General features: G+C 42.1%; 1 protein-coding gene across 1 annotated transcript; it reads right to left on the bottom strand.

Annotated features, from left to right (window-relative positions):
* Nucleotides 1-15,871: 15,871 nt before the first annotated feature.
* On the bottom strand, nt 15,872-68,787 carry MEOX1 (mesenchyme homeobox 1). The gene is made up of 3 exons (XM_078645295.1): nt 68,011-68,787; nt 21,548-21,720; nt 15,872-18,817 (listed from the first exon to the last, which is right to left on the bottom strand). Exons 1-3 carry the CDS (start codon nt 68,462-68,464, stop codon nt 18,695-18,697), a joined length of 750 nt encoding a protein of 249 aa, XP_078501421.1. The 5' UTR covers nt 68,465-68,787; the 3' UTR covers nt 15,872-18,694.
* Nucleotides 68,788-72,089: the final 3,302 nt, after the last annotated feature.

Here is a 72,089-nt window from a genome sequence, read left to right as displayed (position 1 = left end):
AAGGGCAGATTGTCCCAGGTACCAGCTGCATTTGGAAGGGGGTGAGCACAGACCTCAGCCTAGCCTTTGAAGCTGAGTTACAACCCCCCAGGCCATCCTGCTCAGGAGAGGAACACCCTTCCCCACACTCAAGGCCCATTTGTCCTCTGTCTGTAATCAATACATATCACACCACTTGAGTGTGGGGAGAGGAGTTGGCCTAACGGTTAGGGCGGTCGACCTTGAAACTGGGGAACTGGGTTTGAGTCTCTGCAATGATGCTGAACATCCTGTGATTCTGGGCAAATCACTTAATCTCCTGTGCCTAACAAAAATGAATGCATCCTCATGTAATACAACTGGTGCTATGTAAAGCGCTCTGATACCCGATTGGGTCATGTTCGCACTATATAAAAACTCTGTAAAAAAAAAAAAGAGTGACATTACAATCATGTGGCACTGGACATTAGCAAGAAGGCACATTTGGTTTTAGACAGAACAAATGCCAACTTTCTAAAAGTTAGTAATGCAAGGGGTCCTAAACCACACAGCTAGACCGGGCCAGTAAATATTAGAAAAGTCAAAACATCTGGCTCACCATTTGTTGACTGCTAACTTTTAGACAGACTCAGACCAAATTCACAAATCAGTTGGTCTATTACGTTTACTTATTCATTTACAATCATTTCATTTTATAAATCCTTAAGACAGAGGACATAAGGTTCACATTACATCAAACCAAACAATATTGAGACATAGTGACAAATAACAAATACCAAAAACATTTTTGAGATGGTTTCCAAACAGAAAAAACAAGTAACCCATGAATCAGATTTTCAAAATGCACTGGGGTTACCACACAACTGGGGTACACGACATTTCAGGTAACAAAGGGGCACAGTATTCAATACATATATTTCCCTAAGTTGCTACACATTCTGATTTAAATTCTTCCCCTGTTGGTTAGAAGTGCCAACGCGTTTCAAGTCCTACTCTCTTTTTGGTGGCTTTCTTCAGGGCTGGGACAGGATTCTGTAAAACCAATAAACATGTATATTATTTCAGTACACACTCCTCATTCTCTATCACCTCTATAACACTCGTAGATATTTCAAGATTATATCTGCCGCAATTGGTCTTGGGCATCCCTTCAAGGACATGAGAGACTGTTTGTTATCCTAAAAGGACAAGGTCATTTAGTTACTCATTGCCCATATTTACATTCGTTATTAATTAGTTGTTTGTGAATTAATCACAGATTCCACTTACTTGGATGAAATTTTCTTTTGGCTTCAACAGTCACCTATTCTTCAGCTTAGCACTATATTTAACGTGGCTTGTGGTGCCAATTTGATTAAAAGCCTGCAAACACAAAATTGCTATCAGTGGTGGAAGGGAGGCTCAGGGCTTTTGATTGAAAGACTGGTGCATGAGTGTGAAATCATTTGTTCTAACACTTATTTGTTGTTGAAGTTACTACTGGCAGTTAGTGCTCGCCGTGGCAGAAAGACAAGGATGGCTTTGACCTAGAGAGAACACGAGCAAAGTCATTATCTTGTTAAGTGTCTCCTTTTTGCTACTAGAGTCAAATATTTCAAATCAACTTGGTGTCAGCACTCATGTTTTTGCAGTTTTACTGCTCTACCTGAGAGATCGTTTTGTTGAACAACAACTTCCTATTCCAAATCCGTTTGCATTAGAGATGGGTTGTTCAGCATGCTGGTTAATGTAGTTTTTTGTTTACTATGGTTTCTATTTATGAGGACTTCATTCGACTGGTGCAATACCTTGGGGACTACAAGTCAAAAATATTCCAGTCATCTTCACTGCAGACCCGGATTATAAAAAAGGCTTCAGCTTCATCAGCACAAAATGAAGTCATGATTTGATGGTTCACACTATTGATACTGCCCAGAGGATCTGTAAGCAACAAGTTGAAGTGGAAAAAATTGTCCAGGTGATAAAAGACAATCATACAGTTGCGGAGGCAAAGGTCTTGCCAGAAAGGATTGATAAAGAACTGACGACATTCAAAGACAATACCATCAAGATTAGGTCTGATGTCTCCAAGGAAACTGCAGATAGACAGTGGAAATTAGGAAATAGAATGGGAGGTTTGAAATATCTCGTGGCAACAGGCGAACTCAGATTCCCAGCCACTTTAAAAGTGATGTGGCAGAATAAAATGCATAACTTTGAAGACCCGGGGGAAGTGGACAATTTTATGGAGAAATGAACAAAGGGGGGGTTCAGCAACCTGGAAGTAGAGTAAGGAAATATGGTGTTAGTTTCTCCCTCGAGGGGTTAGCTCAAATAGGCTATGGACAGGCCTAGCGAAGGGGGAAGGGTGGGTACCCGGGGGGGGGTTGCACTAAGGGTGGGGAGCAGCGGGAAAATCCCCCAAAAAAGTTAAGTCCTCTAAAGGGTGTAGAAGGAGCACCATTGATGAAATGTTGTGGACAAAAAAAAATTTAAAAGGGGGGAAAGTAGAAAAAATGGAAAAAGTTGAAAAAAAAGGGCATGGGGCTGGCGGGCTATGGCTATTAGAGGTATTATGCTGGAATGTAAATGGGCAGAGGGTCAAAAAGAGAAGGCTATCTATCCTGCAATATTTAAAGCAACAGTGTGCGCAAATATTCATGTTACAGGAAACGCACTTGAGGAGACTGGAATGCAGAGACTTCTTCCTAAATCAAAGAGGGATAGAGGGAGTAGTGGCTACAGACCAATTACACTGCAACAAAGGGGTAGCCATGATGCTTAAAGTAAGGGCCAGGGTTGAATTGGTTCGATATAAGGTTGATGTTGGCGGGCGATGGATTATAGCTGAAGTTAATATTTATCGGAATTTCTAGCCATTGATGAGCTACTACAGCCCAAACATCGATGATGTTTCAGATGTAGGGAATCTGTTCTCTGCTTTAACAGATTTTAAGGCCCCTGTCATCTTAGGAGGAGATTTTAATATTCTTCTCGATAATAATCTAGATAGATCCTCTGTAAAAATACAGATTAATTCTCTAAAAATTAGAACATACCTGGTGGATATGATGGAAAACTCAACGTGTGTGATGTTTTCCATAATTTACACGGAATCAATAGAGACTATACCTTCCATAGTAAAAAGAAGAGCCACTTTTCAAGGTTGAACTATTTTTTTATGGATATAAAAGAGGTGGAGAGAGTGGTGGGTATGGAACATCTCCCTATGCACCTCTCAGATCATGCAGCACTGTCTCTAAAAATTGATCTGAGGATCTCACAGGAGAAGGGTAGATGGACTGTAAATAGAAGGGTTCTATTCTCGGAGGAGATAGTGGCCAAATTAGCAAACGACTCAAAGGATTTCTTTACCTGGAATCTAACATCAACGCCCATACATGTGGTATGGGATGCTTGTAAGGCATGGTTATTGGGGACACTAAAATGTATAACAATTAGTTGGGCAAGGAGAAAGAAATTGGAATTTACCAGGCTAGAGGAAGGGATTGGAAAGGTTGAGATAGAGCTGAAAAGCACGTCCTTGGACACAGAAGAGAGGCAAAGAATATCTGCAACCTTGGAAGATCTACAAATAGAATTTAAAGCTAAAATCGAAAAATAGTACAGCAATCATGAGAAGTCAGTAGAACAAGAGATATAGGGCAGGGCTAATGTTGTGGAAAACTTCTTGCATGGAAAGCAAGGCTGGAAAGGAGTCAGAATTATATAAGGAAGATCGAAGTGGGGAACGCCGGCCAGGTCACAGAAGATTGCTGTAAGATAAGAGAGGCTTTTAAAGATTTTTTTCAAGAACTGTTAATGGAGCAAAGTGTAGTAAATAGAGCTAGTATAGAAGCATGGCTCATCGATAAGCATCTTCCCAAGCTGTCTCAGGCGCAACAGGATTTCCTCGGTGAGGAAATAACGTGGGGAGATATTGACAGCAATAAAGAGAATAAAGAAGGGAAAAGCGGCCGGTCCAGATACCATTCCCAGCAAGCTTTATTACATTATTGCGGAGGAGATAATCCCAGTCTGGGCTAAGCTCTTTAATTCAATCTTGTTGGATGGTAATCCAATTCCAGAATCATGGAAAGAGGCTGTGATACCATTAATTCCAAAGGCCGGTAAAAATCCTTCCCAATGTCAATCTTTCTGTCCCATCTCCCTACTCAACAGTGACTATAAGATCTTTACTGGTATCCTGGTGGCTCGTATTAACAAGGTTGCAGGGAGTTTAATTCATGAAGATCAAAAAGGATTCATTCCGGGTAGGCAGCTAAGAGAGTTAAATCATGCCCTGATTGGTACTATTGATCTAGCTACATCTAATGGGGCCCCCTAGCAATAATTACGGTGGACGCGGTCAAGGCCTTTGACTGGGTAACTGGAGATACCTTATGGCAGTTTTAGATAATTTTGGTATGGGTAGGCCCCTAATCGATATATTGGAGAAGATCTATAGAAAGCCCAGGGCACGTATCCTGGTGAATGAGAGTTTATCAACACCAGTTACGATTATTTTATTTGACCTATATATTGAGCCATTTATCCAAAGTATCAGGTTGCACGAGAGGATAAAAGATTTTAAAGCAGGAACATTCACTAGGAAAGTCACGTTGTATGCAGACGACTTAATGCTTTTTACCTCTGATGTCCATTCCGCTCTTCCTCAGCTTGTAGCAGAGGAGAGAACGTTTGGGCTTTTGTCAGGATACAAGATTAATGAGGAAAACAACGAAATCAGGATGAGGGGGAAATTAAAAGCATAACAGAAATGAAATAACTAGGGATAAAAATAATAAAAGATCTAGGAACAGTAGCTGCCCTGAATCTGGAGAAAATCAGTGGTGAAGTAGGCAAACTGGTGAAGAGTTGGCAGAATCTGCCATTGACTATCTATGGGGGGGTGAATCTGGCGAGAATGTTCATCCTACCAAAAGTTACTTTCTTGTTCGACAACATACCTTTGAGTTTTGATAAAAATGCATTCTAGCGCTGCAAGGAAAAATCACAGCTTTTATTTGGGCTAATAAAGTTGTGCGCCTAACATCGAAGAAACTGAGGAGGAAATTGGGAGAAGGGGGTTTGGGTCTTCCCGACTTGCAGCTGTACTTTTGGGCTTTTCAGCTAAAGAACTGTAGAATGTTAATTTTAAACCCCAATGAGTCCTTAGTGGGAAGTTTGTATAGAGCAATGTTGGTGGGGGTTTCTATTGTATAAATTTGGGGCCCCCAAATATTTTAAGAAGGTCAGGTCAAACTGTTTACAGGCCGTGGCTAGAACGTGGTTTGAGATTAGATCACTCCTGGGGATCAAATATCACAGCTTGCTATCTCCTATATGGGATGTACCTGGTACTCAGAATGTATGCTTGATTCCCTTACCCTCCCACTAAGGCAGATGGGTGTAAATAGATGGGTGCAGTTGCTGGATGGTGGGAGTACTGGAATCAGAGGACTGGAGGGGAAATCTCCAGATTTAAAAAAATCCAAGTAAATTCGTGGTTGAGAACTCAGGCCTGGGTAAAAATCGAAACTACGCAAATGGGGATTGACCTCCAAGATCCACAACCCAGGCAAAAGGAGGTGGTGATATGGTATCAACATCTCCTCACAGCGGCCAATGAGAAGCTAAGAGCACCCTTCACTATATGGGATGGATACTTGCCAGACTACGAAATGGAAGAGCTGTGGCAAGTATCTGTATCTACATTATATTCTGTAGTTAAATCTTCTGCCCTAAAGAAGAACCACTTTTACACACTGTACAGAGTCTACTGGAACCCAAAAAGATTGGCGAAAATAAGGGGAGATGGTAATTCTAAGTGCAAAAGGTGTGGGTGTAACGATGCGGACGACGTGCACATGTTCGCTGCTTGCCCGATGTTGGAAGGCTTCTGGTCAGCTGTGTGTAAGACCATAACAGATGAGCTTGGCATAGAGGTAGAGGTAAGCACTATCCTGATTATGTTTGGGATTAGGCAACAAGACGTGTGGGGTTCAAATCTGAACAATAAACAGAGAAATTTGATGTTTTAGTTTATATTGATTGCTAGAAGGGAGCTATGTAAATTGTGGACTCAAAGGATTCCCCTCCTAAGAACTCAGTGGCTTATTTTGGGAGGATGGACAGGCAGGAGGACAAAATATATGGGGGGATTGAACGATAAGATATATAAGTTTCCTCTCAGAAGGTCAAGCCCTCCTGTCTTTGTTTCTTTTCTGTATCGACTTGTCCAATGATTACATCTTCTTATAGCAGTGGGCATGGGAGGAAAAGGAATACAAAATATCTCAAGAACTTATCTGCTAGAAGAAGAAGGTCCAATTTGATTGATGAGCGGCAGACACAGTACGCTACCTAAGGTGCCGGCTGCTTGTGATTGGCGATAGTATGAGGACTTAAAAAAAAAAAGACAATACCATCAATTACAAAACTTTACAATTTGAAAGAGACAGAAAGTCCTTCAACATTGAAGTGGTATATTCATACCTCAAGGAGGATTTCTACACACAAGCAGAATCTCGAAGAGTCCTATTCGATTATAGAGGCAGATAAAAAAAATGTTCTTTCCTTTTCTGAAACCTCCTCCTACGACTCAACGGGTGACTCAGGCCCTGGTGAGGCTGCTTTCTATTATAAAAATGAGCATCAAGGTAGATTAGCAGAGGAGGGACTCCAACTAACACCAGAGGTCCGTACATGCTGAGAATTCACCACACAGTGGTCTCACCTCTCATGAGTGGTGTTCAGTCCATGACCAAGACGGGATCCTTCATTCTCTTCCACCAGGTATTGGGGTTTGATCGTACCTTGGGGGATTCGTATAGTAGGGGTACGCTCAATTACTGCCTTGTTTTATATGCCTGCATATATGCATTGTTTTAGCACCATGGTGGAACTATATCTACAATTCACACTTATGGTGCTTTTAATCACTGTTATCTGCTTCTGCCTATTAATCATTGCAGCACATGTATTCTATATGAGAATAAAGTTGGTTCAATAAAGATATTGACAACGTCCCACTGTATACCTCTCTGAGAATAAGTGAGTCCAAGTGACTGAACAAAAGGTTCAGTACTGTTTCCACGATCCCTGAGGGGACAGGGTTGTCATGCTGTGCTCGACCATGTTTCTTTAATACTTTCCTTGCCTTGACACCATCTGGACACCTTGACACGTCTTCTATTGCTGCTGCCAATGTGTTCTGTTGGCAATGCATCATTTATGAGGGATCCAATGATAGGCCAACAGCTTCACCCAGAAGAGCTAGAGATCCTGGCTGAATTCCCATACAAGGTAGCCTCAGTTATATGGCCCAGCAGAACAGCAGGTAACTAGACAGCCCAGTGATGTTTGACATTTTGGCCTATGGGGTTGTGGTTCTAGTAATGCAATGTATACTTGTTTAGAAGTTTTCTTTTTTCTCATTGAGATTGTAGCTGATGTAATCATACATGAAAATGTGAGGAAAGGCATATCTGTTAATTAACAAGGGCATTATAGTCTATTAAATTATTAAAGAATCTGAGTTGTTATGTGCATTTTATGATGTATTATTGCACTGGTTAGAAATGGCCAAGTACTTTTTCATTTTTTAGCAAAAATAACTAATCGAGAACAATTTTAATGCAGCCAGCGTAAAATTATGGAGTGGCCACACAGAATTATAAAAAATATTTGTGTAAAACTTTGTGGTCTTCCAAATGTTTATTTTCAACTGGATAATTTATAAAAAGCAGGCTGTGTCCTGAACACAGGATTACAAGTCTGTTAGTATGTTTTAAAAAATGTATGTCTTGGCAGCCTGTAATCTGTGGCACCATAGGCAAGTTCTCCTATAAATAGCGGAATATACTTGGCCCCTTGGCCACATTTATTACTCTTAGCCAGTCGGTTTTCTAGACTTTTGCATGCCTTAAAAGCATTGTACACCATGATGAGTTCTCTTAAGACACGGTAGTATTGCTGCGCAGTTAACAAGTTAAATATGTATGCGCACCCAAAAATGTACTCATTTTAATTGTGCAAATCATAACTGTTTTTAAATAAATGGATAGATAGTTTATTAACATAATTAATTCATATTTACAAAAAATAAGTAAACAATTTCGAGTTCTCCTGTTTGGGAGTACAAGGCTTCCCCAGTTGGTGTGCAAGGCAATTGAAATAATTAAAACTTAAAAAGGGTAAAACATCCGAGTTACTTTCACTGAGGTCCCAATACTTGTCAGGCCTTCAACAAAAAAAGTTTAGGCTGGCAGAGGCAGTAGACGTTACTTGGTTGTAAAAATAGAAAATCAATAAGCTTCCCAAAGAGAGAAGGAAACACAACTTTTTCTAGACATAGTGCTCCATAACGTAGAAGCACATCACCCCATCAGTAATAAACACAATATGGCACCTGTCCAGCAGGCCCTGCATCAAAACCCTTTGGACAGGTTAACCAGTCCATCACAATAAATATAGGGTAAAAAAATGTTTTCTCTTTTTGTAAAATATTTTCACTTATACCTCTGCATAAAAAATACTTTGAAAAAATACGGACAAGTTACTCCTTTGAAAATTATTTTTACCAACCAGGTGTGTTGCTAGAGAATATATGAAAAAGAATTGCTGAAATTTACAAAAAAGTGATGGTTGGAACGCAGGAATTCATCTCAGACACTGGTAATAGCCTGGGGCCTTATCTTAGTCCATTGTTATTTTGCACACCAAGGGGCATATGTATGAAAATCCCTGTTTGCGATTCTCAAATAGCGATTTTTTGAGAATCGCTATTTGAGATTTGCAAAAAGGGATGTATGTAAAAAATCTCTATTTTTTTGCGATTTCTTAGTTTCCCTTAATTGCGATTAGCAAATTGCGAAATCGCAATTAAGGAAAACTTTCCCATTCATTTCTATGGGCCAGGAGGCCCATAGGAATGAATGTGAAGTCATTCTCAATTTGCGATTCGAAATTTGAGAATCGCAAATTGAGAATAATTTCAAAGGTGCAAGGGTGTCATAAGGACACCCTGATGCACCCCTGAAATTAACATGTGTGCGCATATGGCGCACATACATGTCCCCCTAAGGGCATGTATGTGCGCCATATGGCACCTTCACAAATGCCAAAAAGTGAATTTGTGAAAGAAATCGTAAATTACCACCACCTTGAAGTTGGTAGTAATTTCCAATTCCTTAAGGAGAAATCGCAAAAATTGAATGCTTGATGCATAGCATTTAAGGAATCGCAATTTGCGATTCCTTAAATGCTTACGCAAAATTAAGGAATCGCAAATTTTGCGATTCCTTAATTTTGCAATGCGATTTCCCTACTACATACCGTTTTGCGAATTTTTAGTCACAAACACTGCTTTTTTGCAAATCACAGCGTTTGAGAGTACAAATTCCTTTGATATATCTGCCCCCATAGCCTTTAATTTGGGCCCAGCCATATGCAAATCAGTCTTAACCCTGATCCAATAGGAACCGTACAGCTCAAACTGACAGGCCAGGTCCTCCCTGATCCAGAATAGAAGCAGCCCAAGATCAGTTTTGCCCAAATTGGGGCTCTTCAAACAGGTGTATAACCGTTTCAGTAGCACCATGAACACGGGACTCCTTGTGACGCTATATTAAAAAAAGTAATGGGTGGAATGCTTGAATTAATGTCAGCCACGAGTCATAACTCTACTGTATCCCAGCCCATCAGTATTTTGCAAGCCATGCCACCTACGGTTTGACCTAGCCATATGCAAATCAGTCTTGACCCTGCTCCAATAGAAGTAGTCCAGCTTACACTGCCAGGGCAGGTCCTCCATGAACCAGACCATGAGCAACCAAAGACCAGTTTTGCCCTAATTGGGTTCTTCAGTCGGTGTAACTTGGATCCAGTGGAATAGTGAGCATGGGCCCACGTCTGGGCATATCTGTCTCACTAAAGTACACAAACATGCTACAGATGGAAGGCTTGAATTTATCTCAACCACCAGGAATGGCTTCAACCAAGTCTATTGTTATTTTGCACACAATGCCGCATAAGTTTGAACCCTGTCTGTCATATGCAAATCAGATTAGTCCTTTCTTTATGTACTGAGCATCCAATCTGCACAGGTGCAAACTATAAACTTGAATTGAAACCGGATGGCGCCTGAGCCTAATCGCACTATTTACTTTGAAGTGCCCAGACCACAAGGGAGGACATGGGGAAAGTAGCAGGGAGTGGCACCACCCGACCCCATCACCCACGACACTGATTTGCAACTTTTCTATATTTTTGCAACAGATTTAGGTAGTAGTGTTCACAGGGGAAACGTCCGCTCCATTCATTCAGATACAATATAATTGGATGTACAAGTGAAACGCGTAATATATCAACAAAGTGAGGCAATTTTTACAAAAAGAGTGGGTGCTAAAGAAGCTCAATGCACCTACTACCTCCAGGTGCTATAGGCACACACAAAGTATGTAACCACAATAGAATTATTGAAGAATGGGCTTCTAATTACAGCACACCTAACATTCAAGTGTATTTTGGTCTTGGCTTAAATAATACGCCTTACGGAAAGAAAAGCTCTAGCTATCATAGATAACAAAATTAAGGACATGACAGCATGTTGTATCATCAACGGGATCCAAGTGATTCAAGGTGAATTCAAAGAAAGTCCTCTTCAGATTTCATCAATTATTTCCTTTATTGGTTTTCATATTTCATACAAAAAAGATTCTCCCAGCATGTACATCTATGTCTATATTTTACGTTCAGTATTTTATATCAGTGTGCATTAAAGTACTTTTCTTCATGAAAGTAAAGCACTGGGTTAGACAATCAGTTATTGCACTATTGTGTGTTGGTTGGCTCCTGAGCTCAAACACCTCCACTCTACTTCCCTGAGAAGCCTGTAACTGCTCGCCACTACCACCAAGAGGAAAATGCTGAAGGGATTTTACTTAGAATAGTACGCTGAGCAGCAGTAGGCAAATTACTAGGAATGTGTGAAATTCATATAAATGTACTTTTGAGTAATTGTGTAAAATACTCCAAATAGAATGCAAAATGCAGAATCGGCATTTAGTGCTATATTTTAATGTGAAATGCCTCGCATATTTTGGATGCGAGAAAGTATTTTTTGCTAATAAAAAATTAGCACAAAAAGCACAAGTACCACAAACCTCAGCTGATCACGTTTTGGTCTTTTACAATGTTCCGGTGCACCTGTGCAAAATCTGTAATGGCGTAACAAAACATAATGGTGTAATTTCCCAAATTTACCGTAACAGGCTTGATACGAAATTTATAGAATTGTGGGAGAGAAACCCGGCATAAGGGACTAATTGTCGGTGTTACGAAGTTGAGTTATTACATTAATGTTATTAGATTGTTATTTTGTAAGAATATTGTTATATTTGTGGTCTATATGCATTAATAATTTGTTTAACAAGTTAATTGTAGCACGTTATTATTTGTTTTTGTTGCACTTGACTTTAAGTTATAGACAGAATTAATGTGTTATGTTTCATTGTTACAAAGAATTGCGGTTTATTGCGAGTGACTTGGAGGTGGAGGTCATCAATAATGTACATGTGCTGTGTTGGGTTGAGACATACATTGTTGGTAATTGGAGCACCACGGGGCATATTATCAAGGGGGTTTATCTCTGCTTTTTTGGCTTTAAAAGCCAAGAAAGCGGAGATAAAATTATCTCCCTATTACCAAGCTGTCGCTAACACCAGTTAGCGACAGCTAATAGGAGATAGCGACCATCTTGGGCCCCGCTTTGCATGTCAGTGATATTTATCACTAATGACATGCAAAGTGGGCGTGCCAAGATGTTAGCGACTGGAAACAGTCGCTAACATCGCTATCTCCTATTACCAACTTTTGGAGATATTCGCGCTAAGCGCGAATATCTCCAAAAGCTAACACCTGCCCTGAGCAGTTCTTAGCCATGTTATCCAATGGGAGGTGGATAACATGGCTAAGAGCATTTGCTCGATAATGCATGAATATCGCTGACTTTTCAGCGATATTCATGCATTGCGGCCATTTTTTATCGCATTTGCGATAAACCTTGCTAATAGCAAGGTTTATCTGCGATAAAAATCGGCGATTTGCGGCGATAATTTTTGTCTCTAAACAAGTTAGAGACAAAAATTATCTCTATTGGTTGGTAATATGCCCCTAAATTAGTCAACTCAGGGGCATATTATCAATCCTGTGCGATAAAATTATCGCCGCTTTATCGGCCGAAAACGGTTGATAAAGCGGCGATAATGGGCTTGATAATATGCTCTATGGAATTCCAATAGAGCATATTATCATTCCATAGAGCATATTATCAAGCCCATTATCGCCGCTTTATCGGCCGTTTTCGGCCGATAAAGCGGTGATAATTTTATCGCACAGGCTTGATAATATGCCCCTCAATGGCATATATGTGCTGTGTTGAGTATATGTGAGGTGCACTGCTGAATTAGAGCTGGTGGTTTCCAGTGCTCAGCAGCGCCACATATCAACACCAGTGCTTTCCATGAGCACCATTCATTTATGGTAGGCTCGGTGATTTGCCCAGAATCACAGCTGACCCCGAGACTCAAACCTAATTCCCCAGCTCCGAAGTCTGCAGCTCTGACAATTACGCCACACCCTATCCCCCCATTCATGGTTAGTAGTTGGTTCTATTGTAGGCGGCGCTAATGGGAGAAATTGGCTGATGCAAGCCGCCTCCTGACGAGAGCCCGGGCACTTTAAAAAAAACAAATGTAACCCCTGGCCGAGGTGTACTTTTTAATATGTTTGGCAAGCTGTTTAGCTACCTTAACGTCAGGCAAAAGTGTTGGTGTTTCTTCACCTGTGCTCTGCTTTATCACTGTACTCACCTGTTGCGGTTGGATAGTCAGACACAGCAGCGGTCAGTGCAGGTAAGTACGGCGGGGCGAAAGATGACAGAATAGGTTTTAGTTATTTATTCAATTTTTCCTTTTCCGCCACCTGTCAACTCCTGCCCCCGCCCCACCCCACCGCGCTTACCTTCACAGACTGCTGCTGGTCATACATAGTGGTTAATTTGTAAAATATTAAGGGGCAGATTTATGTTGCCTGACGCATCTCTGCAAATCGGCAGAGATGCGCCAGGAAAGATACGGCATGCAAGTTTATCCTTGTGCCACCCATGATGTGCCGCATTTACAATGCGGCGCACCATGGCGCAGGAATAAACAGATGCGTGTCGCATCTAGGGCATGAAGTTAGCGCAGTGCTGAAGTTGTGTTGCGTGCGGCACACAACTCCAGCACTATTCCAACTTGCCCTATCTCTAACGTGGTGCGTCAAGCCTTACGCCTGCTTCAAGCAGGCGCAGGGTTTTGACGCATCACGTTGAGAAAGTGACTCAGTGAAATCTTGTAGATGTCACTGAGTCACTTTTCAGGGGCGTTTCTGCGACGGAACCCCCCCTGCGTGGAAACGCCCACATGAAACCTGATGCAGGTTTCATGTGGCGCAGGGCTTTACACCGTGACGCATCTCCATAGATGCGTCACAATGTAAGTATGTCGCAACGTGGCGCAGGGTTTATGCCGCCGCTGCATCACAGAAGTGACGCAACGGCGGCGCAAAAGTGCCGCAAGCCCGACATAAATCTGCCCCTAAGTGCTGTGGCTGAGAGTTTTGCTCAGAACTCTACACCCAGCAGTATGAATATTAGGGATGCTGAATACGAAGGCTATAGAGTCTTGATCTCACCACACACCTCTTTAATCCAACACCAGACACTCGAAGTCCCTTTTACTTTCTTTTGGATTTCCTTTTTCATTAGTTTTCTCCCTTTCTCACTGTTTTCAGTCTTTCTCTTCCTTTTTGCCCCTTCTGTGTTTTTTTCTATCACTTGATATGGGTGAAAATCTGACTAGAAAAATAAGTGCCGGTCCACAAAAATGAGGCACGGTGAGCCCCACCTGCAACCACTGGCTCATATCAAGCACTGGTCATATTCATTTTCTTTTTGGTGTGCTGAGGGTGCAAAACATATTATTATTAAATTACAGTATCATTTGTTTTATTCAGCTGAAATATACAGTACCATTTGCTTTATTCAGCTGTAATATTTGTCATTGAGCAGAAATGAAGTTGGGCATTACCAGAACAGGATTAATGTCTGCCTGCAGATGTCCTTTGTTCCAGTGACGCATTCCTCTGGCTGTACTGCTTTTTAGGCTGTAACCTATTTCCATCTGCTCTACTTTCAGTTATATACTAATAGAACATGTAATCTAAATGCCTGGATGGCGTGCTAATGCAGGCGAAAAATTCTTTTTTGCAGATTCTTTCTCCACTAATGTTTAAAAAGTACAAAATGATGTGCGTGTTGTATAACAATTAGCGAACAAATTTAATTAAAAATTTCTACCCATACAAGCACAGTGCTAAATACACTCCACAGACACAGTGCACTAGTGGCCCACACCAGCCGCGGCCCGTGGAGGGAGTTCCGTGGGGCAGAAAGGCGGTGCGGGTGAGGGGCAGGGTGGGGGCTGCTAAACACCAGAATATGGATAATGTGAGGTAAGTAAACAATTTAATCATATAAAACGAATTTCGTAACGCGCCCTGCATCGCATTTTGAGATGCAGGGCGCTATGAAATTCGTTTTATTTATTAAATTGTTTACTTACCTCACATTATCCATATTCCGGTGTTTAGTACCCCCCACCCTGCCCCTCCCCCGCCCCGCCTTTCTGCTCCACGGAACTCCCTCCAAGGGCCGCGGCTGGCCCACACACCAATGCACTATGTCATCCCCAACGCTGTATTTAGTGCTACAAATTAATAGGAAACACCTAAAAACTTGACATTGCATCAAATGGGGAGAGGAGTTGGCCTACTGGCTAGGGCTGTTGACCTCGAATCTGGGGAACAGGGTTCGAGTCTCGGCAATGATGCTGAATATCCTGTGATTCTGGCAAATCGCCTTATCTCCCTGTGCCTAACAAAAATTAATGTGTCTTCATGATTGTGTCCTCATGTAACGCAACTGGTGCTATGTAAAGCGCTCTGATACCCGGTACCTTCGGGTCAACTTCGCCCTCGAATCTGGGGAACTGGGTTTGAGTCTCGGCAATGAAGCTGAACATCCTGTGATTCTGAGCAAGTCACCTTATCTCCCCATGCCTAACAAAAATGAATGTGTCCCCATGTAACGCAACTGGTGCTATGTAAAGCGCTCTGATATCCGATACCTTCGGGTCAAGTTTGCGCTATATGAAACTCCGTAAAAAAAAAAAATCCTTTTCAGTCACACAGGATGGAGAACAGCCATTACCCCAGAGAATGTTTGGTGACGATTGGCATCTATTTTGATAGGATGTACCAAGCCTTCAAGCATTATGACAATTGGAGTGCACCAGCATCAGATTAATGTCACTGTAACTGGGAAAAATGTAAAGAGTATTCCTTCAATGTATTTGTATTTTACTGTCGTCCTCCACAGTCTTGTGCACTTCTGTGAATTATCATGTGTGTGACGCGCCAGGACACTTCCGAGTATCCGTGCGCACTATAAATGTTGGGTAACATAACATAGCATGAAACAACTGTAACAATGTCAGAGTGCTTAACCCATTGCCTGCTTATGACAGAGCCGTCATGAGCCACTGGAGGCGTGTGCTCATGACGGCGTGGTTCTGTCATGCGGCTGCCGCTGCTCCCACGCGGCATTAATTCCTCGCCTGTGCGGGCGAATTAATGAGCGGGCGGGGCCGTGACGGAACCACGCCTGCATGAGCACACACCGCCCGTGACTCATGATGGTGTGGTTCCATCACGAGCACAGCAGCGCCGCCCTCACCAGGAAATTTGCGCCCTGAAACCTCTGATGTTTGAATCATCACAATTCACATTCACTATTCTGAAACAAAAGTTGTATTAGCTGTTTTTATTTTTATTTTTAATTCGCTATCTTTACTGTCCCACTGTTGGCAATAATACTGTATTTTGTTTGACTTTCTAGTAATCTTTATCAGCAAAACCACGTGGCAGTCATTACAAAAACATTAACAGAAATATAATTTATTCCACTTGGAATGCATTTGGCAAAACAGATTTTTATACATGTGTTTTTGTGCATTTCTGCATTATAAAATTACAAAACTCTCAGCCTTTATGTTGGTGCTTCGTACGTATGAAGACAAAATGCACTTCAACTGGAACAAAAGACTTGTTACAGTAAATAGGCACACAGCATTAGCTGCCCTTAAAGTTCACACTTAATCATACAGAGGGCATCTGTACACCGAGGAGATCTATATTCTGATAATTCCTTTCCCCCAAAGTTTGGACTTATAAAGGCCTATTTCGTATTGTGTTTCTTTGTTTGGATGCTTATACTTGTCAACTGTATAATTTCACCCTTCAGGTCTGTCACTTTTTCCCTTGTGCTCGATTTGTTCTTTAAAATACACATCTGAACTTCATAAAAGGAAACACAGGGGCATATTAGCAAGGGGAATTATCGCCGCTTTTTCGGCGATTTGTGCCGAGAAAGCGGCGATACTTCTAGAGCCCTATCCACAAGAGCATTTTAACGCCTGGCTCAAGCCCACTTTGCATGTCGGCGACAAACATCGCTAATGACATGCAAAGTGGGCGTTCCCACGTCCAACCACATGTAAAATGTGGTTGGAGGTGGGAACAACCTATTACCAAGGCAGGCGTTGGGAGAGGGAGACCTGCGATAAACTCGTTTATCGCAGGTCTCCCAACGCCTGCTCTGACCAGGTGTTAGGGCATTGATAACATGGGGGTGTGGATCATAACGCTGATTCCACCCCCCCATATTATCAAGGAACACATTAGCGCGTGAAAACAACGTTTGTTTTCATGCACTAATGTGCCTTATCGCCGACTATCGCCGGATTTAATTTCGCCTACGTGATGCGCATAGATAATTGTGCGCTATCACGGCGAAGAAATCCGGCGATAGCCGGCGATATGGGAATATGCGTTGTGCGTTTTCTAACACACTTCTAGGTAATATGCCCCACAGTTTGCAGGATAAGCATTTTCATTGTCTGCAGGTATAAATATAAAGGCCACGCCCACACTCTCACTCCTTATATCACAGGTTATGTGCGGATGTGAACATTTAACAATTAATCAAATCGACGTATGCTCCTTCTATTTACATTTCGGTGCACCCTATAATACATGTTGGCATATAGAGCGAAAATGGCACTCCTATTTCATAATATATTAATTTAATGACTTCTGTAACCATTATTAGGATTTAAGAATAGATTGCAGATTGTGCATGACATTTTTGCAAGATTTAAATGAATTAAAAGGTGCAATAATCACTAATAAACCTGGTCCACTTCTTGTTGACCTCAAATATAGTTGGAAGTCGAAATTGTTTGCACTATTCTGTGACCTGCCATGCATTGATCTGACAAGAAACAAATTGATCAATTGGGGCGTTCTTTCAACTTTAGGATATCTCGGATTTTCTTTTTTGTTAATTGACAATGGTTTACAGACACACCCCAGGGGTACACCATGGGCTGTATGGCTCCCAAATGGTGAGTGCAAACATCTCTCATTTCTTTCTGATTGTTCGATGATCAATGCATGTAGGCGACTTTGTTGCTTATGTCAGTTCGGTCTCATGTGATAGTGTTCTTATCGTTAGAGGGGTGACAAATATAATGCATGAAATATTTTGCATTGAAATAATGGCACAATTTATAGAAAGAAAATCAATAGCAAAGGTTATTGTAAATTGCATCACCACAAAAAACTCAGAATGTTTCTTATCGACAAACACTCTGTTGGGAGTTGGGGCGTTCATGCCTCTCGGATTAAACTGAATTTTGTATCACAAAACAAAATAGTGAGTTCCCTCTTTCAAAATGTCTGAAAAGTGCTCTCATGAATTTATATACGTTTGCAAATGGCTGGTGCAGTACAACTTTTAGATTAGCATAACAATAAAAAAAACAGATTATGCACAATAAAGATTGTGGTGGTCTCATTGACTTGGCACGGTTTTATCAGATTTGGCACTTAGAAAGTAACTAAAACTTTTTTTTTTACACAAAAGGCAGCTAGAACTCAAAGCATAAGTATTACTGGAAAATCCGTTTTAATAATGTATAAAAATAATAACTTAAAAAGGAATGCTTCAACCCTGTCTAGGCAGCAGAACATATTATTGCCCATAAGAGGATTTCATGTACCCAAGGGCACATGGTAGTGTCTTCTTTTCTTTTGTAATTTCTTCTTGAACAAATGGATACACACAAATGTCAACACACTTCAGCGCAAAAACAATGGATAGCATCTTATTTGCTTCTTCGCATCCTTGGATTCAGATTCCAAGAAGTATTGTAGAACGATTGTCTTTCACCAGTACAGAACATCCTTTATGTGTTTTGTATTTTATTTGTGTAGCTGTTCATGAAAGTTATTGGCATTTGGCTTGAAGATGAATATAAATGTCATGATTTATTCTTTGAGCATGTTTTTTGTTCATAGTCCCTATGGCACTTCTATAGAAAATATGAAGTTTTTTCTTCACAAAATAATGATGTTCATGGTTTTCATTTCCACAGTGTTGAAGTATGCGGTTCAATGCAATCAAGGCAATCCTCCCGTGAAACAACCGACAGAAGACTGCCTGGCACCACCGGTCAGAGTCCAGCTGAAAGTACTTTAGGTTTAATCAAATACATGTTTGAAAGGGGTGCTACTCCGAACTTGGGGAGTTTGCAGAGTCAATATCTTCGCCGTCCTGGTCGTTGGGAGATACTGGTTGTCCCCCCTTAACACGTTTCCATTTCATTCTTCTGTTCTGGAACCAGACTTTCACCTGTACGAAGAAGAGAAAACCATAAGTAAACTAGTTTATGTAGTGTATACATGTTGACTCCATACCAGGCAGCCTATGCAATGGACTATTAGTCTGTTCTGTTGCTTTTGGACCATTCACTTTCTATATTCGTTCGTGATGCACCTGCATACATATGTTTTCTCTGTCCTACTAGCTGCTCTCTGTGAGTATGGCTTAGTCCTCTAGCCTGTAGAGGTCTGTTTGTCATTCAGAACCAAGGGTGATGTCGCTAGGAGCAGAGTCCTGGAAACTGACCATGGTAGAATTCCTGATTCTGTGCTCCGGAATCACCCCTTGGCTAGTTAACCTGGCCACATCCAGAAGATGGTGCAGTATATGGATGCTCCAAACACCTTTCTCAAATCACCTTCTCTTGTTTTCTGTCAGCAAACTGTATATCACCTTCTGGGTGGTCAGAATCTAGTCAATGGGAAGTGTTAGGAACCATGAATGTACTTATTTCTCAAGAAGAACACATTTTTGCGAGAGAAGGCTCCCTGTAAGCACTAAGGTTCCAAACTACATACATGGAAGAGAATTACAAGCTGCCACATAAACAGTGTTTCCTAAGCAGGATACAAAAGGGAATGGTTACTTGCCTCCAAATATTCATAAATTGTTTCTGTTTTTTGTGACTTAACATGCTAGTCATGCTTCTGCCATCTCGCTGCTCCGCTCTCAATGTATTTTTGCTAGGAAAATTGTTTCTTGACAAATATTTCTAACATTTATCTCACCTTTGAGCAACACTTTCAGTGCTCTACTTACACAAACACATTGTTTTATTCTGGTTGCATTTATAAAGTATATTTCTACTATGAGTACTGTCTCGAATTGTTTATTGGTACTTTGTAGGAGATGTTAATATTTGGCCTGTCCATCAGGGTGCTTAGAATGCAGGCAAAAACCAGCATTTTAAATTCAAAGAGAGTTAGAAGCATGAATATGATGCAGACAGGGACAGAGGACAAGTGTCTCAGTCTTTGTTGGATGTGATTAGTAGGAACTAGGACTGATCATATTTTTGATCGAGTCATTTTGGATGCTATAAACTGCTACTAGACCTTTTTCCTTGAGTTTGACTTCCATCCAGAAAGCACCACCCCTGCTAGGAAGCTCGTACGAACTCCAGCAGAACATTACACTCACTGCTACGAAACTACATCTAAGGTGGAGCCAGTGTTCTCCTTCATTCTGCATTACAGGTTTCACAGGGGATGATTGTCAATCTTCAGTGCAGGCCCGAGACCGACACAAATACTTCAAAAAAAAAAAAAACAAGTTGTGATACTCTGAACCCAACAGCAGATGGCAGAAAAGTGCAGAGCATGTGATCTACTTCACACATGCTGCAAACGTTTGCCACACACTTAATTTTCTAAGTAGTATTAAGTACCTATATCAACAATTTTGTATCTTAAGAAATAATTGATTTCTATGTTATAGCTTTATAACATATTTTTTTAAGTGTTGAAAGACTACACTTGTGTGATTTTCTTTGTATAAGATTGACATAGTTAAGTGCAAATAAACGTTTAAATCATTGACAGATGATTCGCAACAAAGTTTTGTATTGTCATTTTGCATACACTTTACAAAGGTATGCATATAGATTCTTGCACAAACGTCTGCATGCAATGCAGCGGAAGAGTGACATTTAAAGACCTTTATTTTAAAAGCTAGTGGTTGAGCAGACTGTTGGAACAACCAGGCTCTGTGTAATTACCGAGCCAAGTCTAGTCAGGATTATTCCTTAAACTATTTATCTACTAAAATGTGGAGCTTATTTATGAGCCCAGGCGTCACTTTTGCGCCACAAGTGTGTCACTTTTTGTAACGCACCAGCGGCGTAAAAAAATGTATAATGTTGCCTCATATTTACAAAGTGAAGTGGCTTAGTAGATGCGTCACTTTGTAAACCCCTGCGCCACATTTTACCTGCACCAGTTATAATGTATGCAGGGTGGGCGTTCTGATGAAAGTAAGCCTCGTAGAAGTGATGCAGTGAAATCTATAAGATTTCACTGCGCCACTTCTAGGATGCAAATGCGTCAATATCTTACGTACTGACGTATCTGTGACTCCTTGTGATGTGATGCGTCATACTGTAAATATGACGCATCATTGGTGTCGCAAGGAGGGTGCTATGAAAAGTGACGCATCGCTGTTTTCATGCAGCGATGCGTCACTATTCATAAATGAGGCCCTGTGACTTTAAAGGACAGGCCAGGTAGGACAAGTGCTGAAGAAGTATTTAAAAGTAAGGTAGAAAAACGTATATTCATAAGATTTTGAAGTCTATGCTGGCTTTCACCGAGCAGTCTATGTAGTTCCTGCAGTGCCAGGGTAACTGTTTTTATTTTTTTGTTTACCCGTGGCAGTAAAGAATCGTTAGGTTGCATTATGGAATAGGCTGGAATTTAAAAGCTCTTTTGGATATTGAAAATAAAGATATTTATGTAAAATCACTTTGTGATTCTTTGGACTTCATTACTCCGCGCACGCCCACTCAATTGCATTATGGAATATCTAGAGCTCAGCTGGAATTTTGGAAGGTGGGAGAGCCAATATATTTTACAGGGATATATTTGTTAGGCCCTGGTAGAGACACTGGATTTAGTACTTTAAATTGTTTTTAGAAGCTCACGTTTTGTGGGAAAAGAGCTCAGCCTATGACAATAAAAATGGTTTAATTCAACGGTTCAATACCTGTCGTTCAGTTAAGTCAAGGTTCACAGCTATTTCATATCGCCGCAGCCGGGTCAGGTAGTTATGGTGAGCAAACTCTGCTTCTAGTTCTCGTAACTGCTCCTTGGTGAAGGCGGTCCTCTCCTTCCGCGCCTTGCTGTTCCCCTCCGCCTTGGAAGTGGAATCCTGATTGTCTAGAAGGAGATAGAATGCATCACAATGATGAACTGGTCTGTGTGCGACTTAGGCTGACATGTTGACTTAAAGTTGAAAGCAAGCAAAATCAAAATAAAGGTTTATTTTCTCTGATATTTGAATAGAGTACGAATACATTGGCTAATCTATAATCCTTTTTCAAATGTAAAAGGCAGGGTAAGATCGCAAGAGGAAATTATCAAAATTGCCTGTGAACTGTTAGATTCTGAAAATCATCAGAAGCAAATTATAATTGTAAAAACAATCTGAAAATAAGCATTGCATAAACTGTAGAAACTCTCTTCTACCAGTGTGTATTTTTAAATATATATCGTAGTGTTAGGAATGACCGTTATCTTGCTGCTAGACTGATATAAAGGGAGAGTCTCTGTTGAGCACATTTGGAATACTGGCAGCTGAGAGTGTGCGGTGTTAGCCCCACCAGTCTTTCCTTAACTTACCAATTCATCACTCTCAGTGGCTGAGTGGCTGATTATTACTATACCAAGTCACATGACTCCCTGGAGCTGGGCAAATTGTGTTTTATTCTGGACAAGTTGTTCGGGTTTTAGGTAATTATTTCTCAATTTTGAACTGACACAAGGGTGAAGAAGGGGACCTAAACCAGCACCAACACAAATCACCTGTAGTGACATGGGGTTAAGTGTCAAAACATGGAAAAATAGTGCTAATCCCCACTAATAACAACTACATTAAAACCAAAAAACATAAATTCTGTGAGCACGAATTAAGAAATGCTATAAATTGTGGAAATTATTTTTGATACAGTTAAAAACTATAATTGTTCCAATCGTTACATTTAGAATACCTATTATTTTTTGTGTCAATTTCTCACGTAATATTCCAAGTTGTTTAAAGATCTAGTTTTGGTAGGCACGTATGCGTTTAATATTGAAAAAAAAAGAAATGTACGTATCTGCAAAAAATATGTAGAACAATGAAAGGGAGTGAGCAGCAGGAGAACTGCATATTACAAACCCGGGTCGTTTAACTGTTTCCTGAGCGCCACCGCACGAGACAGTGGCCCAGACGTTACGCCATGATGTCATTACGAAAACTCTATCCTCGGTGCTCGGTGACATTTTGCAGCCAGGTCTGTGGAATGTTTTGTCTCATCTCGAAGGTTCCCAATTTTTTTACTCACGAACATTGTTTTCAGAAGTAACCACTTTCCATTGCGGTTTCAACCTCCGACAAGCGAGAATCCTCGCACATTGGCGGGCTAATGAGGCTGCGTCTGGTTACCTCATTGCGGGCCATTAATATGGCGCTCCTGACAGCTCTAGAGCGCGACACAAAGGGGGGATATCAGTCGCGCGTAAAATGAAAACATGCAGCGGAAGAAAATACGTTTGAGGATTCCAGAATGCAAAGAAACCCGACGAAGGAGGGATTAGCTTGTGTCTTGGAAGTGCTTGGGTGTCCTTCAGGGCAAACTGGTGGCCACCATCCAATCTGCCGGACTTCCAAATATGGCCTCTAAAGCCAGCTGCTCACAGGGGTGGACAAAACTGGAGATTTTTTCCTCATGCAATGTACGAAATGTTTGGGGAAATTGTATATATTACGCTAAATAAAATGTGCTGGTCTGCCTAAAAATGTGTTCACGTGCATACATAAATAATATCAGATACTGCTAGGAGATTGGCTCAAGTAGAACATGTCTTGCAGTTGTGGCACACCTCACTTTCAGATTTCTTGTTAAACATTTTCTGGTCGGAAAAGTCACCTGCTGGTGAAAATTAAGTGAAAACACCTTCAAGGGAGGAAAAGAAAGCATGTGTTAAGTGGGCAAAATGTATTTGACAAAATGGCAATGAGTTGAGTGCTTAGCCTCTGATATCCGTGCTAGCTGCAGATCACACCTTCACGTCCCAATGGGGGAGAATAAGCCCTCCATCTTTCTTATTTTGAGGGATATTAAGTTTAGCTAAAGTAAAAATGGTGGCTTGCATCTATCTCTACACCTTCAAATTATGAAGAAAAAACTGGTGCACAAGTGAAAAAAACACTAACAACTCAATGAAAGGAACTATTATGAGACGAATCACCTAAGGGAATGTTTTGAAGAATTTTTAACTTTGGGTTGTACAGTGGAGAAGCCATCGTCAAGCATAGTCAGGGAAATGGAGTACACTTTGGTGAAAAAGTGAGCATTAATGGGGCACATTACAATGGTGCACCATGTGAAGAGATGCAGCCTAGAAGTGGTTGCTGCCCATATCAAGCCCTGAGTAATTTGAGAGATCGGAGGTTGATCCATAGCACTAGTGGTGACATACACAATCACTCACTGGCTATCTGGATCGTTTTTCCTGTGAAAAAAATATATTTTTCCAATGTCCAGTGGAGGTTTAGACAGCTCAAAAGACACTGAGGTACTACCTAAAATAAATCGACCTTTATGCAATACCCAGCCTTTATGGCCAAGGTCCGACAGCGATATCTTACTTTGGATAATGATCAAAGTTTTACTGTTGAACTAAGTATACTTTTAAAGTCTAGTCTATATGCAGTGAATATTTCAATGGGAGTGGCTCTATCCTTCTTTGAGTTTTTTGGTGAAGCTTGAAGGTTTTTTCTTCTGCATCAAAGCAACCATAAGAACAAAAGAAACAATTAGGCTGCATCCTAGCATATTATCCTTCAACACAAAGCACACATGCATCAGCTGTACCTGCGTTCTGAACTTAGAAAATGTAAAGAGTCCGCCCGAGGTATTATGTCATCCTTGATCTCTAAACCCAAGCTGGCATCACCAAACAAACAAACATTCTATATTGTATGTTAGTGGTGCAGACCTGCTTAAAGAGAACAACTTTTTTCTCTGGATGGCCCCTTGAAGATATGACAGTCTGAGTACAGGGTCAGTTTTATTTTATTGATAAATTGTACCAAGGTGCATGTGATGCAACTCTGCTTTCGAGACTAGATGGATCAAACCACGAGCAAGATGGCCTTTGTCTCAATAATGGTTCCCAGTAAAATCTAAGACACCTCTTTGCCCTGTTGCCAAGCAGGCAACTCTGCTAGTCGTGTGTCCTACAGCGAGCACCATGACATTGGGAGATAGTTCTACGGGTTGGGGACAGTGACAGAGATCTCAGTGTAAAGTTCCATAATACTAATTTACTTGCCTCCTTATGTGCAAACTCATATTTCCAATATCAATAAAACGAGTATTGTTCAGCTGATCGATAGCAGCATCTTTAGTGAATCCCAATGCTTGCCTTTAATGAAATCATGATTTTTTTTCACGCAAGTGAGGAAAATCTCCATTAATTGGAAGTGCTGCACAAATTATCCATACTTCTATTGTTATTGTTTTTTTTACGAGCCTTCTTCGCCACAATTTACATATTCACAACTCATAATATGGGAGTCTGTATTCTATGGAGCTGAACTGCTGCATTTGTCTGATTAATGCGACTTTCTGTTCCTTTACGACCTGGCTCCCCTGCCCTCCCTAAAGTTTAGATTGGCCCGATGCGACTTGGAACCTTGGCGTCGAATTGTGGAAAATCTAGCATTTCAAAAATTAACATAGAAATGATTAGCCTGTCCGCCGTCAGGGTTCCTTCATCAGCGCCATCCATCAACGTGATTTCTTTTTTTTATTTTCAAAAGAACTCTGTTGTCATCAACGCAGTTCCCGTCGTGACATTTCTAATTACACATAGCGCTCCCTGCTTCTCAGTCGCCATTCATCCTCCCTCACGTTTGAAGACAAATAGCCAAGCCCAGTCAAACGGCATATTTCTTTCCTATGCTGCCCTCGCCGCGGGAAAGACATCTGTAGGGGCCAACACAAACTTGTTTCTGTGTGCCCTGACATTTCCAAGATGACAGCGCCCATTAATATTAAACGGGAGCGAAAAGAAACCACTTATTCAAGGGAGGGAGGCTCGAGGGCGAATTCGACGTGACCGCTTCCAGAGTGCGTGGCGTGAGTGACGGCGTGCGTGCTGCTGGCCCGGGACGGGACGTAAGGGGATGAAGGGAAGTGTGCGTGACTGCGGTAGTGTGTCAGAGAACAGGGCAGATTTCCTTTTGCTAGCGCATCCCTGTAAATCAGCAGGGATGCGCCAGGAAAGATGTGTGACGCAAGTGTACCCTTGCGCCACCACCGAAGCGCCGCATTTGGTGATGCAGTGTGTGCAACGAAATTCGTTTTATTTATTTTTATGGTTACTTACCTTTTAAAGTCCGTAATCCATACATTACTACCTCCCACCCTGCACCTCCCCCTCCCCACGTCACCGCCCGTCCGGTACTCCCACTACCGGCCGCGGCTGCTGCAGGCGTGAGGTTGGCGCAGTGCTGGAGTTGTGTCGGCGGCCCGTCGCAACTCCAGCACTGTTCCAACCCTGCCTATGTACAACATGATGTGTTAAGCCTTATACCTTCTTCAAGTAGGCGCATGGTTTTGACGCAGAGGCGTTGGAAAAGTGACTGAGTGAAATGTTGTAGATTTCACTGAGGCACTTTTCCGAGGCTTTCTTGCGAAGGAATGCCCCCTCGTGCGCCAGAACGCCCACATAAAACCGGACGCAGGTTTCATGTGGCGCAAGGCTTTACAAAGTGACGCATCTCCCTAGATGCGTCACGTTGTAAATAGGGCTCAACGTGGTGCATGGTTTCCGCTGCCGCTGCGTCACAGAAGTGACGGAATAGCGGCGCAAATGAGGGGCAAGGGGCTTGTGAATCTTGCCCCAAAGAGAGGGAGCCAGGATATAATACCTGAGGTAGTTAGGAGTAAACTAGGAAGTTGAGCAAGCGAAATGAGTGCATGCATGAGGGAGTGACATTGGAGCTTGGATAGTGGCGGTGTGTTTAGGTAGAGTTTAGGGGTGTGCTGGCCTGCCACAACATTCTTTAACCCCTTCCACGCTGATGACGAGCTGGGCTCGTCATGAGGTAGCCTCCTGGCACGCTGATGACGAGCCCATGCGCTTTAAAAAATCTCAGCGTACGAGCGGAATTCCGCCCGCACGCATGCGGTTAATCGGAAAGTGACTGCAGTCTACTTAGGGGATACATTTCGAAGGCCTCCCCACCCCTCCATCTTAAGTAGGGAATGAGGGGTGTAGAATGGATGGCCGGCTTTGATGGGGTAGGTTCATAGTTGGGGGAGTTGATGTATAGTTTGCGGCTGATGGGCAAGTGCAACTAGCGGTTTGAACAGATGTAGTAGGATTTATGCCACTTGCATTGCCTTTTGGTGTGGCTTCAGCCCCCTCTCTAGAGTTTTAAAGCCCTATATAAGGGCAATTCAATACAAGAGTATGTGAGTGAGTGAATGAGAGGCTTTTCTCAGCACATTTTGAAAATAGACGGAGCCAAAAAGACCACATTTAATAGTGTTTTACTAAAGAAGAATATGTAGACGAGGTGTGAAGCAGGATGTCAGTGTCAAAAACACTTCCAAAGTGCTCTTGGCATGGATATCTGCGACTCGGGAGTGTCTTCATACGCATCTCTTGCCCAACGTTTTCTTCCCTGTTTCAAACATCTATCCACTTTTTGAGGCCTTCTTTGGTTACTATACCAGAGGATTTTTCAAATTTAACTTGCAAAATGACAGTCCTGAGATATTTTATAACACATTGATTCATTGGAAAAAAATGGTTGGATGATGGTGGATGTAGGTTAGGGCAGAGGGGAATATAAGTGAGAGGTCTATAGAAATAGCTGTCGTCTAGATTTCAGATTCCCAATTTCATGGCAGTAGAATCATTACTACATATTGTCTTCCACTCTTTAAGCCTCTCATGTGGTAATGAACCACTATATAAATATACTACACTGCAATGCTAGTGTTTCCCATTTATAGGCAAAGAACCACATAGGGTCCACTTATGGATGCATTATAGATTTTATATTCTAAAATCTGGAAAAAAATGAGCATGAGGTTTTATTCAACTAGCTCCTGAAATTCAGAATGTTAAATCCTTTTCATTAGAGCTTTGGTGATAAAAAAAAGTACCTCATGTCAGAAGGTAGGTGATAGCCTGCTTCGGAGCTAACTTCCACCCTAGACAATTTCAGGCACAGAGAGATTAAGTGATTTGCCTAGAATCGCAGGATGTTAAGCTGATGCTAAGACTCGAACCTGGTTCCATTGTTCCAAAGTCAGCTGCTTTGGCCGTTACCCCACATCCCCTCCCTATTTTGCCTAATTTTAGAAAATTGGCTTCACACAGTAGGATTAGGCAATTCCCCCACTTTGTCTTTCTTTTCTTGAAAAAATAGTTATAGATGGCACATTCTCTCCTTTCTTAAAGCCACACTGTGACAATGTTAACACCAAGCAGTTATGGTGAATAAAGCCCATCAACTCCCTTCACTACAACTACACTTTTACCAAAGGCTCATTCATACATGTATATTTATGCATTTGGTAATGTTGAAATATAGTCAGAAAATAACTTATTTTGAGCATCCACACTCAGCAGCAGGTACAGGATCCAGGGTGTTCCGGTCACATATCAAGCAACTGTGTTTGGGACACACTCATAAGTCTGCCTCAGAGGCCATCTCAAGAAATCTAAAGGCTTCGGCACCCTACATCTCCAGCAAAAATGTGGCTACCGGACACATAAGCAAAGAAAAGCACTCTTTTCTACCACACTAAGGCGCTGATTCCAATGCGGTAGGAAACGGCTCCGACCGTCGGTCAGAGCCATTCCGACCACATCGGAATCGGCTGTTCGGATTCCTTTCCGACCAACCCATTTTGATGGGGTCGTTCGGAAAGGTATCCAAAACGGATTTCCGAATGGCCTCCGATGGGCTCAGAGAGCCCGCCTGCCATTCGGAAATCCTCCATCAATCGTTCGGGCAGCTTTTTCCGGCCGAGGGATTATGATGGAAGATTCCCACAGCCTTTCTGTGCTGACCTTTTCAACACAGAAAGGCTGTGGGAATCCGACTTTGGGGGCCCCCAGCTCAGCCCTTATGGGTGTAAGGCCTCTGGATGGAGGCCTGTTGATCCCTGTGCCCCGGGCAGGCACCTTGAGGTGCCTACCACGGGGTGCAAGGATGAACTGCACCTCTTTGCTTTACACTGAGAGCATACATTCCGGTCGGACTGCATGCTCCCATTGTAAAGATTAGGAATGTGACCGAACAGTGTACGATCGTATCCTAATTCCTGGGCCGGAACCAACGACAGGAGGCCGTTCAGTTCCAGTTCCCAAACGATGTAGGACATAGTCCGGTACATCCGACATCGTAATTGGCCCCTCAGAGTGAAACACACACTGATCAGTGGTACTTTAAAACTGTGTATTCACGTCTACCTGCAAATCAGGCTTCCTTACAAATGGTGTATTAGTCCATCAGAACTTTTCTTCAGCCTCTTTTCCAGTCTTAAGGTGGTCCATCATATATTGGCATCGTTATAGTACATAGTCTATCAATCACTACCAAGCACTTCTTTCACTCATATGGTGGTGCAGTGTAAATAAGTTTCTAGACCCCTTGGTTTTTTTCCCCTAATGTGGTACATAGCCAATTGGCCTTTTCTCTCAATCCTTCTTTCACATTAAGCTGCAGTATGATTGATTACTCGCCTTTTCAGCCCCTTAGGTCTCCACTACAGACAGACTTTAGTTGTCTGTTGCTGAAGACATATTGTGGACAATACTTTACAATGGGATTTGGTTCAGCCCATTGTTTACCATTAGTTGCCTTTCCGTTCATCCATTGGCTTACTTCTTTTTTTGATGACTTGTATGCCTCTTCATATGTTTGTCTCTCCCCGAAGCACACTTTCCTTACCTTCCTTTTGATTGGTGGACTGGTATCCTTCCACTGCTCACATTCAGGGAAAAACGTTTTTCTTTTGGTTTTAGCACTCAATGGGAGTGCATATGTTGCCATACTCCCTCCTTCATGTTCTGGTCCCCCCTTCAAATCCCCACACCAATGTGCTGTCTGTGTTGCCACCCATCTCACAGGCAGCTCGCTGCTTCTTGCCTCATCCCTCCCAGTCTGGATTAAAAAAAATGTATATTCCTGCATTTACTCGCCCCTCCCTAGCTGGTCATTTGTTCCATCAACTCTGCCTGCTCTCTTTTTCTCACCAGCACCTCTCACCTACTAAAGCACACTGACATTTCCGCCCAACATGCTTCTCCATGTTTCACACCCCCTTTTTGCATTTTTTTAAAACTTTTTTTGGGACAGCAGCTGCAGTTTATTGCTGGCCCACTCCTTTTTTTAAAAGTCACTTTCGCTCACATTTTATTATTCTTTTTTTTTATTTACTGCTAGAAGATTGCATCTGTATAGTAAAAGAAAAAGAACAAAATTGGTTGTCGTTTTAACGGGATGTGTTTACATGCTTGCTGAAGAATGCACTCTTATGTGCCATCACAATGGGCCGCTATAGCATCATGGCACAAACACACGCATATGTGCTGACGCATGAACGTGTACAAATCATGCACCTCTTTTTCTAATTTTTTTCTCATTTATATTTCAATGTGGGACAATATGGGGGGAGAACATTGGGAAAGCTCATAGGTCTGAACTGGCAAAACGAAAAGGCAAGTCCTATAGGCTTGCCAAGTTTACTATTGAAGAGGGATCAGAGTCAAGAGGTTTTATCAGTCAGGCAACTTTAATTTATAAGGATTTGCATATTTATTGTGGCCCCTTTGATGGTGGTACCTAGTAAATAGAAACCAGGTTGCCTTTATTTCAGTATTCGGATGATATGCATTGAAATGGCACCACCCTGTAGACTTTCTTCCATTTACATTGTGTCCATTATGAATGACTGCCTGCATTTCCTCACTGCTTCCCTCTGAAGGCAGCGCATGGTCAATCAAACCCTTCACTTAAGCAATTGTTTTACAGTTAGTGGTAGTGTCATTTTCTGAACCCCCCCTTAAGCCTATCTTCCTAATAAATAGTATCAATCCCACAACTCAGCCCATTGTTCTCTCTCTTTTTGGGGGGATTTTTCATAGCGCAAACTAGACCTGAAGGTATCAGAGCGCTTTATACAAGCACGAGTTGTGTTACAGATTGACTCATTCGTTTTTTGGTATTTTTTAGGCATGGGGAGATTAAGGGCCATACGTAGGTAATCTCTATTTACCGATTCTTAAATACCGAATTTTACCGATTCGGTATTTAAGAATCGGTAAATAGTATGTAGGTAAAAATTCGGTAAATTTTACAGAATCGGTAATATTCGGTATTTAAGAATCGGTATTTACCGATTCGGTAATTCCCATTCATTCCTATGGGCCTGGAGGCCCATAGGAATTTCTGTATTAGTAGAGCACGCTTCTTCATCAGGGGTTCCGCTAATTGTAGCACAGAGCCGCGTGGAGTCTTCTCCTCAGACTGGTGCTGACTCTGCCCCCGGATACCAGTATCCGGGGGCAGAGTCAGCACCAGTCCGAGGAGAAGAAATTCAGAAATTCATGAGCGCTGACCTTTTTTACAACGATTGTCAAAGAATGACCATTTGAAAAGTACTGCACAAATCGTGTGAGTATCAATATATGTATGTTAGTCCTGACGAAAGCTTCACAGACGGGCCTAAGGAGCTGAAACATGTCGACACTCTTTTTACAATACCATTAGATCCAGTAACTCTATCTTCTTCAGTATCAATATATTTTATACTAGTGGGAACTCACCCCCCATTAAAATAGATTGGGTGTTTCTTCCCCACTTTTAACAATTTTTTCCTTTTTTCATAAAATTTGATTTGACACCATTTTGTGGGAAAAAATCCTCTATCTCTGACACTGCACTTGAGACCAGAGGTGCCTCTGGCTGAGGCCGGCAACCATCACAAATTGGAACACCCGATGATAACTGCCACGACTTCAATGTGGGGCGGATGAAACATATATACCGCACTCCTAATAACATTGAGTCTTTGAGGATATTCTAATCACTTTTCCTAAACCAATGGTTGAAAAGTGTTACAAGTGTCCTTTTTCACTTTTGATTACTTCTACTTTTATAAAAGCACAAAATTGCTTTTTTAAAGGTTTTCGATAATATTTACCACCAACTTGTAGTTGGTGGTAAATAAGGAATCCTTCAATCAAAAATGCACTCACTTGAGTGCTCCCTACATAGGATTGGGTAATTTACCGATTTGGTATTTTAAGGAATCGGTAATTTACCGGTCCCTTAAATTACCGAATCGGTAAATTACCAAATCCTAAAATCCAACATTGGAAAAAGCAAGCCAAATACCGGTCGGTAACGGCAAATCTACCGATTTTCGCCCGTTCCCGACCGGTATTAAGCTACCTACATATGGCCCTAAGTGATTTGCCCAGAATCACAGAATGTTGTGCGTCCCTGCCAAAACTCAAACCCTTTTCGCCAGCTTTGAGTTCGACCTTTCTAGGCGTTAGGCCACTTACTCTTCCCTCTCAGCGTGGAATATGGTCAGCGAACCGATCCCTTGAGGCAGTTATTCACTCTGAAAGAAATACAGTGCCAGGCAGCGAAAACAAGTGTAAGGTTGACTCTCAGTGATGAATAATGAAGACTTCAGAGCTCAACCCTGCTAATTTGTTGTATACCTGCATTTCCCATACACACCAACCGCAGCTCCAGGGCTCACATTGCACATTGGTGATAAGTGTCTAGCACCAACAATGTCTGCCCGGCAACGTGAAGGCTTTTCTACCAGACTTCAAAACTGCTGTAAAAGCATTCTTCCCATCCCATCTATAGTGCAGGAACCGTGCCTGTTTTATGTCTGTGTTTTTTCCTAACCTTATTTATTGTGTACTGTATTGTAGCGGATTTAATACTCAAGCAATAGAGATTATAAGACTTTGTACTTTGACTGATATACGGTCATGCTACTCTCCATCTCAGAGAGGTAGCTCACCTACCAGACTGTCCCCCACCACTCGAAAAAACAAACTTCTCAGTACAATGAGCCAAGTGGGGTGGCAGAGCTTTTTCGAGCCTTGCTCCGAAGTTGTGGAACACTTTGCCGGCTGAAATTAAGTCCCTACCCTCAATGCAAGCTTTTAGGAGGGCTCTTAAGACCTGGCTATTTGCCAAAGCCTACCCTTAGCTCTGGATTTTGCCTTTTTATGATTCCCTTTTTGGTTAGGCGCCTTGATGCCTTCGGGCTTAGTAGCGCGTTATAAGTTGCATTTTCATTTCATTTTTCATTTCATTTCAATGGTGTTATCCGGATAAAAATCTCTTCTACAGTGAAACAGACTCTACACTCTGTAATGCAGTTGCAACATGTCTGAGACTGGATAAATACACAGTTGAATTTCAGAGGTAACTGAATACCCACTTTTTCCATTGCATGTTCGAGTGGTAGTTGGTCCACCCAGTGGTGACCCATCACCTCATATCACTCAATAGCCACAGTTCCTCCATCACGCCTGCATGCACTGCGACCTCCCTTGAGTCCTGCAGTATAGATGATGCCAACAGCTACCTCTCCGTACTATGGCTCGGGGCCAGCGCTATATTCATTTACTGTAAGAAGCTGCCTTAGGGCACCACAACAAAAGGCTGTGAGAGGCCCCCACCTTACAAGAAATGGCCTAAATACCCATTGTTGCTAGGGGGAAAAGGGTGCTGGATCACAAATTAAAATGTTATCATCATTTCAGCATTTTGATGGAGTTGTGCCAATATGCAATACCTGTTCACCCAGATTCAAATAGTTCCTGTAGTGCAAAACTCTATTAAAAGGCAGATGTGGCTAACCATCTTCACAAAACCCCTATATGGTGTCTGTGGAAGTTTACCAGCAGCATTTTAAATGGATGGACAGCTTGAAAAGAGAGCGGCAGGAAGGAGACAGGAGTGCATTTTGCATTGTACAACTCTAAGAGTGGGCTATTCGATGGGAGGTTTAATGTGATGGAGCAACTCAGCATAGCTGAGTCAACCTCCCAGATGACCTGCTCTGCATCTACGACACTCTGTTCTTCAAGGGCAGGTTGGATCATCCGCTGTAACCAAGAGACCTTGGTTTACTCTCTGCCCAGAATAGAGCTGACTTAGCGCCGACTCATTTTCCTTGTGCTTCCTAAGCTTCTGCTTCTGGATATCAGCAACATGTGCAAAAGCAACTGCAAGTGAGATCTGCTGATGAGTCAGCTGCTACCATTCTGAGGAAGTGCAGCTGAACACATCTTTCTGGGAAAAGCTTCCCTGTGAAAGAAAGAGAGCGGTCACTGTTTTAAAAACTGGAATCTGTATATGTGAGTGTGTGTGTGTGTGTGTGGGGGTGTGTGTGTGTGTGTGTGTGTGCACGTACGTCTGTGTATGCAAGAGCAGGGGAGAGGGAATTGGAGCAAATAAGGAGACAAGATTGAGTCCTGCTTTCCATAAAGGAAACGGTCGGGTTTCTTTTAAACAATCCGCCCTCTGTACTCAATCATAAGATAGCTCACAACCGTTTCCATGTTATAAATAAAATAACTGCTGTCAATCACTTGTCCAGGTTGACGTTTCACAGTTACGAGGTCTCCATGCTGGGATCAATATTGTGAAATCCTGGATTGCTCAGCCTCTATCAGTGTAAGGCCTGCTGAGCCTTAGACGGGTTAAGTGAGAGAGAGATACATATTTTAGGCCCTTCAAAATTACCCCCCCCCCCCATTTTAATCTTTACAGAGTAGTTCAAATGAGTACACATTTCACACAAGGAGTAATGGGACACACTTATTCACGCAATAAAACCCACATATTTCAGATGCAAGAATGGCTTAAAATAAATGGATTGAGATATTGTGACCTCATTAGAAACATATCTATCAAATTCAAGCAGCTGGAATTGGGGTGGAGTGCATGTGTTGAGGCGGAAAAGTTCCTTGCATGGCCCGTGATAGCATGCACCCAAGGTCTGAGGACCCCAGGTAGGGAGAGACATGTTCAGTTTGGACTTTTGTTGTCTCGACACACATGGAAATTATCTGTGTGTGCCTAGGAACTGTTGTGACATGAAATCCGACCCAGAGCTGGACTCTGTAGTCTAGGAGAGTATCCGATGTGCTCCCCTATTTCCTGAGTGTGACTACTGTCACCGCACTGGGCTGTGGACAACTGACAGTAGTGGCAGTGAGAGATTATATCTGCAGGGCATGCCTTGTTACCTAATCCCTGTGAAGGGAGAGGTGCCTATTGGCCTCTCCTGTTTAAATAGTCTGTTAATCTTTTGCAGATGGGTCATTTGCTCCGTGCATGTGGGCTGTAGATGGTGCCTCTGTGTTTACACTATGCATGAACAGAAACCTTGTATGCAATACTCCATTGTCGTAGCCCAGAAATCAATGTTGGATCTACTGTAGGTATGTGTTACATAAGATGGCGGCTGGTAAAAGCCTGCCAGACAGCAACGTGACTTGTAGGACTTCTCCAAAGCATTCCTGAGGTCTTTTGTAGACAGGGCCAGACTGGGAGCCTAAAGCAACAAGCATCTTCAAAACAGCTTAGCTCTCTTCTTCCTCTTTTTTCGGTCTCCCCTCCTTCTCTGCTATCTCTTTCTAGCTATTACTGTCTCTTGAAGCCCACTCTTCAGTAACCCGGGGAGCTAGTGAAAGGGATAGAGGTGCCAGCAATCGCCCCTTGGCCTTCAAAAACTGGTCTCCAATATATTAAGCCCCAGAGGAAATGCCATGTGGAATAAATGATTAGGAGATAGGAGGTAACATTCAAGTATAACTAAAGCATTAGTCCACTTCCTGCTCTGTTCCTCCCCAGAAGTGTTTCCTATAACAGAGTGAGGTCCTCTGGTAAAGATAGTAAGTGGGTGTGGGGCAAGGTTTGGGCCACACAGCACTCAGATACTACTGCATTCACCAAAAGTCATGCTTAGTGGGTTTTTACTTTTTCCATTTGGCAAATACTTCATTAACAAAACCTCAACCATGTATTCAATAAACACTGCTATCTATTTACACAGAAAAGAGCAAATAATGTTGTATCAAAATCATAGAAACGACCCTAGAGACTATAGTTGAAGAGATGCCATGGTTACAACTCAAAACGTAATTTAAACATATCAGTGATATTTGCGAAACATGGTGGGCAAAGCAACCAAAGCAACCACAACTTTCCCAATGCACAGCTCATGTCACTGTACAGTATGTCACGATTCACCTCACTAATAACATCAGAGAGGCTGGTGTACTGAGTGTGGTTTCTGGCCAAAAGCCACAGTCTGTACCTAGAATGTACTGTACATATCCAAAGGACGAGTACAGTGAGCAGTGGGAGCATTGAGACTGAGTGAATGGCTTGCCTCAGAGCTGACTGAGCATAGCTGAGATTGAGTGTATGGCTTGCCCTAGAACTGACTGAGCACAGCTGAGACTGAGTGCACGGCTTGCCCCAGAGCTGACTGAGCACAGCTGAGATTGAGTGTGCGGCTTGCCCCAGAGCTGACTGAGCACAGCTGAGATTGAGTGTACAGCTTGCCCCAGAGCTGACTGAGTACCGCTGAGATTGAGTGTATGGTTTGCCCTAGAATTGACTGCGCTAAATTGAGATTGAGTGCATGGCTTGCCTCAGAGCTTTACTAAGCAGGGCTGATATTGAGTGCATGGCTTTCCCCAGAGCTGACTGAGCACAGCTGAGACTGAGTGTATGGCATCCCCTAGACCTGACTCAGCACAGCTGAGACTGAGTGTATGGCATCCCCTAGACCTGACTGAGCACAGCTGAGACTGAGTGTATGGCATCCCCTAGACCTGACTGAGCACAGCTGAGACTGAGTGTATGGCATCCCCTAGACCTGACTGAGCACAGGTGAGACTGAGTCTATGGCATCCCCAGACCTGACTGAGCACAGCTGAGACTGAGTGTATGGCATCCCCTAGACCTGACTGAGCACAGCTGAGACTGAGTGTATGGCATCCCCTAGACCTGATTGAGCACAGCTGAGACTGAGTGTATGACATCCCCTAGACCTGACTGAGCACAGGTGAGACTGAGTGTATGGCATCCTCTAGACCTGACTGAGCACAGCTGAGACTGAGTGTATGGCATCCCCTAGACCTGACTGAGCACAGCTGAGACCGAGTGTATGGCATCCCCTAGACCTGATTGAGCACAGCTGAGACTGAGTGTATGGCATCCCCTAGACCTGACTGAGCACAGGTGAGACTGAGTCTATGGCATCCCCAGACCTGACTGAGCATAGCTGAGACTGAGTGTATGGCATCCCCTAGACCTGACTGAGCACAGCTGAGACTGAGTCTATGGCATCCCCAGACCTGACTGAGCACAGCTGAGACTGAGTGTATGGCATCCCCTAGACCTGACTGAGCACAGCTGAGACTGAGTGTATGGCATCCCCTAGACCTGACTGAGCACAGCTGAGACTGAGTGTATGGCATCCCCTAGACCTGATTGAGCACAGCTGAGACTGAGTGTATGGCATCCCCTAGACCTGACTGAGCACAGGTGAGACTGAGTGTATGGCATCCATTAGACCTGACTGAGCACAGCTGAGACTGAGTGTATGGCATCCCCTAGACCTGACTGAGCACAGTGGAGATTGTGTGTATGGCATCCCCTAGACCTGATTGAGCACAGCTGAGACTGAGTGTATGGCATCCATTAGACCTGACTGAGCACAGGTGAGACTGAGTGTATGGCATCCATTAGACCTGACTGAGCACAGCTGAGACTGAGTGTATGGCATCCCCTAGACCTGATTGAGCACAGCTGAGACTGAGTGTATGGCATCCCCTAGACCTGACTGAGCACAGCTGAGACTGAGTGTATGGCATCCATTAGACCTGACTGAGCACAGCTGAGACTGAGTGTATGGCATCCTCTAGACCTGACTGAGCACAGCTGAGACTGAGTGCATGGCTTGCCCCAGAGTTTACTGAGAACAGCTGAAGATCGCGTCCAATGGGGAAGAGTTAATTACAGCGCATGGCCATGGCCTTGCACCCAGAGGTCACTGTACATAGTTTAACGCCATGTTTAGTGGCACTGAGAGTTGGGGTAAAGAGTGCAGGACCTAAGAAATGAGTCTTGTAGCTAAGCCAAATGCCAAGCCCTGCCCCCAGTTCCTGATGGAAACAAACGAAGAGTACTCTAGGTTCAGCAACATTTCACCCACTATTATTGACCTGGGTGAGGTCGGTCCCTGCTTCCAGGGCTTACTTGGGGTATCCCAGGGATGAGCCCAGTGGATTTCAGGATGTGGGAGCGGTGGAGCACCTTCAGTGCTGTGATCGATGATGTCAATATTGATGTGATATGCAGTATCATGGGTGATGCAATCTGTGGCATCATGTGTAACATCTTTAGCAGTTTATTGGGGAGGTTTGGTCTGTCACGCTATATAACTAGTAAATATGAATGCTCTTTAGTTTTTGGATTATAACCAGAATGTTATTTCAACTGGTTTTGTTTTTAAGGGAAGATATCTCTCTCTCTTTCTCTTTGTCACTCTCTCCCATCTCCCTTCTCTTTTTCTCTCTCTCTCTCTCTCGCTCTCTCTCGCTCTCTCTCTCTCTCTCTCTCTCTCACTCACTATCTCTCCCCCAGAAAAGACCCCAGTTGAAGATACACTATGACCTGAAACCTCGTAACTGTAGAAACATCCACTGGTGAACTATACAGCATAATTCACCCAATGCATTGTTGATGACCTCACCTATACCATTATCAGTAATAAAAACTGATTCCATCACATATGAATTGAACCATAATTCCTTTACCACTAGAGTTATTACACAGACATCACTCGTGTGCAGTGCCTACAGATAACATAAATGTAAAGTGCTGACATGCTATGTGTCACTGCAGTTGCTCTAGATGGAGAAGTCCATCACTGTACTACTGACTGCTATTAAATGTCCCTGAAGTTGTTAAAGATAAAGAAGCAAATTAGAACTAATGGTTAATGATTATCCTCGCAGATGTTAATCCTTGAGAAAAGCCATTTATATTCTCTAAATACTCTCACTAATACTGCCATATTCTCTAAAAACAGATTCAGGCGTCTAAATGGAACTGGCAAGTGCCAAAAAGGCAATGTCTTCTTCTTTAAAAGTAGCTCCATCGCCTAAAATACTACCTGCATGAATCAAACCGAATCACCTCATGTATTCAGGGCATGCTTTTCTATTTTAAATAAGCGGATTTTGTTCCACAATGAAAATAGCTAGAATAATTATATGAATAGATGTGCAGCCTCGCATCTATATACAATAAATGTGTCAGTATGTATTATATGTCACAGCTTTAGCGTACGAACCTTTATTTTCTTCACACAATTGCAGCAACGCTGTCTAGTACCAATCAGTGGTACTGTATCTATATCAAATTGCACTGAGGATACCTACCAACAATCAATATACAGTAGCATTATATCACCATGTCATGTAGTCATTTGACAAGTGTTTTTTGCATGTAATTATTATCACAGGCGATATTTCCTGTGATATAATTGAGTATTTCATTTGTGATGTCATGTGATGAGTATTGGGAGAGTTAGGCTTGTGTAACCATACTGTCCCTTCAAATGAATTTGTTGTGTTCACTTTTTTAGTTGTTTAAAAATGATGAGAACTAAATATGTGAACCAAAAAAGTTCATTGGAAAGGACAAATTATGGTTATGGTTCAAAGCATAAAACACAATTACAGTTGCCAGTTACAACGTGCTGCACAATCTTGTGCAGAGTGTGTGCTTTGGCAAGGGTATTGCCTTCATGATGTGTAAACACATTCTGGAAAACTATGTTTCCCTTGCTGAATCAGAATAAAAGAGGAAATTTAACACTGTAATTGCTGATTATAATTTGAACCTTGCAGACAACAGCCATAAAACCCCTCTTGGCTCTGGTAAAGAATATGCTTCTTACTATATTGCATTATTAAACGTTTTCTCTCCCAGTATTTATCTAATTATTTATTTACTTACTTATTATCTTATTACTTTCAGTCTACATTTTTCTGTTTTATTTTCCTGCTACTTGCATTAAAATTGATATGTAATGTTAAATATATACATAAATGAGTATCGTGCAATTAGTGTTTGTAGTCCTTAGGCATCAGGTCGCCTTATTTATTATTATATTGCCAGAATTTCCTGCCAGCATTACCAGTGGCTTAGCAAGGTTAATATGGGCCCTAATGCAACGCAAGGGAATGCCCACCCCCCATCCCCAGGTTTGGTAGTAAAGAACAACTACATTTAGGGAGAAGAGAGCTCCTCAGATTCATGTGCCCCAATGCTACTGCACCTGGTGCACTATTGATCGTAGCTATGCCCACACAGCATTACTGAATTATATGACCATAACAGGCAAGATACATGATATATTACCATATCTTTATGTATACATATTTACCTCCTATCTAGGTTTCTATCGTTTCTCTATATATAAGCACACACACATGCACACACACACCCAACCCCCACAAAACATTCCACCCCGTGGTAATGGACACACAAGCTGATATTTTATGTGCCAGAAAAAGAAGTAAAATCTCCCCCCTCTGAGTTTGTTTGATCCCTGTGCTCAAGCTACATTTTACCACACACAGCTCTAACAGTTAAGCACCTGCAACTCATTTGTGAGTTTATAACCACCTTCTTCTCCCCAGGTAAGAAAAAAAAACATATTAGCATTTTTATTAGTGCAAAAAAATGTTCTGGTCAAAGTCAGTTCAAACTATTTAATCTTGGGAGAAGAAAGACTTAACTAATATTGTAACTCTCTAAGTTTATTTGCTTATGTGTGTATTTTCTGTTTTCTAATCCAGTTACAATGCAGTATATCATGAACAATGCACTTTACCTTACACTTTTATTCGGGCATTCTCTCAACCTCCGCTATACAAACCAGATATTTAGGGTAGACGTCTGTTGCTTACACAATGATAGACAACCGTGTTTTGCAACAGGAACCAAACTTTAAACCCTGCGTTTTAATGGTACCAAAATCTAACATTAGTGCTACATATTCAACATCTGTATCTCTTTATTTTGTAATATGTTTCCAGACTTTTCAAACCCTTTGTGTCTTTTGGGGATCATAAAAGGGGATTCAAATGGCAGGTTGCAAATTTTAGGGAGTAACTAACTTTAGGAACAAAATCTATACTTTAATAGTTGGTTACAATTTCCCACCAGGAGCAAAACTAAAATAGTTTAAAGTTAAATTGAGTCCTTCATCTGTTAGTGTTTTCATTATATTTGCTGCTTTCTACTTGTAATGAAAAAGATCTCTAGTTTTTTCTATGTAGCGCACACATCCGTACGCAGCATAAAGCAAGGGATCATATCCTTCACTGTGGAGACAAAGCTGAGGTATGGGTATGGTGGTATTGGCTTGGGAATTCCAGTCCCTTTGCTGCTGAGTAGTCATTTTAAACACAGCCTCTTCTATGATATAGCACTGCCCTAATGGGACTAACAGTAGCAGCTTGACAGCGACCAGCCCAGCCAGAAAAGGTGGCTCATGATACGATGGTTTAGTCTACTTTACAACTTCCCCTACTGCAATCTGGCACCCCTACTGGCAGCCGCGGCCGGCAGTGGGAGTAAATGCAGGGCGGTGACGTGGGGAAGGGGAGGGGCAGGGTGGGGGGTAGTAATGTATGGATTACGGAGTTTTACAGGTAAGTAAACATTTAACCCCTCCCCTGCTGGTGACAGAACCACTCCGTCATCAGCTGCGGTCGCGCTGTGCTGATGACGGAGCGGTTCCGTCACGGCCCGCTCGGCACGCCTGCGTGGTGCGGATTCCGCGACTGCGCAGAGGGTTCCATTGAGCGGGCGGGGCTGTGACGGAACCGCTCCGTCATGAGCACAGCGCAACCGCGGCTGGTGACGGAGCGGTTCCGTCACCAGCATGCGCCTGCCGCGCGGCCGCCCCACCCCCTTCGCACTGCGGCGGAATAGCCGCAGTGAAGGGGTTAAATAAATAAAACGAATTTCGTTGCGCACACTGCATCGCATTTTGGGATGCAGTGTACTCAACGAAATTCATTTTATTTATTTAAATGTTTACTTACTTGTAAAGCTCTGTAATCCATACATTACTACCCCCCACCCTGCCCCTCCCCCTCCCCACGTCACCGCCTTGCATTTACTCCCACTGCCGGACGCGGCTGCCTACTGGTTGTCCATAAGGCTGCCTTGCCTCTTACTTTATGAAGAACTTTTAAAAAATGCAAATATACATTATAATTGCCCCATTTCCTAAGTGAAGCAGCACAGGGGTGCTAGCCCACAAGTGAATAAGCCATAGTAGGTATACTCTAAAGCAGTGCTTTTGGTACGGAGTACCGGCACTTCTTCATTTTGAGAAGGAGAGTACCAGCACTTCTCAAGAGTGACCTAATACTTTTGATTGGAGAGTACCGGCACTTCTCAGAAGCTAGCTAGTACTCTGGGTCAGAGTACCAGCACTTCTATTTTTCCATTTCAAGCACTGCTTTAAAGAAAACATCTAACACAGGGTTTAATGACCTTTTGACTTCTATTGATGTCAAATGAACCACTACTGGAAATCCAGGGACCCTGCCTGAGCAAATTTTGTATGATTTGAACCTCCAACCAATACACAATAATAGAGAATTCTCAAACAAAAAAAGCTGGAATTTTTCTTTTAATGGAAAAGTTGGATCTTTTCAATAATTAGTTATATTTCTAAAATATGAAGTTATAACATTGTTAGACTCTAGCATATTGCTTTGTTGTTTTTTTTCTCTTAATTCATGCTCTCTTTTAGTTGGTGCATATCGGTACTTTATTTGAGGCTACCAATCATTCATACCTTATTCTGTTTGATATCTTCACGCAGATTCGAAAACCAAGCTAAGAATGCCAACTTAATTTTTGTAGCCTCCAATTTGAAATTCCTATACATTTGCAAAGTGTTATGAAATGTTCAATTTTACAATTTGCCTTTTTAAAAATGTTTGTATATTTTCTTAATGCGCTAACAGTATTTCATTTTCTTGAATCCCGGGTTAACATCTGCTGATGTAAAACTAAATAAAAAGTTGGTTCCATCTAAGGTATGGGATCAATTTAAAGGGAAAATACATTGTAGACCACTTTCCTGCTTTGTCCTCTATGGGGCTTATTTACAAGCCCCTTGTGCCACTTTTGCGTAATTTTCAACATGGGAAAAGTGACGTTGGGGTGGTGCAAGGGGCTTGTAAATAAGCCTCTATGTGTTTTAAATGACTGAGAAAATGCCTTCAGTGGTGTGAATGCCAGCTCAACATCACAAAATCATTGGTGCTTCTTGTTTTGCTGAATATATATTATTAAGTCTGTCCCCAATGAAATTGGTCTGTTTGCTCAGAACAGTCAGGGTGAAGGAAAGCCATGTCACTTTGGTTACCGAGACCTGTTAGTGAAAAGTTGCAGACTCTCTCAGCTTCACAATCAATTTTGGAAAAAATCGCTGATGTTCTAAAAGCCAAAATATATGTTCCTGGCTCTACCTAACAGTTTCCTTTTGCAGATGGCTGCAGCCATCCATTTCTAGAGCACCATGAACTCCCATGAGACTTCTGACTATTTTGAAAATAGATTTCTGTGTAACCTCAAAGTATTTGTAATCTATTGGTTTCATGCTTTGATCGGAAAAACGTTTGGTCAAGCTTTACATTGAGTTCTATACACTTTAAGAACGGTTGTCTCGTACTTAAAGAAGTCTGCCACTCTAGAAAGCATGAAGTGATTGGAAAATTTTCTGCAAATGTTCTCATTCTCTCAACACCGTTGTTTGAAATTATTTTGGATTTCTACGAAATAATTCTGGCACTTAAAAACATTTCAGTGAAGCAATGTAATATTTTATTAAATCATTTTGTACTTTGAAAACACCGAAAGCCTATATTTTAACAGTTCAGAACGAATGCTGTATATTTGGGAAATTACTGTATGTTCAATATTAAATATTTCTGTTTGCTTTTTGAAAAATGGATCTGCTCGGCACCATATATAATTTTCATAAGCATCCTATTCTGAAAAACAAACAACGTATGACCTGATGTACAAAGCTCTTTTGTGGTTGCAAACCCTATGATCACACAGTGTACCATTGCAGAAGGACTTTTTACAATGTAAAATAGCCCTTTTATGAGTTGGGAAAGTGTTTCCAAGATATAAAAGGGCTTTTGTGAACCCATCCAAATCGCAAACGGGAGGGAACGTGAAAGGGCATTCTCTGCCAATTTGCGATTCAGAAAGGTATGTATGAGTGGTTTGCACCCGCATTTTCAGTTACACACAATTGCTCAGCTACTGACCCCAGAGTTGTAGCAGTAACTGATTCGTAACGAGGAAACTGTCCCAGTGAGAAAGCTTCATCTTTGTGAATACTGCCCTTGTGCCTCGGTGGGAGCAGACAGTAGTCCAGGGAACCACTTCTCTACTGGCCTCTACCCCATTTATTCGTACATTCGTTTTAATGCCCATCACCGGAAAATATGATTCTTAACGGTGCAAAGAAAAGTTGCTGCTGAATTTTCATTACCTTACCCTGAGGACGTATTTATATGCACTAATATGTCTAACAATATCTAAACAAGCATTTACAATGCAACGGTCTTGCCTTTGCAAAAATTAGAGCTATTGGCATTATAAATGACAATTTTTTTTATTTATGTGTTTGTTTTAAAAACAGATAAATAAATGGCATTGTCATTTACAATGCCAATAGCATAATCTCTCGCAAATGCCACACACAAACCCACAGACCCCCACCCCCACACACACAGACCCCCCACACACACAGACCCACACACACAGAGCTACACACACACACACACACACAGAGCCACACACACACACAAACCCACACACACCCACACACAGCTACACACAGAGCAAGCCACACACACACAGAGCCACACACACACACACAGCCACACACACAGAGCCATAATGAAACAGAAAGTGGGCCCTGATGCTGATGTACTCCCTACAGTCCCATCGCCAGTGTGTCTTTTGTATGTAAATTATTAAGACAGTGCTCTTTGTCCAGCTAGAGAGGTGATTGTAAAGGTTTGTTTTTATAGAATGTGTTGAGGTCAATGACATATTTATAGTCAAAGCCATAGGCTGCATCTTGGATTTCATCCTGTTGGGCCGTTGTACTTCTTTTGGTACTAGTAAACCAAGGGTTGCTGCTGCTACTGCAGCACCTTCTGGGTGTAGCAGGTATTTAGGGGATTGAAATTGCAATAGATATTCTCATGACTGCAATGCGACGCCATTTGTTTTTATTCAGGGTCTCATTTTTGCCTGTGAGACCAGGCACTCTTGAGCTCCCACTAGGTTTGTGCTCTCAGCACACACTTTAGACAGATGGTCGATATCATTTTGGGACATGGCCTACAGTGTGACTAGTGTGCTGCCCATACTAGGCTTACATCCTCTTATAAGGTTATCCAGACATGACCTTGTTTCTCTGACGCATGGCCAAAGTTTATTCTAAATAAGAGAGAACAAATTTTCACTAGATCCATCAGCTGTATGGTATCAGGTCAAGGGAAGTGTATGCTGTGTTAATGGTGTGCAAGAATATCATGTCCTAATTATTGTTTACAAAAATATTGCCTCTTTGTAGTTCACCACAGAAAATAAATACCCAAAGGAATCATATTTTTGTAAATTATATTTATTTATACATTTTTATATAGATAAACACACACCTATAGGCCATGATATTTATATCAGACAATATTTATGTTAACAGTAGTCTAACATGGGGGTGTGGCCAAGCAACATGGCCAACAGGACATGAGCCTCTGAGCTTCCACGCAGCCCGCGTCTAAATCCCACACAATCCTTGTATGCACAGCCCTTTGCACCAACAAAATGTACCCCAGGAATGACAGTCACACCTGTGGGTGTGATTGACGCTCATTCCGGGCTCCCCACAATGCCGGAGTCTGATTGAACTGTGGAGGCCTAGTGTGGCTGTGAGAAGGTGAGCTCATGCCGGAGTGGATCGGAGCCAGCTGCTCATGCATGTTGCGGAGTGCCCCTTTACCCACGGCAGGACTGTGTGTGGCATAAATGCTGTGTGCCGGGTCTCCTGGAAGAGAAGGGAGCTGGAGGCTCAGAGCCCCGATGGCTGACCAGAGTTGGGCAGCCAGAGGAGGGCCCCCAGGGAGCACTCAACTGTGGAGATGAGCTGCCCGCTGGAAGCGGTAGGTCCTACAAGCAGCCCTGCCGCCAAGGTGAGGGGCCACCAGAATCGCCGCCTGGCAAGGGATTACAGCCCCGACAGGCCTCCTTGCAGGACTGCTGGGCAGCCAGAAGGACCTCAAACTGCTCGAGGAGCCACTTCCAGGTCTGAAGCCACGGCACAGAGAGCTGGGTCCGGCTTTGCTCTCTTCCCGAGTCCTGGACATAGGTGCCCCTGGGCACTGAAGGAGGTGTCCCGGAGTGCAATCGAGGCACTGGGCGCCTAAATGCCTGTGTAACCTGCAGTCATAACATACCATTGGACCCCCCACATCGTCCATCAAGCCCTGACCCCTCATTAGGCCTGGGCGGAGAATTCTTGGTACCGCCCGAGAAGGCTGCATGGGATGGCAGGATGGAGAGGAGATTGGGGCAGGCGGCCCCACAGACCCGGTCAGTCATCACTCACCAGGAATAAGCGCTGCTCCGGCAGCGGAAAGAGGGCTTTCGCTGGAGGCTGTGCAGTCTGTGGCATCTGGTCCCGGCAGCTGTGGCAGCAGGCTCACGGGTCGCGCTGGGTAGGCAGGAGTCAGCGCTCCAGGCAATCGGGCCCGGCGTCTCGGCGAGGGAGTTGCGGGGTGCCGATTTGGGTGCGCCTGCAATGATGTTTAGTCTCGAGGTCGCGTTGAAGGGAGCTAGTCCAGCAGGAGCATCCACAGCCGGTTTCAGGAGCTCGCGTCCATGCCAATGGGGAAGGTTCTGTCTCACCGACTGCTCAGCTCTTCCGGCGCCATCTTAGCTTGTTCCAAGTCGGGAACGTTACGGCTCATTTCTCTGTGATGCTATATCGGAGAGAGGCGAAAATGAGCGTTGAATAACCAGCCTGTATTCCGGTATGGGAATTGATGTTCTGGGTGGGAGAACAAGTCGCATGGTCCATGGTTGGAGAGTGAAAGGACCCAAGCGAAATGGTGGCAGCAGCTGCGGATATGCGTGTGGTGCGATGCGGTGACAATAGACTCAGCTTCAGAAGATCCTTGTTTACCGCTGATTTCAGGTGAACAAATGAAAGAATCGCGCTGCTTACCAGAGCTAAAGATTTGCGTTATTTGGTAGGGCATAATATGTGATGTGTACATTGTGTGAGTTGTAGAATTCTGCACACAGCCTTTTGTCTGTAAGCTCTGTCCTTTTCAGACTGGGGGGCGTGTTTTTGACTGTTGTTTATTACATCAAAGAATGTAAGAAAGAAAGTAAAAAACACGCCCCCAATCTGAAAAGGACGGGCTTATATAGAAAGTAGAACATCACTAGAGAAGAGAAGAGGGCGGGGCTTAACCTCGCTAGTGATGTTCACTCTACCCCATTAATTCTCGCCAGCGAGACTGCACATGTGCGCAGTCTTTCGCAGGCGGAGACCTAAAGAGTATTAAAAAATGGAAAGGAAAAGCATTGGCCAAATAAATTATTATCCCACCTCCTCTGGCACTACAATGTACTTCATGCTCACATGCTATAACAAAAATTGCACAACATCACAGGGCAAGAGAGCCCTGGGTAAAAGTGGGCTGACCAATTCTCCTGTGATTTTGTGGGCGGAATGGGTGTGAATGAAAATTGAACAGGCCAATGGATGAAGCGGGCTGGCAGAAAATGCGTCTTTCTATGCATAGCTGTATTTGTTTTTATTTTTTAGATTATATGAGGCTGGAAAGACAGATAAAGCTGTCCCTTGTCTAGACCTAAAAAATGCTACGCTTTTGGGAGCATCAGTGCAGGTACAACGGTCTGCTGTCCCAAGAAGGCGTTTATCCCTGCATTCAAAGGTGTCACAAGTTGCAACCTGCCTATGTAATATTTATTAGGTCACTTTGCAACACCCTATGAAAAGACAATGTACGTGCTACTTATTAATACATAGGTAAGATTGAAAAATGCATCCCTGTTCACAAACCAGCCAGAGTGCAGTATGCACTTAACTGGTTTAAAAATAGGGCTCACACATCAGGAGGAAAGTTCAAAACGAACTTCCTATTCAAAAAGGAAAGCACTGCTTTTTTAGGTTTGGCCAATCAGACAGCACCGGCTGTCTGGCTGCGAAAGACTTACTATTGGTTGGCTTAATTGTGACACTCATTATCTTGCTTTTTATTTGTTGACTTGCTTCGGTTTGCCTTCCACTTCTCTGTTTGTCCCTTCTGTGGAGCATACCCTCTTTACTTGTGTCCTTCCACTGCTTAATTTTCTAGAACTACATTTTTCTGTTTGGTTAAGCACACTATAAGACTGCGTGTGCTTTCCAGATGTCTTGCTCGTGTACCTCGCTACAATGCTCCATGTTGCTCTCTTTTGCCTGTGTGCTTCTACCTTACCATGCTCCATGTTGTGCTCAACCTCAGGTGCTTTTTTCCCCGTGTTGGTTTCTTGGTCACATTCTATTCAGTCGAGTGCTGCTTTTCACTTCTCAGCTCCCCCACACACTTCCCATTAATGCCCCTCCAACCCAGGACTGTTCCAGAAAGCTTTGCTTCCCTAGGAAATGTTCTCTTTTGTATGTGTTTGAGTGGTGCATTGTTTCAGTGGTATAGCTATGGGCACTCAGGTCCATCTAGATTGTGCTTTGTTGCTCTGCCTGAGTTGCGCTTTACCCCACAGTGCTGCTGTGTCTGGAATGAACATCATCATTGGTCTGGTCTATGAGGCTGGTGCTTTGGCAAATGGCTGTGGTCAAATCTGTGGCTAAGTTGAATTTTACTTAGAAACACGCCTTCATTCGTAATCAGGTGTAGGTTAGGTGTCATTTCTGTGGTCCTGACAAATTGCCTGCAATCCGATTGGGCCACAAAAGCATGAAAGATGCTGACCCAACTTCACATGTTAAGCTGTCAAGGTTAATTGGTTCCCAGGACAGCGTGAGTTTGTTTTTACTCTTGTCAAGGGGACGACCTTATCAAACATTCCTTGGTACACCTTAGACATTTTAACCACTCACTACATCAAACCAGCACTCATGATATCCTCACTTGCATTCACCAGTACAGCAACCAACTCAGAAGATCTCCGGCAAAGAGTCCCTTCAGGGGGCCGTTGCAGTTGCCATTTTGCATGGACTGTAAAGGAGTATATGAAGCTGCCAATTTACACCAATGACCACTGACCGAGTATCATGTAGCACCTTTATCCAGTGACGGATTTTCCGCCAAAAGCACTTTGCTGGGACTTGCAGACCCAAATCCCTAACTGAATAAGTAGTACTCATAAAGCCATTATTAGATATATCTGCTCTCTATCAAAGATGTCCAACGTTGGTCCATGAGGACCAGGGACATGCCAGGTTTGCAAGATTACCACAATGTAAATGAATCTCACTTAGATGATTTCTGCACATTTTTCTCACATAGAAATAGTGAGAAGCAGGAATGAGTTCTGGCCCGAGAATCAAAAGCAGGACACCATTGCTGAATTCCTATTCTCCCAGTTTTCCTTATTTAACAAATTGGGAGCCCTTAAAACCAACAATATTAAGTAATGGCTGTCTACTTTTGATTGTTTGCCACAGGTCCATAGTTAGAAATGGCGAGTTGAAGTATTGGCTTCCATGGTCAAAATGTCTGTGTGAATCACATTGATCTGCTCCAGATAGTGCGGCTGCAGGTCAGGGCAGCTGTCACCTGCCACCCTCCCCCCCCCCCGCACAAGCCCAAACACAGAAAATAAATGTCTTTATTGGGAAAAGGGTAGAGCAATGCATTTTTAACTGTGGAGAAAATTATTACAAATTAGGTGCAGGTGTTTCACTGAACAATAAAACACCGACCAAAGAGAGATCAAACAACTTGGGCCCTATTTAATAAGAGTTTTTGGGTAAATCGGCTCCAGATGTTAGCAGCCACTGAATCTGGCTTGGACTTTCCAGTTCTTTGGGGATTGCTGTAGGTCAGCATAGTTTTCATGCTGATTTTTGGAGTTCTTCCGTGCTACAGATCATGCATTCATGCTCATTTCACAAATTATATCAAATTTTAACAAATTAGAACTCCCACTAATTTTATCGACTTGAACAGAAGTGTGAATGGATTTGCGTGGGAATTTGAACGTTTTGTCCACGATTATAAGGATCCCATTAGTTTTACTGTTTAGCACCTATGTGAACAGCATCTGTCTGAGTCTACTGTCAAGGCAAGAGCATGAAACATTGTGTACAAAACCACTGTGTGTTTATATGGCAAGAAGGATTCTTATCATTCAATACATTTCCAACATTGATGTTCAGTGGGATGGGCTAGGCTGAAGATGCATTTGCTTGGATAGTATCATACATTTAGGTATGGTTAGGAGGTGACTACACGTCGATGGGGTTGCCGTCTTCAAACCATGGCCATTCATTTAGAAAAGCCAAAAGCATTCTGGGAGTTTTAAAATCTTGTTTACCTTATTGAAACCATTGAACTAAGACTGTGTAATGGCTTGCACAAGAAGACAATGCACAGAACAACTCCGCGGAATATCATATTCCACCAGACATGGAGCTATCTCATAACCTTAACTGAAGCGTCAGATAAATTCAGAATCCATCATAATCAATTTTCTGAGGTCTTTGCATAGCTACCTCACCTAATGGACTAGGATCTATGCTGCTTCTAGTACCTCCCTCGGGCATAGAGTGCTCACCCTACACTCAGCTGCGCGTGCATGAAGACATTACTTGAGATTGCTCTGAATGACATAGTGCCAACACTTGATCTCATAATTTCCTAATCTAAAACCCAGATTGTCTACAAACCAATAAAAATATGCACGTTTTCATTAGAGTGTTCATTTTTTTTTAGAATTACATGCATTTTGCTTTTTAGTTTTCTTCAACTTTCATCTGAAAATCGCCCATGACTAGTCTTCTTATGTGGATGGCGTTTCTGCAAGAAGGAGCAGAATGGATTTTCCGGGCAGTGATTTCGATATAATACAGGAACGTATAAGTCAAAAAGAGCCGTTTTCAGATGTACCACCACTAAAAGAAGAACATGAATATTTGGCGCTAATGGAAGCGTAGACATCTAAGGACTTAGTCCATAAAAAAAGAGAAAGAGAGACACAAGATCCACCAGGATACTCATCTATATCCGAACAGATTTTGTAATCTGCTTAATAGACACCATGTCTGTATCAGATAACGGCTACAAGCATTAGATATCAATATCCTAAAGCAAATCAGTTACTGCATTCTTTCCAAGCGGTTCTCTTCTCCTTATGTGAAGAACCCCCCCATTTTAATATATGTTTGTTATGTATCTGTTTGGCCCTGATGAAGGTGAAGCAAATTAAATATTTCACCGAAACGTACGTAGGCCCGATACATCTGGGACCCCTGGACAAAGAAACGTATAAGGAATAAGATCTAAAAGAAGAAGCTATATACAAGATAAAATACAAAAAAGTGAAAAATCATGGGAATTTACTTCTAATAGATTAATTTGGGAATCTCAGATGTATTTATGTTTTTTGTTGATGTTTTTTATTGCACTTTATCACTGGTATGAGTATGTGCTGAGTTAGAATGAATGATGTAGAGTGAATGATAAAGAGACTGCTAGCACTGTGAAGTTTGTATGTGGGGTTCAAAAATGAATTTGTTACTGTAAATATTGTCTATCCAATTTTCAATCAAATACATTTTTCATGTCTTATGATATATAAAAAAACTACAAAAAGTTTTAAAAATGTTGTTCTCGCAAATTATGAAAATAAATGAAAAACTATATGTTTATGTGAATACTTCCTACCAAAGTTGCATCTCTGTGAAATGTTTAGATAAATTCTACTTTGAAAGATTTATAGGTCAGTACAGAGAATTGTATATGTATTTGTTGTTTTTTCTCCCCCTCTAGACCTAACAAGTAAATTTGGGAGTACCCTTTATATATTACTTTTGCTATCTCATAACCTTAACTGAAGCGTCAGATAAATTCAGAATCCATCATAATCAATTTTCTGAGGTCTTTGCATAGCAACCTCACCTAATGGACTAGGATCTATGCTGCTTCTAGTACCTCCCTCGGGCATAGAGTGCTCACCCTAAACTCAGCTGCGTGTGCATGAAGACATTACTTGAGATTGCTCTGAATTACATAGTGCCAACACTTGATCTCATAATTTCCTGATCCAAACCCCAGATTGTGTACAAACCAATAAAAATATGCCGTTTTCATTAGTGTGTTCATTTTTTTTTTTTAGAATTGCATGCATTTTGCTTTTTAGTTTTCTTCAACTTTCATCTGAAAATCGCCCATGACTAGTCTTCTTATGTGGATGGCGGCGTGGAGTCTTGTCCGTTTATGTTATAGAAGGTATGTAGACATTAAACACTGTGCTAGTTTAGGCCTATGGTTTATGCAGCAGCACACCTAATATCATAAGGCTGAGCATCAGTATTGCTTATTGTGTACCTTAAACAAGCACATGCATTGGATTGTTGGTAGAGGGAAAGACAATTTGAATGTAAAGGAGACTGTACTGCTCTCTGGTGGATTCCTCTGTCACAGGAAAGTATGCATGAAGCACCCAGGAGTGGGCACCCTTGGCAGAGTAAAAATCATTGTATGGCCTGGAAATTGATAGGCTAATGGGCGTAAAATAATTTGTTACTATTGCCCACTGAAAACTAGAAAGTAGGTTATATGTATCGGTGGGAATGGTGTGGACTCAAACAGGCTATAATAAAGGAAGCACGGTGTAAGGTGAAAAGTAGTGAGAAATTATGATAGAACCTGTTGTTTTTTAACACACTAGAAAAATCATGTGGCAACCCTGAAACCTGCTACATATATTCACCCTTACCTGAGGTTTAAGACGAGACTTCTAAAGAGGGCTATCAACTAGTATTATTGTCAGACTCTGCAGTCAGTAATGCTCATTAACGTCCAACAACAGGGCCAGACTGACCATAGCCAGCACTGGGCATTTTCCTGGTGGGCTGGGAGAGTGTGGGCAGGTTTTTCAGTGGTGGGGGTCGTTTATCTTACATGGGGCCTGTTTTGCAGCAGTGATGCAATATCTGCCCCCTGTAACAAAAGCATCAGCAGTGCTTTTCACTAGCACCCCTCCACCCCCTCCTATGGCCAATCAAACTTAATTTCCCTGGGCTAGTTTGTGTTCTCTGTTTGGCCCCGTCCAGTAATGCTGCTAAAAATTCGAGTAAACCTTAACATTTAGTTCATTTTACTTGCTCTTTTTCTAAATGACTCTTCTCATCTTTTTGAAGCTTTGAACATGCAATATACAAGTTCTTTGTTGTCACATAGTTGGAGAACCATAAGTGGGTAATAGTAACAACTATTGTTTACAGTGCTTAGAAACGGCAGAATTGTGGTACAAAGGGCTTTAAAAAATAGATTATCATTAACTAAATCCTTCATTACCTGTAGCTGTGATACATAGCTCACTTCAGTAGCTATAAACTATGCCTTCAACCTGATTAAATTTCATAACCATGCTAAAAGCCAAATTGTGCCCACAGGACAACAAATACATATATGATTCATTGCCCTAGCACCGACAGTCAGAAAACACTAACTGTGAAACACATGGAACCCCTTGTGGAATATACATCACACACATCAGAGATCCCTTGTGATGGGGTGCGGCTCAGTCTATTGCAAACCTAAGGCCATATTTAAAAACTTGTATGCACACCTTTGTGGACCTTAGGTAGGTAGAAACAGCAACTTATGATTTTAAGGTCTACACTCTGATTCACAAGTTAACCAGTGCCAGATTTTCCACAGTTTCGGTTTAGGGGCATGAAGGGAGACGATTTCTACACGCAAACCAGTCACTTTGCAGATATTGGACAATACTGTGTGGCTAGTTTTCAGCTCTGAGAAGTAATGCAAATTTACGTCTATAAAGTTCAGGAGTAAAACCCCTTTGAGAGTGTCAATGTCCTGTGAAGTGCATCCAGGGAGAGTTACTCTCATTCTACAGCCCTCCGCCCTCCTTTGGTGATGTGGCTGCATCCCCCCTCCAACTCCACCCAATGGAATTCAGCTCTCTTGGTTTTGGGGGTGTTTGACTTGTGTGCATCCTGCCAATTTGGGATGGATTCCGTCCATACCCACGACCCGGATCCACCATCTTGTTCACCTTTCTCCGTTTCTTCTTCCCGCTGGACTCCATCCTGGCGACCCTCGAGCGTTTCTCTTTTTTGCTGGACTGCCTTAACTCTAACTCCCCCTCAGGTTCCCTTCTCTCCTATCACCTACCACAGACTCCGATTTTTGTCTCCCTTACCTTCTCTGCCCTTTAAGACTTGCCATTTACTTTGTAATCATTGTGTAACTAATGTTTAATTATTGTACCTTGCAACTCGCTGTTCTCTCTGTAAAACGCTGTGATACCTCCGGGTCGAGCCAGGGCTATATAAAACTCATCCAGTAAATCGTGGCAAATGGAGACCTTCTGCCACGCGTCCAGTTACCAAGTCAAATGAAGATGCAAAGGGTGAGAGAAGAATGCCAGGACCCTTGAGTCCTTTAATGATTTTCACAAAAATACATTTGTCCATAAGCTATAGTGGCTGTTGATAATTTCCCTGGAAAAATCACTTAACTTTCCGTCTTTCCTGCATACTGCTTGTGCACAGTACTGCCAGAAGGATTCTACCAACTGTTAATAACATTGCAAAGATGACCAAAGTTTCTTTTGCTTGTTTCAAACAGGCTACTCCTTGTATCCCATGGAGGTACCTGGCGGCCTTCAGAGCTGATGCTTTCCACTTTCTACTGGCACACTCCAGGCTCCACAAACAAACCACGCGACGTATTTAGAGTTTGGTGGATGCAATACATCCTCCTAAAAGTGTCAGATTTCCAGTTTGCCCTATTCCAAATGTATAGCTGCCCTGAGCAGAACTGGAGAAAAGCAACCTAGGAGATAGAGGGAGGAAGCAACAAGGGGGCACGAGTTGGGTGGCAGAAGCAAAATTGGGGGCATGGGTAGAGGGAAAAGCAAAACAATTTTAGCTGCAAATTTCTTAGACCAAAAGTTTTTATCGGGCGTGGGGGGGATTCTTTAATCACAGGTGAAGTAATGTGCAGTCCAGAATTTCCACAGCTTTTTGAAGTTATGTAATTGTGAACGTCGCCCAACTCCACAGTAGAATGTAAAGTTCTGGTTATATTAATACTCAGTGTTTTTAGTCCTCGTAATATAACCTCAGAGCATAAGTAACACCATTAAACTTTTCTACACTGATTTGAATGAGTGCTATTTTCAGTTTCAACCTCTGGACAAATATTATTCAATCTGAGACGACTTCCCAAAAATCTAGTGTTTTTCCAGAAAATACTTACCCAATTCTCAGGAGGATCCTGCAAGAGGAAACAAGTTCCATATTTTACAATCTGCTGACGCGCCCGTCCAGCTGTATTTTAAAGAATTGGCGATTCTGGGGAATTCAGGAAATGGAATCACTGCTAAGTAGTCTGGATGACACTTGGAATTTACCCTTTTTTGTGTTTTCTTTTTTTTAGCATGTTATGACTTAAAACCCAGGAGGCTTCAATAGCATTCAGCTTGAAATGGCCCCAGAAATCTATCACAACTGTTTCTTAGACCATAGACATATAAAGGACTGTATCGTATGTGGTCAAGTACGTGAATAAGTGCTGCGGACAAAATATTCGAGTTGTGAGAGACCAGGAGTACCAGGACTTAGATTTGAGGACCTGCATAGGATATTTCCAGGTGTATGTATGGCTTACACCTTGAGGGGGGGAAAACGTATGCGGTGTGCTTTACTGATAGTTCACAGGAGCAGAACAGGCATGAATATGTCATAGGCTTGTGTCATTTGCTCACTTTTACATACGCTTTAACACTGTCGTGTGTTCTAAGGAGTGTGTTAAAAGCAGGTCAGGGCAAACCTCTCTAAGTGGGGAGACCAGTCATTCAGTCTTAGCTTGGTGTGCATTCACAAGAGTTTTAAATGCATTTCCAAAATGTTTAATTGCATGTAGTTACACAAGGATTATTCGTGTGTACCCCAGTTTTCAAACGTGATGGGGTGGAGGAAATAGAGATGCCATGAAAAATATTTTAAATGTAAAAGAACGTCGATAAAAAATGTTTACTAATTGTCTGACAATAGTAAGACAACTGTTTCAAAAAAGACCAGTGATCTATGTGTATTTCTTCAGACATGCATGAGGTACACATGTGAAAATACACACATTTTGTAAATAAGGCAAACAGCTACAACGAGTGTGCCCTTAATGCAAGGTGTTTGAACTTTGGATCCTTGTTTTTTTTGTAGTTTAATGCATTATTTTGGGGTTTTCAACGTCACCAGGTCTGAGATTGTGTTGAATCTCAATTGAGCCATTGATATTGGTGAAGCGTTAAGTGTGTGATCCAAGGAGGGAAACTCCAATCAAAGAGGGAGACTGGGTGGTGTGAGGGGGGATGAGATAGATGAAATAGTGGATGACCCTCAACGTTGGCCAAATGTAATATGCAAAACAGTTAAGACATCAACCAATTAGAAAACCGCTTTCTACATAGGTGCCACCCTAGGTCTATAATCTATTAGAGCCACTGCAACACCTATATATAACTGTCATTATACGAAAGGTAGCCTTTGCAGTGCGTTTGCCCTTGCATGGCACTACGCATTCCATTTTCATGGTAACTTTTTATCCATTTCATCTAGAAACCCCTTTTGTGTTATAAATTCCCCAAATGATGGAGCATTTGATGAGCTATGTGGCAGGCGTGGTAACTATTCATTATGTGGAGAAATCTAAAATATCATAGAAGGAAATTTATGATTTCAGTATTTTTTTCTTCTTTGTGAATTGAGTACTCACTGGTTTTCCAGGGCCAGACAACACTAGTTGGGGTGTGGGAATTAGATATAAACCTCCCAGTGGAAACTAGCAGTTCACCTACTTGAAACCTATATGGCCTATTCATAAACAATTAGTAAAAACAGAAAGGACTGTGTTCTTTTTGCACTTTTACTAACTTAGAATTAGATGCGTGGGTACTATTCGCAAAAGTATATAATAAAACATACAAAGGTGTTCCTGCAGTACTACTTCACGTACTCTTAAATGGTTTAGTGAAATAGCCACCATCTCTTTGTACTTTGTTGTCTGATCTAGAAAATGTTAATGTGCATCAAAAAATGTAATTCTAAGATTAAAATCTTGGTAATAATAGTGATAACAATCTGCAGTGTAGTGTAAAAATACAGGATGCTGTCATTGATGTGTAGAAAGTGGTTGCACTATGCTGTTGTTTGCCATGTGGTGGACTGCTTTGGAAGGTCTAGGATTTAACCAATCAGACTCATGATCTTTGGTATGTAAGCATGCCCAGAGCTTTTGCTGGATTTCATAGCTGGTTGTCTGCATCTGTTATTAATCCCTCTTTAACAAGAAGCAGCACCCTCCAGTTCTTAACAAACCTAGTAAAGAAATGGTGTGCAATGCACTGATGTTAGAGTCCAAGGCTTTAGTAATTCAGTGCCTGTGATGGGACTGTGGGGTCAAATCTCATGTGCACTAGTCTTTTACTCATATGGTCTTGATGAAACAACACCACTGGTAGAAGTGTGAGCACATCCATACATGAATGTTTGTATATTGCAAATGTATTTTCAAAGCAACATATTTAGGGACACATTTATAAGCCGATAACGCCACTGAAGCGTCACTTTTCCTGATTCTCTGGCCCATATTTACACAGTGACATTAAGCCACATGGCTTAATGTAACCCAGTAAATATACCCCTTTCTGCAGCAGTCCGTTGCAGCGAAGGAGTGGGCAATTGGTGTTGCTGTGGGCGTTACACCGCAACATCCATTGCTTTTTAACGCTGCCCCATATTTACAAGGAAAGGGCAGCGCCAAAAACGAAGACCAAGTAAATTATTAATTTCTCCTCGTAATTTTGCTCTTTCTATGTGTGTTGCATTCTGCAGCACACATAGAAACAGCAAATTGCCTTTAAATATTGTTTATGTGCAGGAAGGCCATGACCTTTGATTTGCTAAAGGTAATTTGGAGGGAGTTCTTTGCTGAAAAAGTGTGAGTTGCATTCAAGAGGTGTTGGAGGCCCGTTGGTGTCCGACTTATCAGCACCAGGTCGTCTGCGAATAAAAGGTTGGAAAGGACGATTTTCCCCAATTTGGGTGCGTGGTTATTGCATTTATCGAGGACCCCAAGTAGGTCGGCTAGGAAAAGATTAAATAGTAGTGGTGCTAATACGCACCCCTGCTTTAGCCCTTTTGTTGTCCTGATGGCATTCGAAAGGTGCGTACCTGCCCCAATTTTAATTTTGATCCAGGTTTCTGAATGGAGCATAATCAGCGCATCTAGGAGGTGTTTCGGGATTCCCCAGTGGTTCAGTTTCTGCCATAGTTTGCTGCAGTCCACATGATTGAATGCCGCGGTATCAGCAGAATTGTCTTCCAAAAAATGTTTTAGATGCAAATTCTGCAATCTTTGCGAACTGTGAAATTTGTCTACTTGCGGGCAAAATGTTGATTTCTTTCGCACATACATAACACGATCTGTCCCTTACATGTATATAGAGAGGCTGTTCATTATCTGAACTGCAAACTAATTATTTATTTGCCTTTGTTATTTTACATTAAAGGCTCAAAATGTCCATAAAACGCCTGAGTATGGCCAGTAAGGTAGCTCAGTAAGTTGAAACTCACCAAGTGTCAAGACATGTAACAGTTTGTATGGCGCTCCAGTGATTGGTCATTACCATTATACAGTAGTCCCCTAACTACAGGACAGTTATTTATCTCTTTTTTTTGCTGATACTTGATATGTATTAGAAATATCACAGGACAGATGTGAGGCTTACATACAGGTAAAGGTTTCTGTGGACAGAATTCTGAAGCAGCTGACAGTTTTGGAACCACATGTTTTTCCCCATGTGTCAAATAAATTACAGGATTTAATAGCAATATAACTCAGCTAACTAAATTTAAATTGTTACTTACAAACAGTAAGCTCTGGAAAAGCTGTGCTCCTGCTAATGGCATTTTTAATTCTGAAGAAGACCATTTTTGTCATTTACTAACTTAATTATCTTTTTTTTTAACTACTTAGGACCTGATTCGCAGATCTGTCTGAAAAGGAATGAGTAAATTGCTGAGGGCGCAAGTTTTTCTTAAGCATTGGGTAAGTTGCTGCGTTTTGCTAACTTGCAGACATTTGCCTTGTGCCCTGTGACACAGGCGTTCCTCACATTACCACAGATATTTTATTTTGTTAGTCACATAGAAAGTGACCTCCGCCTATGTCGGTAAACCTGTGAACTGTAGTGTAAGTGTTGCACAATTATTCATGCTCAGGGTTAGGAATACAGAAATATTTACATTTCCTTAATTTTCCTTCCTCTTTTTTGAATAAAAACACTTTCCCCAGACATGATAAAGCTGCCTGCATACACCTCTTGTATCCCGGATTAATCGGCAAATTTACCCTGCTTCCCACCTTGCGCCAAATCCTTTAAAGTTTAAAATCCAAGTTGATCTCTAAACTTTTGTGAATGCCTCATATTGTGACTAGGTTGTGGGAGTCCTTCAGCTTTGCGTTGTGTCTCTTGGCCTTTCTTCCGACACTGCCCTTTTTACATGGTTACACCCATTCCAACTCCCATATCTTCACAGTGACTCGCACACTACTTTTAGAGAAGTTACCCAACACCAGCTTACAACACACAGGCGTAACCTACAACAGTGTTGAGTTTCTGCATACATAACTTATATGTTTCTAACTTAGTGAATCTCACGCATGACAAAATCGAGTATTTCCAGGTGTGAGGCAAACTTATACCTGAAAAAGGCTGTACCAGTCGGCTATTACTCTACACCTTGATGGTTGAGTTAAAGGCTTCCGGCCTGGTGCTGAGGCCTTGTCAGTGTCTTATAGCTCGTCAGTTACCTGCCTGAGCAATTTACTGTTTTATTTTACACCTTTCCAGCCCCTCTGTTTCCCATGATAGCCTAGGTTGAGAGTATGCCGCCAGCAGGTTCGCATTTGCGATGCCTGGCCTTTGTAAAGTACACGAGGCAATAAAAAGGATAATTTATTGAGTGGGGTATGCATTTCTATAAGGGCTCCAGATGTTTAAGAGATGCAAGGCACACCTGCAGCAAAGTGGTAAGTGGTCAGTCCAGAGACGTATGATATGGCAAACTACAATCAACACGCGCACTCATTACAATATGAAGCAGAAACACTACTATTGGCGGGGTGGGGTGAGCACTCATAACAAGAGAGGTTGTCCACGCAAACCTGGGGGACACCAGTTATGCCACTGCCAGCTGGAGCTTGACTATGTCACTGGTAAAGTCTTAAAACAAGGATGTGAGAAATTAGACAAAATACTAGGACTGACAGATGAATGAATGGACAGACTGTTGGATGAACTGATCGATGGATGGATTCATCAACATAAGAATATTCAATTCAAAGCATCCATTCACAATAATTACATCATATGTCAGCACTGCAGTAGAAAATAATTTCATTAATTGCAGATTTTCAACCAAAGAAATTACAATAAAAATACGTGCCCATTAAATAAAAGGTGCGTGTTGTACTCCAATAATTACACCCTGGGGTTCTTGTGACATTAACAAACCATAAAACACCCATGATGGTAGTTTAATTCCATTGATGGGTTCTGATGGCATCATTAACCATGACATCCTATTGGCGTTCCGTTGGATGAGTCCATAGCTTCAAGGAATTATATAATTCTTGTCAAATGGAGGAATTTATTGTTTAAGACGCCAATCCTCTGAATGACGGGTTTTGAGAGCTCTGCTCCTTTGGAATAAAAATAATCAAACGTGTCATAACTTTTTGGGCGAATAAAAAGAGAGCGCCAGCTGAAAAATACAGAGATCAACTGCGGGAATGTTTGGTGCCTTATTTCGGAAAAAACACTGAAAGTATTTTGCTCACTTTAAAAACTTAAGGAAGAGGTATCAACTGGTCCATTTTTCAAAAATAAAAAAATAATTCAAGGAGGCAAAACTGTATGTTTGTGAATCCGGAGGTCATCCAATGCCCATCTGAGGCTTGGAGTGTACCTCTGTTGCGTCGCAGTGTCACTACAAGTTGTGGGGACACATACGTGCATTAAGTTTCCACCGCCTCCTTTACAGGAGGTGCTTTCCATGATGGCAGATGCCATTAAAGAGCCCATGTTTGCCGATCAGACAGAGAAATAAAATTTTGAAAAAAATATAAACGTGTGATAATTCTTATCTCCTGATGATCAAAACTTTTATTTAAAAATGTGTGGTGTATTCAGCGCAATCCTCAGAAATGTGCATTGCATGCATATTTAATTCTGTGTAAAGCGCCCCAGCACCAAGCGCTGCACTAAGCTAAATAAGCAAAGCTTAGATATTTTTTTTTTAAAGGGATACATTCAGAGGTGCATATGAGCCAACAGCTCTCATGTTGTTTAAAGCGGCTAGGTATACCCCAATTTGTGAGTGGGCTTTATAAATGATGCATATTTTAGTTCTCAGCTTTTCTACCTACTCAGCCAAAAATTGCCTAGGACCCTGAAAGTAGCACAAAGAGTGGAGACTGGGCATGCTACTGCGCTAAAAAAGCACTTCAACGATTCGTCAGGGGTAGTAAGCACTATATAAATGCTAAATATAGTCAAATATGTTATTTCTACTGCTTTTTTAAATGGGGGTGAGCTGAAGACATCCAGTGTCTCCTGCACATCACAATTGTGAAGAAGGGCTCACTACTTGTTTCATCCTTCTTAAGTTAATAACACAAGTACTTCTGATATATATGGCCCCCCTCGCCCCTTTGGTTGAAGAGGCAGGAGCCATAATTATATCCTATGCTGATGACACTCAGTTATTGTTCACCTGTAAAAAAGGAGACGTTTTTGACGGTGAGAAAATCAATAACTGTTTGAGAAAGGTCTTCTCCTGGTTTAGTTTTAACCAGCTTCAGTGTAATTCTGCAAAGTCAGAAGTGATTCTCTTCGGAGCTTTTGATCCAGATGTTTGGAGGCAGTGGTGGCCGTCTGATATGTCCCCCCCGCAGACCTCCGTGGGAGTAGCCAGAAATCTTGGGGTAAAAATGGATGATTCTCTGGACATGAAGAAGCAAGTTCAATCAGTGGCAGGAACCTACTACGGAACTTTGAAAACACTCCGTAAATTCTTACCTCTTCTGTCACTCTCCCATAGAAGGACGGTAGTCCAAGCTCTTATTACCTCACGGCTGGACTATGCCAATGTCCTTTATCCGAGTCACCCGGATTGTCTATTAAGCAAACTCCAGGTGGTGCTGAATACTGCAGCTAGAGCCATTCTTATGCTGGGCCCTCGTGCCCACATTTCCCCCCACCTCAAGAGCCTACATTGGCTTTACATCCGCCGTTGAATTCAGTTTAAGGCCCTGACACTGGCTTCTAAAACTTTGCACGGCTCTGGTGCTCATTACATCAGGAGAAGAGTTAGTTTCTACTCGCCCAGCAGAGTCCTAAGATCATCCCATCTACATATGATGAGTGTGCCTAAATTTGCAAGCTCCCGCAGAGGTGGTTGTTCTTTTCAAGTTCCGGTTGCTCACCTGTGGAACAAACTTCCTACCACAATGAGGAAATTATCTGACATCTGGCTTTTTAGGAAACAACTTAAAATGTGGCTGTTTCAGCAGTAACTTTCTCTCCCTTAATGAGCCAACCTCTTTCTTTCCATTAAATCGTTGTGTTTTGCTAGTGCCGGGACACTCTTCTTGAGTAGCTGCGCGCTTTATAAATACGCTAACATAACAGCTGTCATTTATGTACCAAGAGACATTTCAATTGGAGGTCTGTGCATCATGAATGTACTACATTAACACTTTGAGGAGAATGTTGTAAGTGGGTCAGCCAATCAGGCGCTCAGGAGGATAGTCCTTTCCTGCTGGTATTCCTGCTTAACTAACAGATAGACCCTAGGGTAGATTTGCACCTGTAAAATAAGGAGCCATCCAAGCAGTGTTCAAGGTCATATAATTACGGCATTGCTACCACGGAGACAATCATGTATGTATTTGTGTATGAAAGTATTGCTTATTTTGTATAGCTCCAACTAGAGCTAGCCGGTAACCCAGTGCTTTAACTATTCACTAGCATATTACAAATAAGTGAATACGTCATAATATATATCTACAAATAGAAAAAACAGCTAAACCAACTAGAAGCAATATGCAATACATTGTAAAAAAAATAGAAAGTATAACTGATATAAAACCCTGTAATCAATAAATTGAGTGGAATACTGTAAATTATGACGAAAACAGTGAATTAATAAATATATATATTGTATGTATGCAATCTGTCTATCTATGTATATCGCAGTTTTAATTACAGATTACCGACTTTTGACACAAGGCTCTTATTGAAGCAACAGATATCTTAATTATTTTATCAAATGTGTAATAAAAAGATAGCAATGCAGATGACTGGCGGGATTTTATTCCAAACCTTAGACTATCTCCTGGAAAAGGACTGGTTTGGGATGTTTGATAGTGTTAATGACGGGATTTTAAGCAGTTTACATTTTTACCTCTATCGATCAGGCACAGCCTCACTCAGAGTGATCAGGACCGACTCTTGTCCTCATTAACTGCATTCTACACTCATGCCATAAGTCTGCAGAGGGGCAGTGGCTAGTATTATTGTTTCATGGTCATTGCTGAAGCTGTATAAACATGTTGAGATATAGGGGATGCCCCAAAAAGCATGCAAAGGTATGGGAAATTGGATGGCACATTGTGGTATGCTTTGATATGGTTTTTTTTAAGGGGTGTGCTGGTGTACACTCAGTGGTTTTACTCCATACTCTGGCCTGTGGAAGTGTTGTGGGTTGTTGTATATTTTTTAAATCAATACAATAAATATTTTATTTAAATGGTGAGAAACAATACAATCCAATCCAACCCAACAATTAAAATGTTAGCTCAGGGCCTTCCACTCTTCTTAAAGCTTGCGTCTTGTTATGTTTTTACCTCTTTCACTGCAGACCTGAGTCTCTTCACTGCTCCTCACCTAAAGAAGAGGGCTCTAAGGTATCACCACACTTTCTGGGAACAGGCGCCGGAAGCTGCGGAAGCAAATTATGCCAATGGAGAGAGAGAAGACCACTATGGACCTCTTGGCTCCAGCCAGAAGCAGCAGACCAACTCATATGCTATGGATGTTGAGCCAGACACTAGGCGCAGAAACAAGCCTAAGAAAGACCCTGTAGCTACTGATGCAGTGATGGAGGAAGCAGACATCCAGGAAGGAGAAAGATGTCTGAGAAGGGGTCTTGTTAGAAAGCACGAATAATCCTGGTGGCTTGGAAGCTTCACTGCTGACTGCCCCCACCCCTCCTTTACCTTTGATAAACCAGGCCGCTTAAATGTGAACCTGTGGCTTTCAGATAAGTGAAGTGTTTCTCATCCTGCACCTGGTATCTCTGGCCTTACTGTGTATGAATGCGTCTGCTGTTGATGTCACACCTTCAGCTACAGGTGTTGCAGAAAATGTCTTCACTTGAGACCATACAGAGATGCATTACTGCTTTCTCGTGAATTGTTCCAGTGATGCACATTCATGATTTCTCCCCATACAGGCATTTGCCAAAATCTGACAATGTCATGATTAGTTTATTTGCATCTAGAGTGCGTTAAACATTTGTGTTTCATGGATAGTTGGTGTTCATTTTGAACGGGAGCTTTTTGGTGGGTGGTAGATAAACGTGGATGGAAAGAAGGCATTGAAATGGAAGGACGACAATAAGATCCATGCAGCCGACAGGATGGCTCAGTGGGCTAACCACCTACAGCTGAGATGTTAGTAACCGTCGAGTCACAAGTTTGACTCATTTTTGACATTAATAAATGTAACCATGTACTCCTTGCCCATAAAATAAAATATATATAAATAAATGCTGCTGTCATTTTATGAGATTACATATATACTATTATTATACAGTGGGTGGTTTTAAGGTACAAAATGCAGTGGTATAAAATCCAGTTTTTAACAGGGAACTTTGAAATATTGAAATACATCACAGTTAACTGTGAAATATGGTGCAACGGTGAACTATTGTTTTCATTGCCATAATGAAGTCCCAAACCACTCTGAAGAGATTTGTCATAGTCAGCGCCACTAAGATTGTGTGGCAAGGTTATCTTAAGTATATAGCAAGGTGCCAGGGTTATTTTACGATCTCTGGTGGCATGTTTTTTCCATCTGAGCTAGAAACAATTTTTTGGTGGGAAATTTGCAAAAAGGGCTATCTGGCAAAAGTAGTAAATCCATAATTATGTGGTAATATGCTGCCGTCACTGAATTCGATACATCCACTGCACCTCACCACTGCCCATTGTTTATCAACAATTTATATATGAAAGGTAATACACCAAAACACTCTAATTCCAATATGTGCCTATTGTTAGCTGTACTTTGAAGAATACAGCTTTTTCAACCAGACTGCCATAGAAAAAAAATCGCAATATTAAAAAATATATTAAGGGCAACGTGTGATATTGTCCTAAATTGCCCTCATGAGTTTCTGGTGAAATGTATACAAACACTTGGCCTTCGGCATCATGGTTTAGGATTTTATCAGAACCCCTATGGCATCCATGGACTCTCTTACTTGGGCTAAGAGGTTTATAATTTGCATTATCTGCGTGATCTAAGGCCCGTTGCCCCCACCATGAACCAGGGCTCACCCATTTGGCACAGGTGCCAGTGGTCCTGTGCCTTGGCCCCTGTGTGCTTGGCTGAGGTGTTTGTTCTGCACCAAATTATAAACAGGCTGGAGTGCGTTTGTTAGTGTAACATCTGCATAATGGCTTGGAAACCGCGGGAGCCCTGAGGGCTCTTCGGGGCTTCACACGTACAGCAAATGGCTGCCAGAGAGTGAGGTAGCAGTCTGGCAGGGCGCGAGATAACCACAAAAGCACAATGTGGTCTCAGCCCCGTGCCAAGCGATAACAGGCAGGTGCTAAATGCGCGCCGCTGCCGAGGCCTGTGCAACACGTCGTCGCACGCTAATGGGCCTTGGAGAAATCCGGAGCTTTGTCGACATCTGGCCTGCGAGCAGCAATTCGGATGCATCATACGCGCTTCACGATAGCAATATCGGGGTTAGGCGCTTCGAGTTTATTGGTACGTATTTGGCTTTTACATCCAGTGATTGCCCAGGATTTTACACTTCGTGGCGAAGAAGAAGCGTGGATTAAAAAATCATGTCTCCTACTACCACCGCAGGCAAGCCACTAGATAGAAAGTGCGCTAAAAATGAAGACTGTTGCCACAGTGAAGACGTGGGTTAAACGCTGCAGATGTAGATTAAACGGAAAAGGTCCTAGATTGAAAAATCGCACAGCGGGTTGATTTAATCTCAGACTATTCCGTATTGCGAGGAACTGCAGGCGATTAGGCCCACATGGTTGACGTAAATATTTATACCTGAAAAAAAGGGACTTTAATTTCGCAGTCTTTCTGAACAGGCACGTAAAAGCAGCTCTTTCTGGATTGGCGCTGTGGCCCCTGTTCAAACTTTTCATTTGATTTTCGAATGCATTCTGGGAGTTGTAGTCCTGGTTTCTACTAATCGATGCATTTGGGCTATGGCAGCTAATTGCAACTATTTGTGACAGAAAAACCTCAAAGCACTTTCAGTTTCCACGCAGAGACAAGCACTGTTGCTGTGAACAACAAATATTTCTAGAAACAGAGAAGCATTCTCGCATGCGCTCTAGAAAAGAGATGGTGGCAGGTTAACTCTCACAAATACGATTTAATGCATTCCTATGGTGTCCCCGCTTCTTGCCTTTCATAGTGTGCAATGTTTATTCGCGACGTCCAGTTTATAATGGGTGTTTTGATTCCCAGGGCATATCACCAAAAGTTCTCTGGTGGTGCATCCAAATGTTGCATTCGTTAGAGGCAGTTTTCCACCAGTAACAATCTTGCAACGAGATATGTAAACATTGCAGTGCAAAAATATGACAGTTTATCCGCTTGGTCAACTGAAAAATAACGTTCTGGACCAGTCGATCAGCACAAACGTCATTTCAAGATGGCTGCAAAATTGCAAACAGCATCAGTGCAAAATTGCCCACCAGGGGTCAAATTTATAGGATTTGTCATTTGTGCTTTCAATCGTGACAGATTCGGTAATTAAAGCATCATGAAATACAGGGACTTCTCAAAGATACGGCCATTTGACTAATTTGGGTAGCGGGGATAAGAACTCAGGTCACCTGCTAATATAGTGGACGACTGAGCCAGTAGGCTATATCTGCTCAATAGTAAGCATCGCTGATGAGGCCTCGTTTGTCCACGTCTTGAGGACTCTCTGCAGAAGGGTTAATCCAGAACAGGGAGAGTCGAAAATTGCAGGGTTTACAAGCCAAGTCCAAACATAGGTCCAAGGCGTGTAGACACAGCAGAACAGAGAATATCACAGGTACATGTAAATTACCAAAGGGAATCTGCACCAAACTGCAGAAGTGTTTTACTAATGAGAAATACTTTTAGAATTGAAAATTCATAATAAGCGACTGACTGCCTGGAAATAACTCCAGAACAAATGTAAGAAATTACATTTATAAGATAGTAATTTTATGGATCCTCTTCCCTACGTAAGTGATGGAGACAAAACCACAGCATGAATTCAGACTATGATGGACACATTAAAGGAAGGTATGCGGTTGCAAGGGTAAGATTAAAGACCATATAGACTCTAGGTGGAAATACAAGGAAGCAAGTGTTTTTGTTTCTAGGCAGAATGTAGGTTTTGATTCAAAGACAAGGAAGCTATTTCCAGGTCCTGAAAGACTACTGATGAAGAAATCTCCATCCCTATTAAAGTGCAAGCTTAGTACCTCCACTGCCCAATAAAATGTGTCAAGACATCCTGTTTTTTTTATTTCCCTGCAATTGGGTGTAATATGGGAAGGAAGGCCTAGTTCAGGACAGGTGGAGGACCACATATTACTAAGGCATCTCAGGTAAAACAGACAATAGGTGGGGCATATCTTTTAGGACTTGTAGCGTACACTCACCTGAAATCTCCTTTTTCCTCTTCGTAGACTTCTTCTCTGTCTCGGTAGGGCTGGCTCCCAGTGCACCATACTCATCGCTCAGACACCCTGACGCGTCTACCAGGTTGGGGCTGTTCTCCATCTCCCCAGAGCCTAAGGCTAGGCCGGGGTTCAGTCTCCGTCGGGCCTCGGCGGCTGAGAAGTGCCAGTCTGCATGGTGGAAGTTAGCAGTGGGGTGCTGCTCAGCGTACACCCGTTCATCCCGGGGGTAACTGTGCGGCGCTGTGGCCAGGCAGGAGGCCGAAAAGTCTGCATAGGCAGCAAAGTCTGGCTTTTGGTGGAAAGAAAATGGCGCCTGTTGGTAGGGGTGCAGTCCAGCGGTGCCTCCAACATCAGTATGGGGGTTGCGCATGCACCCCCAAAGTGGAGCAGAGGAATGAGGGCCCCTCATGCAACTGCTCCCCATTGGATCCATTGGCGCGGCCTTCAATTTGAGTCCAGGACAAATTCTCTGTGCCCAATGTAGGCCTCAACAGTCAACGCTATCACAGTTTAATATCTTGTCTGTGGCTACAGCACCATAAACACAAAAATCATAGCTTTCCCCTTCTTACTTCTCTTTTTGTAAATTCTCCCAAAAAAATGAAAACAGAAGTTTTGGCTCTGAAGTTGTAATTCATTCAGAAGACCAGAATGTTCGTCATCCTTGGGCGCTGCTCAAGCAACAGACAAGGGACTGTCTGCAATTGGCCGCTGCAGGTTGATTTAATACTCCGGCGCTCAGGGCCCTGGGCTGCCTTCCTGTGAAAAAATCTGCTGCTGAGTGGGGAGGGCGATTCCTGGTTTTAAATACTGTGCCGGGAGCAAGTGAAAAGTTTGTGCGGTGTAACCCGAGAAAGGGGAGGAGGTGGGGTTAACAGCACACCCGGCCTCCCTCCAACCAAAGGGAAGCAGGCGGACATTAATCACCAGAAACCTTATACGCACATCTAATGCGCTTTGCAGATGCGGGCTGTTAAAGGAACACTGTCTGCATTAAAATCGAGAGGGGAAAAGAGTCACACACTCTCAAACAAAAAACAACCTTTCAAGTTTCCCTGCAAGGCTATTTTTATGGCTCTGTTAAAGACATTCCCAAACTCTGGCATTTGCAAAATAAAACGGCCTTCGATTAAATACAGGCTTTTAAAAGAGGGTATAAATCCCCAAGGCACAAAACAGAGGGGATGAGAAATGCCAGAAAATTCTATTTCCCTCACCTCTGTGAAATAAACGGGGACGTTTCTTTTAATTGTAGCTTAATCCCATACACTGGCTACAAACATCTGCACAAATGCATATCATGAAATATGCGCATAGCCTGCAGGTCACGGGTTCAAATCCCACAAGATCGACTCAGCTTTTCACCATTCCTGTCTTTGGTAAAATGTGTACCTTTCAGCTAAATAATTAGATCACATTTTTTAAACGCTAAACTGTAACGCAATGTTCTCGGCGACATATACAACATATATTTTGATATGGATTAGTTTTAAAATATAAAGTGCACACCTTTACTTCTAGCTCCCACCATAACTGTATTTTTCTTCTGTTATCAGAAGTCTCATAAAAAAGTGCAGTATTTTCCCCTGGAGACAAGGTGACGTGTTCAAAGCATATACATTACTATTGTGGCGGGAACAACGAGTTAATATAGATGAGCCTTAAAATCACAGGTTGGATTTGATTAAATAAAGTCTCTAATGAGTGCTACATTTTTAATTAACATTTTGTACACGTCCCAGACAAGATCAAGACCGTATCAGGTCAGTTTCCAAGAAAACCAATGACTGGCTCGAGGCGAGGGAATTCCCGAAAATAAAAGGTAAATTATAGGCGGGGTGAGTTGGAAATATGCAACCTTTTCAGTGTAATTATAGATTTACCACAGGTGCTACATAATTCTTCATCTGCTGCAAAATATGCAGATTTCAACCAAAATAATGGTTCTAGCTCAAGCAGATCAAACATTATTAAACGGATGAAATGCACCAGCAAGAACTTTGCAGAAGTTAACTGGTCATATTTCAGCAGACAATTTCTACACCCGTGAATTAAAAGGGGGCAATTTCTCTACATGACGGTCTGAGAAGGGGTGGAGTTGGAAAGAAGTACTTTGTATGCCTAAAATATAATTTACACATTGGTAGTAAGATATTTTGTTTCATAATGCATGAAAATGTAAGTTTAAATCGCAGTCCTGTTCTCATAGCAGTGGTTGCTTTAAGAGAGTGCTCACCAATTAAAACAAGCCAATAGGTCTGTCCTTGGCTGACATCCTTTTTTGCTCTGGCAATGCTTGTTTTATTTTGTCATTGGCTAAAACCAGAAATATTGTTTAGTCGCAACATGCAGACATTGCCATAGTAGTCACTGGAACTGAAGGCAACTACTTTTGGTGCATGAGTGCTCCTTGTGAAAGAGCAGAATGCTGTCGCTCGTGTTGAAGTTAGCAATGGCTGACATGGACTGACCCATTTCACCCATGTTGTATGCTGTGATGGTTGGAAGAAAAATGTGAACAACACAAAAGTAGAAGACTGACTGAATGCCTCTATAAATAAGTGTATGACATATATAATTTTAGTAAAATCAAGAGGTCTTGGTTAATGCCGACCTAAACATTCCAAACATGTTGTATCTCTTACTAAGTAAGATCTGATATCCTGAAGCTTAAAGTGTCTCCAAACGAGACACACACATTAAAAACATGCAATGTACAGTACAGATCTGCAGGGCTGTTTCATAGAAATGACAGAAGTGGGGATTCCAGAGGTCTAAGATTGCAGAAGCATGATTTGTATAAACCCTATAATGTTAAGACAGTATAAAACACAATAAAATCCTGATAAAATCGAACAAAGAAACTCTAGCAGACCATAGGGAGTACCTAATTCATCATCAGCGAGGGGAAGGAATCACTTATATATTAGGTATACATTTGTACATCCACCGTAAATACCAGGGGCCCGGGGTATCCTCAAGCACAGGTAACATCACATTTCTGCCCCGTCCCTTACAAATTATATAACCAATTCCTTCAATGACTCCTGTATAGTAATTAAAAATCTTCCCATTGCACATGTCACATTTAAAAATCTCATATTTATCAGCAAGCTAAGCGCTTGATCCCTACTAAAAATTTCATAGGCAGTAAAAAGGGGTTTCAAAAATGTTTTCCGTTCTTCTAAGAACCACACGCAGTCCAACAGAATATGTGGGCCATTGCATTTTACTTGCAATCCACATGTACACAAACCTTGTTCATTCATCATAGCGGATTTTATCATCCGATCCGTGTTGCATGGGTTCAGGCCCACTCTAAATTTCAAGATTATATTTCTAAATTTTGGATTAGGCATAGCCTCAATATAGGGTAATATTTGGTCATTGATCCACCCGTTTCTCAAGAACCAGGAGGAAACATGTTACTCCAAAAGAATGTGTATGTTCTCTTGTTTTCAGTCGAGTGCAAATATTTTTCTTTCAGAGGCTGAAAGCATAGCATTCATACAATGATGTTGCTGTGCTTCTGTGCATTATTTTGATGAACATAGTTTTCAAAGCTGCAGTTATTTAAGTCTTGAATCTGAAAGTCCAGTTAATGAGACAAACACATATTCAATATGTAATGTACACAACTGTTGTCCTTGCCTCTTTCCTAAAAGACACAGCGCTTCATGAGAACCTGGGATTCACAGAATATGAGGGAGTTCACCTTTTATTGCTAGAAGTGCGGTTGTGTAGATTTCTTAGCTGCCGGGTGCAACATTGTGTGTTTCACATAAACCTTTTTTTTCAATAATAAATACAAAGGATATGTTTTGTAAAAATTATATTGCTGTACTTCCTTGCAAGAAAACAAATCATTATTTGTTGGTGAATTAAAGTTTGGATCTGATGTGATGAGTGTGTGTAGTTTTCTTTCCCAAAAAATCTATGAAATTTATATCGCTTTGGGATCCCTGTTTTATTCATTTGTATCAAAGTGACTTTCTTGATGCATAATGTGCCTTTCCTTTGCTACATAATGTATTCCAGCCCACTGCATGTTGTTGTAA

Source organism: Lissotriton helveticus, chromosome 5_1 (assembly GCF_964261635.1).
Source record: "Lissotriton helveticus chromosome 5_1, aLisHel1.1, whole genome shotgun sequence".
Classification (NCBI taxonomy): domain Eukaryota; kingdom Metazoa; phylum Chordata; class Amphibia; order Caudata; family Salamandridae; genus Lissotriton; species Lissotriton helveticus.
Note: the sequence above shows the minus strand (reverse complement) of the source record. Positions and strands in the feature narration are given on the sequence as shown.

Bases quoted from the DNA above. Each gene is read 5' to 3' on its own strand.
- MEOX1 (XM_078645295.1), bottom strand. From the start codon at position 68,464: ATGGATCCAATGGGGAGCAGTTGCATGAGGGGCCCTCATTCCTCTGCT. The intron at 21,721-68,010 runs GTGAGTGTACGC...ATCTCCTTCTAG, and splicing joins GAGGAAAAAGGAGATTTCAG to ACAATCAGGATTCCACTTCC. The intron at 18,818-21,547 runs GTATTGAACCGT...TTCTTCGTACAG, and splicing joins TTGACTTAACTGAACGACAG to GTGAAAGTCTGGTTCCAGAA.